This window comes from Sminthopsis crassicaudata, chromosome 1, assembly GCF_048593235.1.
Source record: "Sminthopsis crassicaudata isolate SCR6 chromosome 1, ASM4859323v1, whole genome shotgun sequence".
Lineage (NCBI taxonomy): Eukaryota > Metazoa > Chordata > Mammalia > Dasyuromorphia > Dasyuridae > Sminthopsis > Sminthopsis crassicaudata.
This window is the reverse complement of record NC_133617.1, coordinates 688,826,339-688,898,427: the sequence shown is the minus strand read 5'-3', so window position 1 is coordinate 688,898,427 and position 72,089 is coordinate 688,826,339.

Sequence of the window (72,089 nt, the reverse complement as noted above, 5' to 3'; positions counted from 1 at the left end):
ACATCCATTCATCTTCCAGTTTCTAGCTACAACAAAAAGAGCTGCCACAAACATTTTGGCACATATATGTCTCTTTCCGCTCTTTAGTATTTCTTTGGGATATAATCCCAGTAGTAGCGCTGCTGGGTCAAAGGGTATGCACAGTTTGATAACTTTTTGGGCATAATTCCAGATTGCTCTCCAGAATGGCTGGATTCTTTCACAACTCCACCAGCAATGTATTAGTGTCCCAATTTCCCCACATCCCCTCCAACATTTGTCATTATTTGTTCCTGTCATCTTAGCCAATCTGACAGGTGTGTAGTGGTATCTCAGAGTGGTCTTAATTTGCATTTCTCTGATCAGTAGTGATTTGGAACACTCTTTCATGTGAGTGGATATAGTTTCAATTTCTTCCTCTGAGAATTGTCTGTTCATATCCTTTGACCATTTATCAATTGGAGAATGGTTTGGTTTCTTATAAATTATGGTCAGTTCTCTATATATTTTGGAAATGAGACCTTTGTCAGAACCTTTGTTTTTAAAAATATTTTCCCAATTTGTTACTTCCCTTCTAATCTTGTTTGCATTAGTATTATTTGTACAGAAACTTTTTAGTTTGATGTAATCAAAATCTTCTATTTTGTGATCAATAATGATCTCTAGTTCTCCTCTGGTCATAAATTCCTTCCTCCTCCACAAGTCTGAGAGGTAGATTATCCTCTGTTCCTCTAATCTATTTATTATCTCCCTCTTTATGCCTAAATCATGGACCCATTTTGATCTTATCTTGGTATATGGTGTTAAGTGTGGATCCATATCTAATTTCTGCCATACTAATTTCCAGTTTTCCCAACAGTTTTTTCCGAATAATGAATTTTTATCCCTAATGTTGGAATCTTTGGGTTTGTCAAAGATTAGATTGCTATAGATGTACCCTTTTTTGTCCTTTGTATCTAATCTGTTCCACTGATCTACCGGTCTATTTCTTAGCCAATACCAAATGGTTTTGGTGACTGCTGCTATATAATATAGCTTTAGATCAGGTACACTTAGACCACCTTCCTCTGAGTTTTTTTTCATTAGTTCCCTTGCAATTCTTGACCTTTTATTCTTCCATATGAATTTTGTTGTTATTTTTTCTAGGTCATTAAAATAGTTTCTTGGGAGTCTGATTGGTATAGCACTAAATAAATAGATTAGTTTGGGGAGTATTGTCATCTTTATTATATTCGCTCGGCCTATCCAAGAGCACTGAATGTCTTTCCAATTATTTAAATCTGATTTTATTTTTGTGGCAAGTGTTTTGTAATTTTTCTCATATAATTCCTGACTTTTCTTTGGTAGATGGATTCCCAAATATTTTATACTATCAACATTTGTTTGGAATGGAATTTCTCTTTGTATCTCTTGCTGTTGCATTTTGTTAGTGATATATAAAAATGCCGAGGATTTATGTGGATTTATTTTGTATCCTGCCACTTTGCTGAAATTTTGAATTATTTCTAGTAGCTTTTTAGCAGAGTCTTTGGGGTTCTCTAAGTATACCATCATGTCATCTGCAAAAAGTGATAGTTTAATTTCCTCATTTCCTACTCTAATTCCTTGAATCTCTTTCTCGGCTCTTATTGCCGAGGCTAGCGTTTCTAGTACTATATTGAATAGTAATGGTGATAGTGGGCAACCTTGTTTCACTCCTGATCTTACTGGGAAAGGTTGCAGTTTATTTCTATTGCATATTATGCTTACTGACGGTCTTAAATATATACTCCTGATTATTCTAAGGAATAATCCATTTATTCCTATACTCTCAAGAGTTTTTAGTAGGAATGGATGTTGGATTTTGTCAAATGCTTTTTCTGCATCTATTGAGATGATCATATGGTTCTTATTAATTTGATTATTAATATGGTCAATTATATTAATAGTTTTCCTAATATTAAACCAGCCCTGCATTCCTGGAATAAATCCTACTTGATCATAGTGTATTATCTTGGAGATGATTTTCTGAAGTCTTTTTGCTAATATCTTATTTAAGATTTTAGCATCAATATTCATTAAGGAGATTGGTCTATAATTTTCTTTCTCAGTTTTCGATCTACCAGGTTTAGGTATCAGTACCATGTCTGTGTCATAAAAGGAATTTGGTAGGACTCCTTCATCCCCTATTTTTTCAAATAATTTATATAACATTGGGGCTAATTGTTCTTTAAATGTTTGGTAGAATTCACATGTGAATCCATCTGGCCCTGGGGATTTTTTCCTGGGGAGTTGATTAATAGCTTGTTCTATTTCTTTTTCTGAAATGGGACTATTTAAGCAATTTATCTCCTCCTCTGTTAATCTAGGGAGCCTATATTTTTGGAGGAAGTCATCCATTTCACTTAAGTTATCAAATTTATTGGCATAAAGTTGGGCAAAGTAACTCCTTATTATTTCTCTAATTTCCTCTTCATTGGTGGAAAGATCCCCCTTTTCATTTGTAAGACTATCAATTTGATTTTCCTCTTTCTTTTTTTTGATCAAATTTACCAAAGGTTTATCTATTTTATTGGCTTTTTCATAAAACCAACTCTTGGTTTTATTTATTAATTCAATAGTTTTTTTACTTTCAATTTTATTGATTTCTCCTTTTAATTTTTGTATTTCGAGTTTAATTTTTGGTTGGGGGTTTATAATTTGGTCTTTTTCTAGCCTTTTAAGTTGTAAGCCCAATTCGTTAATCTTCTCTTTCTCAATTTTCTTCAAATAAGCCTCTAAAGATATAAAATTTCCCCTTATTACCGCTTTAGCTGCATCCCAAAGATTTTGATATGATGTCTCATCATTATCATTATCTTGGGTGAAATTGTTAATTGTTTCTATAATTTGCTCTTTCACCCAGTCATTCTTTAAGATGAGATTATTCAGTTTCCAATTACTTTTTGGTCTATTTACCCCTAACTTTTTACTGAATGTAGCTTTTATTGCATTGTGATCTGAGAAGAAGGCATTTATTATTTCTGCCTTCCTACATTTAATTTTGAGATCTTTATGTCCTAGTATATGGTCAATTTTTGTATAGGATCCATGAACTGCTGAGAAGAAAGTATATTCCTTCCTATTGCCATTCAGTTTTCTCCAAAGGTCTATCATACCTAGTTTTTCTAATGTTCTATTTACTTTTTTAATTTCTTTCTTGTTTGTTTTGTGGTTTGATTTGTCTAAATCTGAGAGTGCAAGGTTGAGATCTCCCACTATTATAGTTTTACTGTCTATTTCTTCTTGCAGTTCTCTTAACTTTTCCTTTAGAAAGTTAGATGCTATACCACTTGGTGCATATATGTTTAGTATTGATATGGCTTCATTATTTATGCTACCTTTCAGCAGGATATAGTTTCCTTCCTTATCTTTTTTAACGAGATCTACTTCTGCTTTTGCTTGATCTGAGATAAGGATAGCTACCCCTGCTTTTTTGGCTTTACCTGAAGCATAATAGGCTCTGTTCCAACCTTTTACCTTTACTCTGTATGTATCTCCCTGCTTTAAGTGTGTTTCCTGTAGACAACATATTGTAGGGTTCTGCTTTTTGATCCAATCTGCTATCCGTCTCCGTTTGATGGGATCGTTCATCCCATTTACATTTACAGTTAAAATTACTAATTCTGTATTTCCTGCCATCGTATTATCCCCAGATTATGCTTTTTTCCCTTGACCCCCCTGATCCCCCTCCCCGATATTTAATTTACAGACCCCCCTTGTGACGTGCAACCCTCCCTCTTTTTTTTTTTTTTTTTATTAGGATCCCTCCCCCCTCCCTCCAAGTCCCTTCACTTATTCCCCTTTTCCTTTTCCCTTTTCCTCTCCCCCCTTTTAATGAGGTGAGAGAAAATTCTCTGAAAAACAAATATGTTAATTATTTACTCTTTGAGCCTCTTCTGATGAGAGTAAGATTCACACAATGATTCTCCCCCTCACTAAGTTCCCTCAGATATGGTGTATTTTCTATGTCTCTTCCTGGGATGTAGTTTCCCTCTTTTTATCACTCCTTCCCCTTTTTCTGAACCGACCTCCTTCCCTTTACTACACCCCCCTTTTTTTCTTTTATATCAGTAAAATCAAATTATCCTTGAGTATTTTTTATATACCCACAACAGAGTTACAGTTCTCAAGGGTTCTGTGTACCTTTTTCTGTTTCTCTTCAGTCTTGTGGATGTAGATCAAATTTTTTGTTTAAGTCTGGTTTTTTTCTTAGAAACATATAGAATTCCTCTGTTTCATTGAATGACCATCTTCTTCCGTGGAAAAAGATGCTAAACTTAGCTGGGTAGTTCATTCTTGGTTGCAGTCCTTGATCTTTTGCCTTACGGAATATCAGGTTCCAGGCCCTTCTATCTTTTAATGTGGAGGCAGCCAGATCTTGGGTGACCCTTATTGTGGCACCTTGGTATTTAAATTGTTTTTTTCTAGCTGCTTGCAGGATTTTCTCCTTTGTGTGGTAATTCTGCAGCTTAGCCACAATATTCCGTGGTGTTCTTTTTTTAGGGTCTATTTCAGAAGGAGTTCGATGAATTCTTTCCACATCTACTTTCCCTTCTGTTTCTATTATCTCTGGACAGTTCTCTTTGATAATTTCCTGTAAAATAGAATCTAGGCTCTTTTTTTGGTCATAGTTTTCTGGAAGTCCAATAATCCGCAGATTATCTCTCCCAGATCTATTTTCCAGGTCTATAGATTTTCCCAGTAAGTATTTGACGTTGTTCTCCAGCTTCTCATTTTTTTTGTTTTGTTTGACTGATTCTTGGGTTCTCTGTGAATCATTCATTTCTATTTGTTCCATCCTGACTTTTAAGGAGTTATTTTCTTCTTTCACAGTTTTTAGTTCTTTTTGTAAATGCCCAATTTCGTTTTTAAATGAATTATTTTGCTCTATTGAATTTTTTTCCATTTCCCTAATTTTTTTTTTTTTGAGAATTATTTTCTTTTTCCAATTCAGAAATTCTATTTTCTTGAGACTTTTTTTATCTTTTCCAATTCAGAAATCCTACTTTCCTGTGTTTTTTTAACCTTTTCTAATTCACTAATTTTGTTTCCCTGCATCTCCTGTGAATTCTTTATTTTTTCCAACTCCAATTTCAGGACGTTGTTATTCTCTATCATAACTTCCCTTTCCTTGCCCCATTTTTCTTCGATCTCCCTCAATTTCTTAAGAGCTTCTTCTAGGAGAGAGTTATGTGATGGGGGGCAGGAATCGTTCCCCTTTAGGTTGTTATCTTCTGAATCTTTGCTGTTAACTTCCTCGGGGTTGGATACCCGCTCTTTCTCTGTATAGAAGGAATCTATAGTTTTTCTAGCTTTTTTGCTCATACTTAAAAAATGTTTTGGGGTCTGTCCCTGGGGTAGGAAATTATTTACTTCTTTACCAGCTTCCTCCCAGACCGGATGGATGCAGCAGCTCCTGAGCCTGAGCTAAGAGAGAGCTCTGGGAGAGAGTTCCCCACCCCCTCCCTGGAAGTGCCTCAGAGGTGATTAGCACTGCTGTGCTTTGAGGGCGTAGAATAGTGAAGACAGCAGGAAGCCCAGCCTATGTGTCCGGGTGGGGAGTGGATGTCTGCAGCAGGTGACGTGAGAAGCCCCTGCGCTCAAACTGGAAGTGTCTGCCAGAAACTGTGGTCCCTAGTTCAAAGGTTCCGCTTCTCTGGGACTTCCTGGAGCTGAGTTCCACTCCCTCCAGCTAAGCTAGGCAGTGTGTGTTGCCTTGGGCCGTATCCACCCACTTGTCAGTCTCTTAACTATTCTCAGGAGGTAGCTGAGGCCACACCCCCTGGTGCCGAGTCTGCCGAGTCACCCCCAGGGTGGAGGGGGGGGGGAAATCTAATCTGAGTTTTAAAATATTTTGGCTTTCTCTTCTGAACTGCTAAATAATTAGCAGAGAAGAGCTAACAGCCTGTGCCAGATTCCTTTACCTCAGTGGCTTCTCTGATCCCAGAGCCCCTCCCAGCGCAATGGGTGCAGCGTGCCCCTACCCCACCGTCTGTGCTGGTCTTTCTTATTCCTCCCCTGAGAACTGACCTTTCCTGTTGAAACTCCAGATTCTCTTCAGCTGGTAAGTCGTGCTTCCAGTCCTTGTGGTATCTATCAGTCCTGAGCTAATTTTGAGACTTAATTTATCTAATTGGTTGTGAGGGAGTGAGGACGTTCACTGAGTAGTGTGTTTCTTCTCCGCCATCTTGGCTCTGCCCCCCTATATGATTGTCTTTTAGCAACCAATTTTCTCACCAGCTCTTACTGACACAGTTCATGGTATGTCATGATGTAATTTATACAATCTGAGAGGGCCCAAAATGGTTCATAAACATGTTTCCCTTAAATTCATGTACCACAACAAGGCTTAGAAAATAGAATAAATTTTTGATAAATATAAAGATATTTTCTATTACATAACCTCATAGTTGGATTCAAAATAGAAATTCAAATTAGCCTACTTGAAATGTGAATATAATGGTGGATTGATGAAGATGAAACATTGCATTGGCTAATATTTTTCTTCTTCCTCAAAGAAATAAATTTAATAAGGTGCACTGTTTTGATATTCAACTATACTAGTGTCTATGGATACTGTGGCATTGTGACATAAATGGAACTGGCTTCAATGTAAGGAAAATCTATATATAAGTATTGATCATAACTAATACAACTTGTACGACAATAGGACCAAAACATTCATGTGCCAACAATAGATCATCCATTCTACAACTGGCAATGGTACATGGTTTAGACAAATCCAGTAATTTTTGCAGATACAAGAAACAACTATAATAATTTGTTACCTTGGTAGTGGTTCTTGTTTTTTGCTCTTATAATTTTGTGCCTAAATGTAAAATATTGCTTTTCAACCTCTATACAGAGTATAGCTGGGTTTAGATCTAAATCTTATATTTCTAACTACCTTCCTTCCTGAGGTACAAACTGTTAACAACATGATTCTTTTCAGTTAAGTACCAAGATATGATGTTAGACCATGAATAACGGGAAGCTTACTTCACTGTATGAATTGAAACTCGATAGATGTACTATAAATGCAGCAAACCTGTTATAGTAGTCAAAGAGAAAGATGGTATAGAATGCTTGAAGCCTCTTTCAAGATTGTGATTTCCACAGAGGGATCCAATATCAATGAAATAACATACTTGAAAAAAAGTGAAAAACATGATAAGCAACCACAGGAGATAACTTACTATTTGCTTGGGGCAAAGCTGTATTCATATTTTATCTAAATAGCCTACAATTTTAAAATTCTAAGTCCATCCTTCAGAAATATCAAGGATTGTGGTTTAGATAAAATAATGCTAAATGAAAGAAAGAACTTGTCATCTTCTTCATATAAACTAAAATTAGCCTTATCATATTTAAGATAGTATATAGCTTACTATATAGTTTTATTTTTAATAAAAGAAACTTGTCTTGAATATAGTTCATAAAGTCTCATAATCTTCCTTGATGAATTATCCAGAAACAGTAACCTACAGATACCCATAGGAAGAAAGGCCATAATTGTTTTAGTAATTAATCAAAAATCAATTGCTAATTACTAAAGATTACATTATCATACACCTTAATTGTCACATTGATTTTTTGAAAGATACTTATTAAGGAATATAAATTGACACATTTACATAGTGTTCACATTGCCACAAATGCCAAATTCCCCAATATATGAATTTTATAAACCACATGCATTCATCTAATATGCTGAAGAAATAATTATTAGAAAAAGAATAGGTTGGCTATTTGAGAGAAGATGGAAGCAATAAGAACGCATATTTATGAATCATTAGAATTTTAGTTTCAATTTCAAAGAATTCATTGATCTTTTATGTTCATTTCAGAGATAACTGGATAGCCTTAAAATAACTAATCTTAAGAAAAATAGAAAAAAAGTTTTCTTTCTCATAATTTAGAAAGATAGGTAGATTAGATCATGATATATTGAAAGCTAGTTCAGTAACTGGTACTGTTTTAGCCTCTCCTGTGAATCACCATGAGTTTTTGGTGCTGATCAGATTCAACTACAACTCTTGGAATTTTGCCATTGTTTTTTTCTGAATTTGTATTTGAGACTGAAGCACAAGTGAGCACATCATTATTCCTTCTTTGTGACAACCTGCCTTCTCAAATATCTATATCTGTATCTATATCTATCAATATATCTATATGTCTCCTTAGTTATATTACATAATCTCCCTGAGAATCTGCTCTCTCATTTGTATGAGAGAGTGGGGCTAAATGAGGTTCCTGTTAGAATTTTATTTTTATATAAAGTCTCCTGTGTGGATTGCCATTGAGATAAAACATTCTCTACTCAGAAATTAGTATGGGAAATGATTATTAAAGTCACATAGTTCCTATTCTTTCCCCACTATTTCACTCTAAAATAATAAAAATAGTCCAATATCCCATAACCATGTATTAAGTGTCTAGTATTTGCCAGACACTGTGCTGAGCAGTGAGGATACAATTTTTAAAAAGACAAATATATATATATATATACACATATATGTAATTGCTATCTCTAGAGTGGTACAGAAGAAAGAAAGTTGCAAAATAACTTTATTATATATGTAAAAGGAATAGCAAGTTATACATAAAAGATTTGCAGTTTTATGTACAACCATCTTTTTTTTCCCCCCTATCCTTATATGCTATAGTTATGCTTGTTTTATTTCTTATATTCAGAATAAAATAAATACATTTTTTTTCTTTTTCTGAGGCTGGAGTTAAGTGACTTGCCCAGGGTCACACATCTAAGTGTCTGAGACTAGATTTGAACTTGGGTCCTCCTGAATTCAGGGCTGGTACTCTATCCACTGTGTCACCTAGCTGCCCCAATAAATACAATTTCAAAGAGACAACCCTCACTCTCAACATGCTTACAGTCTAGTGGACTGAAATAACATGCACAAGGTGTCAGAAAATGTGGGGGACACCAGGAAACACCTGGTATGAGTACATTTGTTGTATGGATTTGAGAAAAAAAAAAAAAAAACGGAAGGACAACAGATGCAGAAACAGAGTGAGCCCAAAAGTCTAATTTCTTCCTTATATAAAGGAAGGTATTAACAGAAGTTTGATATTCCACCATCTCTCCTCCTCTCTCATAAGGAAAAGTAGGCTGAGAAAGTATGTCATGGCTTGATTTAGAAGAATGCTAATGAGATGAGAAGTCTTAAGTTTAAACTAGAAGAGACATCTTGTTCTGTGAAATTGAAAATCACAGAGGGCATCCTATGCAAAGTGGAATATAAAGAAAGATAAGAATAGAATTATATATTAGTTTAGGGGAAATAGATTTCCATATGTCTAACACAAGCATGTATTTCTACACATTCATATGTTCTAATATGAAAACAAATATAAATGGTCATTCTCACACGAATAAGGTATATATTTATCTACAGAGTTATTAATATGAACACAGTCAAATGCACACATTATATATATATATATATATATATATATATATATATATATATATATATATATATATATATATATCCTAATTTAAAACCCACCTTCTATCAGAAGCTATTCCCAATGTCTCTTAATTCTAATAGTTTTTTTTTGTTGAGTATTTATCATTTGTATTTTATATATATATATATCTTATTTGTACAAATTTTTTTGCATAATATTGCTATTGGTAGACTGAATTCTTTGAGTACAAAATATTTTGTTTTATTTTGTTTTGTTTTCTTTTTTTCCCTTTGTATCTTCACAGCTTAGCACAATACCTGTCTCTAAAAGAAGTTTAATAAATGATCATTGACTTACTTAGTAATTCTAAGGTAGAAGTATTTACTTTCTCAATTCTCCAGAAAACTTTCTAACAGCTGAGTTTTCAGGGATGATAATCTACATTAATAGAGTTTTCTTAAAGGGAATTTCTATACTAATTTAAATGTAGATTTTTTAACAAATCAAAAGCATGATATGGCATCTTTTTTTTTCTCTTCAGAACAAAATGTGGTCTAACGTACTTATGTTTATTGTTGTTTTGCCACAATACAACAGAAACCTGCTTTTGTGAGATTGATTTCCCTCCAAAATGATATTGTAGGCATGTAAATAGTCTTTATCTCTTATTTAATGTCTTCATAAGAAATTATCTTATAAATTGTACTATCTTTATCCAGATATTACTTTTTCTCTGAAAAATATCTGAGGAAGAAGTAATTTCAGTCAGAGCTTTCCACTTTCTTTTATTTTATAGAAAACATAAACCTGAACTTTATTTCTACACCTTGGTGAGGAGGAGAAATGGAGAGGACATTTCTATAGTTTTATAACCACCATTAAATTTGAAAATAATCTTGAAAAGTTATATGTTTTATATTCTATTGGGGCAGCACTCTTATGAATCAATCAAATGGGCAAGTTTAGGAAGTAATATTATGATAGGTAATCACAACCAGAAAAAAAGAACTTCTGTTTGATTGTTTCAAAGTGATTTTCCTGTCAACATGTTTTAGGTAAACCTGGTTTGCTGTTAGAGTTATGGCACAGATAAAGATAGAGCTTTCAGCCTGTATCCTAGAGATAACATAAAAGAGAGAGAGATATTCCATTACCTGAACAAATCTTCATAGAGGCCCCTAATGTTCTGGGGTGAAGATGGAAAAGACCAGTTTCTTTGTGATAATATTTTTCCCTTGGATGACATTCTTTGGATGAAACAAGAGTTTTAAATAAAATGGCTATTTAGACACAATAATCTGCCTTGCATTTTGGGGTGCCTGTTTTCAAACATGTTGAAATCTTAATTTTTCTTCATCTAAATCTTTGTTCTTTATTTCTTATCATATGGATAGGAAAGGTCATATTTATGATTTAATTACAATGAGTAATTTATAGTGTCCATATTCCCTTCACTGAAGCAAATAAGCTGGGCCTAGAATCATCCTTGGGAAACACTGATAGGAAATTTGGTTAGTCCATGATTGAAGACCTATTTACATGTCAGCAGCAGGATCTGAATGTAGATCTTGGTAAAAAGCACCTACCCATTGTGCGGTTTCCTTATTTGTATATTATATCTAACAATCATTTTGCAATGATATAGAAAAAATATTTAAACACTATACTTTTATTCAGGTATTAAGTTTATATGCTGGGAGAGCTAAGCAGAGAATATTGTTCTTATTTTTGTTGAATTGATTATTTTTTTTTTTTTTTTTTTTTAATTTTTAACAGTGGGATACTTTCAGTAAAATATTGATGTCCTCTTCCTGTATTATCATTACTGGCATCAAAAGATCAAAATTATTTGGTCCTGATAGCTGTATCTTATTTATATTACTTAATTCTATAAATCAAATTAGATCCTCATTAGATACATTTTTTTTTTTTTGGAATTCCTGTTTTGTAATGATTTTCAGAACAATATCACAAGATTTTTATTAATTTTTTTGTTGGTGTCCATGATTCTTTTTGTGACAGCAGAAAGTAATTTAGGAGATAAGCTTTGTTCTTTGAGAATTCTTGCGACCTAAAAGTCATGCATAAACTTCTCTATTTTTTATGGGATGCTTCTCTATAAATTGATTACAGAAATTATTAATTGTATTTGAAATAATTAATTGTGGAATGTTATGTAACAGTTTTCACTCTTCTAATATAAATTTTTAGAACCCAGGTTGAAGTTACATCTTAATGTGATATCTGTAGAGAAATTTCACCAAAGATGAAATTCAAAATAATAAAATGAATATTTCCTGTGCAAAATTTGGGTATTTTAGAATATATAATCAATGCCTAGATATAGGGGTTATGCATATTATCAAAAGTAATAATGTTTTTTGTTTGTTTGTTTGTTTTTGCTGAGGCAATTGGGGTTAAGTGACTTGCTCAGGGTCATACAGCCTGGAAATGTTAATTGACTCAGACCAGATAAGAATTAAAGTCCTCCTGACTTCAGGGCTGGTGCTCTATCCACTGCATCAAATAGTTGTCCTCATAATGTATGTTTAAAGTCATATTAACATGGATTATTTCACTCCAAATAAATTTTGATATTGATATTTTGTTGTTTCAATGCATCTCTAAACTATTTAATCTGGGTACTGCCTCCAACAATGCAGTTAAGACTTAAAAAAAAAAAAAACATTATGTATTAGAAAGAACTCCGTACATGTGTCAAATCCTACACATGGTGTTCACCCCGCATTCTAAATTTATAATTTAGTATCATTCAAATCTATAGGTATAATTATGCTATGTTCAAAAGAAGTTAAATTACCTTGAGAACAAAGACTTTTTTGTCTGGTTGTTGTTGTTGTTGTTGTCCTTTCTATCTTGGAGCTTATCACAATGTCTGCCTGCAGTAAGTATTAATGTTTCTCAGTGTTGAAAATGCATAAAATAATATGCTATGGACTCTGGAGGAATTTCCAAAACTGAATTTACAAAAAAAAAATTTAAGCAAAACAAACATTATTGGATTAAATTTAAATTCATAGAAAAAAAGATTTAAATGGGGGCTGCATCTATATGTGTGTATTATATACTTTTTTTAAAGAACAACTTTCTTCCCTGTATTATCCCATTTTACCCCCCTCAATTTAAAAAAAATATTATCTAAGTACAAATTACTTTCTGAGTCATTCAATGAGCTCTACTTATAGTTTCAAGGACCTCATATAAAGAGCACTTATTTATCACTTATGTTTAGTTTTGTTTTCTCTAAAGAATATAGTTTCCTCAATTTAAGTAGAACTCATGAAATCATACTGATATATATATATATATTTTTTAATTGATTGGCATTTGCATAAGGTATTTTTGGCTTCAATTTTTTCCAGTATATTCTACATTTTCTAATCATCCTCCATGTATAGATAGAAAAATGAATATATATATATTATACATATATATGTATGTTTATGTACATGTGTGTATTTGTGAAACTTTATCATTAATATCTATATATCTATTTATGTAAGCTTATTTCTAATATATCCTTGTTTGAAACAAGTGACATAATAGCAAGAAAAAAGACAAAAGTAATAATAAAAGAGTTTATCTGTACTTACAACTTTTGTTGAAAAGTAAAATTGAATGTCTTAAATATAAGGTTTATTTGTTGTCTAGGGGAGGAAGTGCCATAAGAGAGGGAGAAAAATTTGCACCACAAGGTATTGAAAGGGAAAATTGTTAAAGCTTTCTTTGCATGTATTTTGAAAATAAAAAAAAGTTATTATCTAAAAAAAACAGAATAAAGTAACTAGAAAATATAAAATCAAGGCTCATAAATGGTAATCATGGGATAGGTAGAATTTCATATACTCTGAAGGATCTGGGGGATAACAAAGTTCAAATAAATGCTAGTGTGAAGTGCAAGGGACTCTAATGATGTCTAATCTCTAATGATGTCAGCTGGTTGCAAAAATACATAGGTTAAAATAACCATTTGGTTAGCCAAACCTTTCATTGAAGTATTATCAGCACAAATATGATGAGAAGGAGGGAGACATTTAAATTGTTCTTGCAGTCAAACTATTTTTAAGATAGTATGAGACCAGGAGAAGAAGGAGAAAGAGGAATCCTGTTGGTGGTGATGGCAGCAGCAAAAGAGGTATAACAGAATTTTATTCTCTGTTCCAAATCTGGAAGATTACATGTTGGATAAGTTGAACAGAGGATTCTTTTTCATGGTCAAGTTTAGCTAGACTTCTAACTCTGAAATCATATGATTTTATGATCTCTATTTCTATACTTGAAATATCATCATATTGAAAGGGAAGTTAGTTCATCTTGCCTGACCAAAAAAATTTATTTTGCTTTGTTTAGTTTAGTTTTCTAGCTTTCTTTTTTTAGTGTCCTCTCTTACTCCTAAATGCAAAATACTAACTCACACTCTTTATAAGAGGGTTACTAAAGCTATTATTTCATTGTGTGGGTAGTTTTAAGATTTGACATCTAAATTACATTCCAATTTAATGATCTATAATTATACTTATTATGTCATATTAGATATGATCCTACCTCCTTAATATTACCTCAATGTTATCATGAGATAACAGACATGAATTGTCTCTGGTTAGTTTTTGTTGTTCATTTTTTTTTCTATGAGATGTCTCCTGAAGGCATTCAGTATAAAATTTTGAAAACCAAATAGATAATGGATTGATTTTTCCCAATTCCTCATTTCATTTTCACTTTTAGTCCTCATATTTGTGTTTCTCCATGTATTTTGAAGTAATGAAATACAATTAACTGTGATATAGGGGTTATATTTAATCCCCAATTACTCCTATGGAAAATTAATTGCATTTGATTCGTTGATATTATTATAGTCTCAAATCTTTCTCCATTCTAAAATGAAATACTATGAAATTCTAAAATAGACAAATATGTATTCTGAAACATCACAAGATACCAAGCTATAGTAAATTTCAGTAATTAATTCTCTGAAACTATTTTTAATCTGATTTCATCAATGTAAATACACTTTACACCAATAGAGTTTCTCTATCCATCTCTTTTTCTGTAATTTTTGTTGTCCTTCCCCAAATATGGCACATTCATTCTATACTATGATTTTGAGTTAGTTCTCTGGAAGCAATATGCAGACTTCACATCTCTTATAATCCTTGCTTTCCCAAAAACACAGAGTTGTCTATTTTGTCAGTCTCATCACTTAGATGATATCTTTTATACAAGTTCTTGGTTGCAACTAACCTTTGGTAATATGTAGCAACCTGCTTATATCCATCATACATTTTTCCATTGCCTTTTGGGTCATCTGGAATTTTGATTTTTTCTGAAATCATGCTGCCCCATCACTCTCTGCTATGATGAACTTCCCCTCTCTACACTCTTGCCCTGTGATAGAATGCATTACTTCAGAGCCCAAATCCCCAACTCACAGCCAGATTAGTAGAACATACCTGGGGGTCACAGGTAGAAAAAAATATATATTCATGTCATCCTCTACTAAGAAGCAGCTTTCAAAGCAGCTCAGGAAAAGCAGTTAACTGATACATATGAGGCCAGAACTAAGGCCACTAGATAATAGATAACTGATGGTAATTTATACCCTGTTCAAAGTAAGAATTTGGAGTAGTGTAGTGTATTTTGAGGAAGTGATAAGGGGGTGAAGGAATTTAGATTGAGAAGCACTTTTTTCTGGTTCTTAGGTCAGCTATATATATATATATATATATATATATATATATATATATATATATTGTTTTTCCTTTTTGTGCTGAAAGAAAAAGAGGAAATTTTTTTTATTGTTAACAAATCATCCAGTATTTTTCTGATATATAATTTCTGATAATGTATGAGACTTCTAAATTTTTATTTAAAGTTATTGTACATGAGTTAATCACCTTGATGTCCATAAATTAATTTAAACACCCATTAAAATCCAGATCCTTTGAAATTTTCTTAAATGTTTTCAATATAATTCATTCATTTATTTATTAAATGACCCTTAACTTTTTGCCAATACTTATATACCATCTGTAGGAAATTTTCTGTGGTATATATTAAAAATAATATAAAGATAAATTGCCAGAAGTACAAAGTGCTAAAATGTAAACAATTAAGATCATTGAATCATGGATTTAGAACTGGAAAATACCTCACAGATCTTCTAGTCAAATTCTAATTAGAAGTTAAAGCTAGAGTAAGTGTGCCTATCTTATATATTTACAGGTCTTTGAATATATTGGAGACATGACAAATGTGAAAGCTAAAAAGTAGATCTGGCCTGGATTAGAGATTATCTTCCAATTAGCAAAGGATAGGACTCTGAAGCTCAATTGCATACACAAGTGAAGTGACCCAGTATTAAGACACAAGAAAAAGTTTGAAGTACCTTGAAAAACTTTTTTTAAAGGAAGAAACATCTTTCTGCCAAAATCCAAGGGGGATCTCTTACACCTTGGAGAATTATTTAGATGGTAATGTTTTCTACTAAGAAATAAAGCTATATAAGTATTTACCCTGGGAGCAGAAGTATCCTCTCTGATTTTTATCTATCAAAAAAAAAAAAAAAAAGCTACTATATTTTTTCTTAAACTCAAACTTGAAGCAGTTGTGGTCTGTATATCTGACCTTCTGTCATCCAAATAGTAAACAACAGAGTTGGATGAGATGATATCTAGGTTTCATTTCAGTTCTAAATTTTTCTGATTAAACAATATAAGCTGGTTCAATTATTTTGGAAGATAATAACATATTTTATGAAAGAATTAAAATATTACATATTTTAAGAGCATTATTTATTCCATTAATTTAAGCATTGACCAAGTCTACATCATAAGAACAATATTATCGTACAATAGCCAATCCAATTATTTTCTATTTAATTCAACAATATTTTCTTGGGTGGCTATTGATTTAAGCACTAAGAGAACACAGTTTACATAAGTTCTTTTCCTCTCAGCTTATATTTTATCTAGATTATAGGGATATAAATACACTAGAGGTCTGAGGAGAAAGATGATTTTGGATGGGACATGAGTATTAAAGAAACTTAAATTAATTCATTTCATCAAATGAGAGAGAGGGTAGATTTTCTGGTTATAGGGATAGCATGAGAAAACTAGAAACTCTATTATATGCTATACACTATGCCAAATGCATTTATATAAAAATTATCTCATTTGATTCTCCAAAATAATTATATAAAGTAGATGCTATCATCCCCTTTTTTATAGATGAGGAAACAAAGGATAAATGACCTTCTTAGTATCGCTGAATTTGAAGATTGTTTTGAATTTGAATTCAGTTCTTTCTGACTCCAAGACCAGAATTCCAACCACTGTGCCATGAGCTATCTCTCACATCCTGACACTTGTATTGTAAAATAATTATTTTAATGATGGATAGTTCTTAGGAAATATAACCTTATTCTTTCTGACCCAGAGTCAGAACTGAAAAGTAATGACTAGAGTTTTGCCCCCAACAAGACTAAGAACATTCATTATATAATATAATATGTTTAACATGATTATACATATATAACCTAAAAAAGAAAAGCATTCTATGAAAATGAAACTGATAAAAAGCTATTTATAAGAACTATGACTCAAAGAGATATTATATTTGTTCTTTTTTGAGACATAATTATCTTCAATTATCTTCATAGCTGGAGTAAGAAAAGAGGTGAATATTTTTTTCATGGTTATGATAAGAGCATAGAAACTTCAAATTACCACAGATCAGAATATATTGGTCAGTTATAATGTGATAATTCTAATTATAACTATCATTACTAACTCACTTTCATGTTAATCTTTAGAAAGCATTTTGCTTGGATTACAACATTTCAACCTTACCAAAAATGTGAAGAAATGAAAATATCTTCTCTATTTTAAATGAGGTTGGTTAAGTAACTTTCCAGTCATTGACATAGCCAGTTAAGTGGCCAAGGAAAGATTTCATCTGAAATATTTTACCCCAAGTCTAATGGTTAAAATATATTTATTGAATTAAATGTTTGTGGGTTCTGTGCTACATGATTTACACTGTATAATGTTGCTTGATATTCTTTCATTAGTCAATGAACAAACAACTAAGAGTCTACTACGGGACAGACACCATATACAACTTTATAGAAGTTTGAGCATGGTTTCAAATTCTTCTTCAAAAATTGGACCAGTTTACACCTCCACCAAAAAGTCTACCCATTTTCCAACATACCAACCTTCATTTGTCAGTGTCCTTTTCTAAAATATCAGTCAACCTGCTCAGTTGTTTTAATTTGTGTTTTTTTAAATTATTATTTAATTGAAGCATATTATATGACTTTATAGGTTTGATTTTTTTTGCCTCTGAAAAATGCCTGTTCATAACATTTGAGCATTTATCAAATGAGGAATGTCTCCTAGAATCTCTGTTTTAAAGTGAATTCTCTTAAACAGACAACTTAGGAATCTTGATTGTTTGAGGGATCATAAAAGAGAGCTAATTAATAGTATCTTAACCTTTCTCAGATACTTTATATTCATCATCTCACGTGTACCATCCTTTTAATTTACATAGATTGTGAAAGCAAAGCTAACTGATTCCAACAAAATCTGTTCTTTACATTAAACAACTTTCTAAGAAATTATAACTTAGAAATATAATAATTATCTAGTGTTTCCTCTAAAATAAACATAATCAGCCCAAGACTATGAAACTTTAAAACTTAAGCAAAGTTGGTTTTAGGATTGGAGATTTGGATTGTCTGGATCATTGTGTTTTAAATTTGGTGCTAGAAAAGAACATAAGGTAAAGTCGCATAATCTTGTCATTTTACAAAAGAGGCCACACAGTGGATAGAATGTTGACCTTCAAGTCATGGGAGTTTATGTTCAAATACTGCTGCAGGTATTTATTAGATTGGGATTCTAGACAATTTACTGAATTTTTCCAAGTCTGTTTCATTATTTTTAAGATGAGAGGAATTGGACTTCATGATATCTAATATCCCTCCGAGTTCTAAACCTTTGAACTTATGGTATGGCATTAAAATTTGAAGTGATTTTCTCCAGATTACACATATAATAAAAAATTGGTAGAATTAAAAGTTAAAACCAGATCCTGTATCTCCAAATCCAATGTTCTTTTCATTGTATCACCATCATCTATTCATCAGCACATATTTCCCTTCTTTCTTTCTTAGAGGAACACAGATGCATCCATGAAGCCTTATCTACTCTAGCCTCAATGCAGTCTTTCTCTGTAAGTGGTAATTTTTAGGAATGGGAGGCATTATCAAAGGAAGGGAATAATTTTGTGAGCTCTAAATTCTGATTCACTTCATTTTTTCACAGTTAGTAAATGGAAGTGAGCTTGTCACAGATGGATTTTGATTGCCAAGGATGGTAGCGGAGCTGACCCAGATGTTGATGTAATTTCCCTGTGCTATTCTAGAGCAAATGTATTAGGGGAAGATGAGTAAATTATGGGGAATAAATATAGTATTCCTACTATGTCAAATATCCAATTACACATCTTTCTACCATACAGAACTTAATCTAGGTCTAACTTTATGCCAAAAAAAAAAAAAAAAAAAAAAAAAAAAAAAACCACAAAAATAAATTCCTAGTCATAGTGGGAACCAAGGATTTTAGAGCAGTGAGGGACCTTTGGGGGAAAAAAATCAATCCAACTCTTTTATTTTGTGAATTGAATTCTGAAGCCTAGAAACAGTAAGTGATTTTCTAAAGATCATAACAGAAGTTTGTGTCAAGGACTAGTATCAAGGTGTCCTGGTTCCTACTCCAGTATGGTTTCTATTTAACTTGGTCTGCTGACCAGAAAATGATTCCCTGGCATAAAAGTGAAATCTGTCACTTTTAGTAGCAATAACATAAACTAAAACAGCTCTTTGTGGAGAAATAATGATATATTAAGTGAAACGTGAACCTTTTTTTTCCTTTTCAATTCTTTTCTAATTCTACTTTCATAATTTTAGAGTAAGCAAGATATTTAAGATCTCTGAACTCAAAAATATAATCTATAAATAATACTTCTTATAAATGATGGTTAAGCAGTGTAGTTAATATTTTGAATTCCAACTCCATTCTAAGATTTGTGAATTAGCTTATTTCAGGCAAAAAAAAAATCACTGGATTAATATTGTATGAAGAATTTATATTTGAAGCAGATTCTCTTCCAATTCCATTTGTTAAAGTCTCTTTATTTAAGTCTCAATTCAGTATTTACCTCTTTCAAGACACCTCTGACATTATTTTCTTTTGCTCTATTGCTCCTATTCTGATCTAACTTTTCTATTCACCTTATTCTCCTTTATTTCATCTGATTCTAGTTTTGTATTATTTACTTTTGTTTCTTCACTACATACACATATTCCCCCATTAAGTCTACTTTAGAGCAGGACCTATGTATATATTTGTTAATTTAACTTAATAGAGTAAGAAGTTAAACATTTTAGATGAAATATTAAAAGTTACAAAGTATTTTATTTGAATTTACATTTATTTTATACTGATATGGCTTTTAAGATATTGTTTCTTTATTCACCAATAGATAAAGAAAAATCTTAATTGCAAATGGCTGGTCTTTACTATGTATTAGTTTAGGGCTCATACTACAACTATAACTGAGAAGGTCATAGATAAATGTACATCAGAATGAAATGATAACCCATTTAAGCTATTTTATCTTAATAAAAGAGTCAAAATCACCACTATGAAATAATATATCTCAATGCCTTATAAGAGGCACCAGTCATTTTCAAAACATGACTAGTTATTCATTCTCAGGTTGGTGTTTGATCTGAATTGATTAGTGAGTAGTTATAATAAAAGATACAAAACTTTCAAAAGGAATCACAGAAAGAAGTTGTAGGTAGCTCCAGAATTTATTTCCACATAGTTCAATGAATGTTTAATTAGGAAGAATAAAAAGGAAACAACATGAAGTAGCCATCCAAGGGAGATGATAATCTAATGGGGTGAATCCATCAAAGATATAATGAGCCAATATCTTTCAGCTGAAGTTTAGTTTTAATGAATATATAAAATTCTTACTTGTGAAATTTTAAGGATATTAGAAACTTAAATGATAAAGATAGAAACCAGAATACCAAATTTAGATTTAATGATTTTTAAAAATATATAAATAATGTAAATTATTTTGGTCTTTTCCATTTTCAACTAGTGATACCATCAATCTACTAAATTTAGGGAAATTAGGTTATAATGAAAACATTAAATGGCACAAATTTTTTTCTTAATCCTTCATTTTGTCAATCCTTATGCATTTCTCTTATATATTAGCATAATTCTTGATCATTTGTAAGATACTATCACAGCTATAATCTCATTTGATTCAATTAAGAATCCTGTGTGATAGACACGGCTAAGATAAGATATTAGTTATTCATTTTGTGGCTTTTATAATTATTTTATTTTTAGGTGTAAACAAAACTTGGCTTTCTTTATACCCCAATTCCTTATACTTCCATAACATCTGATGAGAAAGCAAGAATGATAAAACCCCTCATATGTCAGGCAAAACAAAATTACTGATTTGCCATATTGTTCTGTCTCTTGCTATTTGTATGTGTTTCACTCTGTAATCTAAATTTATCAATTAATAGATCTATCAATATATTAAGAAGTGGACAGTATATTTCATACATCCTTAGGAATTTTGGTTGACCAAATGTATTAATGCGAATTCCTAAGATTATGATATTACGTTATGTCACTGTGTATCACATCCCCGACCCATGAAATAACAAGAAAAAAAAACAGTATAAATATGCATTATTTACAATAGACATTACAAACATGTTACAATAACAAATTTATAATTGAACACATTCTAAGACACAGACACACACACAGAAATACACACATTTATATATATATATATGTATATATATATATATATATATATATATATATATATATATATATATATATATATATATATATATATATATACATATATATATATATAACTTCATTCTGACCATCCCCATCTATTAAAAGGTGGGTATCATCATCATTAGACTTCTAAAATCCTAGTAGATCATTGTTCTGATTATAAACAGCACAATAATCTTTCATCACATTTATATACTGTAACTTGTTCAACCAACCTGTTTATGGATAATCCTTGTGATTTCAATTCTTTGTTGCCTTAAAGTTATAAACAGTTTTTTTTTTTTTTTTTTCTACAACCCTGGAATTTGTTTTGTTTAAATTAACATTTCCCTTAAGTCTCTTTCATCACTTCAATCCTCCCACCTCCTTTCTTCCCTGTCCCTCCTATTTCCCCTTTAAATAAAATGCATTTTGTTGCTCAGATGTGTAAGTATATGTTTGGAAAATTCTTCCTTCTTTTGCCCAATGTATTTGACAGACAATCACGTCTCAACTTCCCTCATAACATCTCCTCCTTGATTGTATAAATGTTTAATTTTATACACTGATTATATGAGATAATTTATCTTAAGCTTCATTTTTGTCCTCTATTTTATTTCTCTTCTCCTCACTTCATTTTTTCTTAAAATAATAAAGATGTATGTCCCTTCTGATGTCTGGCATCACCAGAGTTTTTAGGAGTTCAATTAGACAAGGGCTGGGAGTAATTCTGTTATGTTTTGATATGATTAGAAGTCATCTATTTCATTAAAGATCCATTTCTTCACCTGTAAGTTTATTTGCAGTTTTTTTTCTAAGTAAATATTTATCTTATATTTTGCTATATAATTTGCTTTCATGAATGTAATATTACAAATTCAAGAGTCCTGTATACATATACATGATTAATAACACATTTTTCAGTGACTCCATTTTTTGTTTTGTTTGTTTTCTTTTTTCAATGATGAGTAGATTATTTCTATTTCTACTTTGCCCCATACTTCTAAGAGATCGGAGCAGTTGTCTTTTTAGATTTGAAATATGATATTTTAGCTATTTTTTAGTCATGGCATTTGTTAGTCTAATAATTCTTAATTTTTTCCTCTTTGTTTTGTTTTCTAGGCAAGCTTCTTTTGTTATGAGGTATGTTACATTTTTTTGTTTTTTTTTCAATTTTTGAATCAATTTCAATGTATTTTGTCCCCTCATGAAGTTATTAGCTTCTTTTTGATCTATTCAAATTTTTAGAGAGTTTTTCATGTGATTTTAAAAAAAGTTCTTCTGTAAGGATGATAATTCCCTTTATGATTCTTTTATAACTGTTTTTTTTCTTCTACATTTTACCATGAAATGCTTTTATTCCATTTATTGAAAAAAACAGACAAAATTAAAACTTGTTGGTCAGTAATTTTCAGGTGTGTCCAACTTTTTGTGGCACCATTTAAGAAATTCTTTCCAAGGATATTAAAGTGATTTGTCATTTTCTTCTCCACCTCATTTTATGAAAGGAAACTAAGATAAATAGGGTTAAGTGCCTCACCTAGGGTCATGTAGCTAGTCTGTGTCTGAGGCCAGATTTAAATTCAGACAGATAAGTCTTCCTGACTCTGGGCCTGACACTATACACTCTGCTAGCTGACTGTCTCAAAGACTAAAAAAAAATATCCTTCCTTTTTAAACAATAGCTTATCTCTTTCATGAATACTAGTTGAGTTTGTGCTAAAGCTTTTTCTCTGAGACATTGTAGATACTTTGCAGTTATTCTCTTCGCATTCATTTCTGTTTACTCATGTAATAGTGTTTTAATCCCTTTGTTTTGTTATTGTTTCAATTAATTTCCTGACTTTAATATTTATGTTAAGGCTAGATTCTGTGGAAATTCTGTTAAAAAAAATCTGACCTAGTCCTATTGCTTCTTTCTTAAGGTATTGAATATTGTATTTTTGGGCATATAAAGGGATCTAATGCAGGACAAAATTTGATTCCTATTCCTTTGTCTGAGCTCTTTAAATAATTGATTTAAGTTGGAAAAAAAAATACATTGCTGATGGACTCTACTCTCATTAACTAAAAATTCTTTGAACCTGAGTGCAAGAAATTTAGACTCCTCTTTGATAAAGGATTTCCACCCTAGTTAAGTTTTTGCAAACTTGGCTAAACACCAATATTGAAACTATAATGTCTAAAGCATACTGGTGCTTTTTCTGGTTTCTGAATTTCCTCCTTTTTTATTCATAGATGAGAGCTTCCCTGCCAGGGAATGCCACTCTCCTGCACAGGCCTGCAATAGGTCCCATTTAAATTTTATGCTGCAGTTTTGTCCTGGAACTGAGGAATGAGCAACAAAGGCAACATTTCATATCTGTTTCTATTGAAGTAGTTTAATATACTCCCTGTCTTTCTCCCCCTGCCCAGCCTCTATCTGTCTATCTCTCATGCTAAATGTAAGGCTTTACAAATATTTCTATTAAATTTCACATAAATGGATTCACCACAATGTTCTAGAATAGAATGATCTTTTTATGCCCTACTCTGTCATTATTATTTTCTCCCTGAAGAATATGTGTCATTTAAAATTTGATTAGAATGTTATTTATTGCTTCATTCAAGTCACTGATAAAAGTGACAAACAACACAAACCCAAACATAGATTTTTAAGTTACACTACTAATGACTTCCTTCCATGGAAACATTTACAAGTACTCTATAATTCCAGTTATCAAAGTACACGTAAATGTATCTTATCATTTGTACCACATATTTGCATCTTTCCCATATAAATAATAAATATTTAATGAAAAATTTCCTTAAATTTATATAAATCATATGCATAATGTTATCTTCACTTATTTGGTTAATTGTCCAGTAAAAAAAAATCAAAACAAGAAAAGAAGAAACAAGAAATGAGCCCAGTTACATCAATTCTTAATGAAGAAAAAATGCCGATTCTGTGTAATCACTGGTTTTCTTTTTAATATGTTTTATGACTATTTACTACTATTTTCCTAAGATTAAAACTCTGACCTAAATATTTTTTTCATTTTAAATTTCATGTTTTAATTTTGAAATATTTTCCTACTTCACTCTTTTGAAGAAAAACATAGCTCTTATAATAAATATATAGCTAAATCACACAAATTATTTTATTAGTCAGATTCAAGAAACATGTCTTATTCAGCACCCTGATTCTATCAACTATATATCAACAAGTAGTTACATTCTTTATTATCAGGTTTTTTTTTTGTTTTGTTTTGTTTTGTTTTGTTTTGTTTGTTTGTTTGTTTGTTTTTTTGAATCATACTTGAACTGAGACAGCTTTTAAATTCTATTTTCTTCTCTCTCCTTTTTTGAATGTCAATCTGACATTTGTCCTTATCTAAGTCTGTATTACTCTTGTGATTTTATGGTGTTTACAAAAGAATTTTAGCAATCACATCTGTGTAAGATTACATAATGTATCATTTTGTAAGGACATTTGGGACTTGCCATCTGCCTCCCTTTCTACATTATGAAGTTTTGAGTCCTTTGCATCTTTCCTGCAGTTGAATTTTACTTTCTATATCATCTCCTTCAATTGCAGCATAAAATAACAGCAGGGATTATATACTTTGTCTTCTGTACCCTTAGTTTAACATCATATTTGGCACTTAGTAATCACTTTATAATTGTTTTTTCATTAATCAACTAATTAATCTATTCATTCATTTATTCATTCATTCATTTCCAGTTTTTCTATATCCCAGAATATGGTTAATTTAGACCTGGTAAATTAAATTTATACAGGTCAAATTGATAATCTTAATTTATTTAAGTATAAACTTCTTATTAAGCATTTTTCTTCTGTCCTTTTCACAGCAAAATTTATTCTCTTTAATACAGAAAGAAAAGACAAAATAAGAATTGAGTAGATCTTGACTCTGCTTTCTATTTTCATGATCCCATCTATCCTGAGCAAATGGTCTATCTTTTTTATTCAAATATTTTTATCTTTTAATGAAACAAAAATTATTTTTGTAATTCTTAGCTTCATTTTGAGGTTTAGTAATCCTGATCTATTATTCAAAATATTTTCCTTGTTTCTATCTTCTGTACATTTCTTTTCATTTTTAAATCTAAATTAAATATTGACTTTGACATTGATCTCTTCAGACAAATTGCATTTTTTTTGCCCTTCCCTAGAATTGTTTCCTTTCATGTTTGTTTGTTTTGTTTTGTTTTTTAAGACTTCTGTTTTTTAAGCATCTTCTATCACCCTTGGGCTCACCTTTCCATTGTAATTTTTACAAATGGCATATTCCTGTTTTTCATATAAACTTTTAGAATTTGTTTTGCCCAAATCTATAATGCTTGCCAAAATATTTCCAGATTTATTTTCTAACACTATAAAAAAAAATTGCTCCATTCTAGGATTCTCTTATTTTTCTGCCTCAATAACTACTTTCTAGATTTAATGAAAATTAGATCCAGAATAGATTTTCCCTTTGTTAATTCCTTTATTTTTTGAGGTATGAAATTATGAAAAAAGAAAGTGAGGAAACTATTAGCTATTTCAACATATACTTACATATTTGCAAAATCCCATTACTATTATATCATCTCTCTATTATGTTTGTAAAATGCTTTCTAATATCCAAATCTATTTTCACTTTCCATTCAGTTTATTCACAGTATATTTTAAAAACAAAACTATGTTTGTTTCATAATACTTCGATATTCACACAAATATCCTTCATCTCTTTCAGGAATTCTTGATATGAATATATTTTCTAAAGATTTAATATTATATAATCCTCTCTATCCCTCTCTTTTCCTTATACCTATTATGGCTGCTTGGGATAATATATCAAATTCTAAGGTATATTCCAATCATGGAGTTCATTCTACTTTACCACAATATGATGAAATTAAAAAAAAAATAAGAATTATTTAGTGTTGCCAGCTTTCTTGGCCAAAAGTTTGATTTGTGATATTCTTCAGAATCTTCATTATCCAATCATTCATTTGTGATGGTCCAGTTCTAGCTCCTCTGAAGGGCTCAGAATAAGTCCTTAAATGCTAAGGTCTGGGCTAGCTCCTCTGAAGGGCTCAGAATAAGTCCTTGTCAGGATAAGCAAAAGTCCTTGCCCCACATTGTGGACGCCAAACAAGAGAAAGGGAATTGTAAGGGCCCTTTAAATGGGCTGCACCACAGCGCATCATTGAGGCCCGGAAGTAATTTCTGTGGACTGCCTTGTAGGTGGTATCCTGTCCATTTTGAGATAGCTTTGTAATGGGTGACTCTCTCGCTGATTGGCTGTGTGTGTGACTTCACAGGCCCTATGTAAGCCCACTGCAGGCAGCAGTAGCTCTCTTTAACCTGGTGCTCTTCACCCTGGCTCCCTAGCCTGGGTGGCCAAGCCAAGATGGATAGCCAAAAGAGGTAAGGAGTTTGGTAGTGAACACGTGGGTCTTCTGACTAGGTGTTCACTCGGGAACCAACAAGTCAGGGCATCAGTCAGGACATTATGTGAGTAGGTATAATAAAGGCTTTTAAGATTACATGTGGCTATTCTTGAGTCCACCACTGGTTATTAAACTATAGATTCAAGAGATTGTGGCCAGAGACCTTTGAAGGCCTCAGAGGAGGCGAGCCGGGTAGAGTTCACACTGCTAAGCACAGTGGTCAAAGGTACTCTGGTGGGTCTAGGACAGACTAGTAATTGTAACTGCCAGGAGAGCACGTTACACCTTTTGGCATTAAATCTTTCACCATCTGCTTCCAATCTATCCTCTTGGATATGATTACATTTTATTCTCTCATTTATTTTGTGCTCTATCCAAATGGACTACTTGATATACCCTGTATTTTTTTTTCATTTTGTGCACTTTTTCTTTTCTATTTGTAGAGTATACTTTTAATCTATATCTTTTCTTTCCAGTTACACATAGTTTTAGATGGCCTTTAGGGATTTATTTCAATTGATAATGTTTACTATTTCAACCAATCCCTCAGCCTACTTAAATTTACTTAGTTTTAGTTTGGTAATTTTTTTTTTAGTGCTATGCCAATCAAACTCTCAAGAAGCTATTTTACTGACCTAGAAAAAACAAAAACAAAATTAATCTTGAGGAACAAAAGGTAAAGAATTGTCTGCTTGCATTCTTGTTTTCCTTCTCAGATTATTTTTACCTTCTTTCTAAATCAAATTTGTCTTGTGCTTCAAGATAACTTTATAACTATGTATACATATATCATAGTTAACATATACTTTAACAGATTTAACATGTATGGCACTACCTGCCATCTAGGGGAGGGGGTGGGGGAAAGAGGAGAAAATTTGAAATAGAAGGTTTTTCAAGAGTCAGTGTTGAAAAACTACCAATGCATATTCTTTGTAAATAAAAAAGCTATGGTAATAATAATTATACTAATACTTTAGCCACTTGATCCCACATATCTTGACTTTTATCTTTTATAATAACCTGAAAGATAGTTCCATTTTTTTTTAAACAATTATAGCTTTCAGGTAGTCTGATTATTGTAAAAGTATCTATCCTCAATTTATTTTCTTAATAGATTGTCTTTCCAATGTGTTATTTCACTTTTTCTTGTATTTTTTTTCCTTTTATGTATTTATTTCATTGCTTTTATGTCTCATGGAGTCATGACTTCCAGTAGCCCAACTCTACTTTTTAAAGAAGTATTTTTGTTATATTTTTATTCTTTTGTTAAATATTTTCCAATTACACTTTTATTTTTAACAACAGTTTTAATTTTCAAAATGCATGCAAAGATATTTTTTATATTCATCCTAATAAAACCTTGTTTCCCATTCCACCCCCCCTCCCTTCTGCTACTCCCCTCCCTTAGACAGCAAGTAATCAATAGAGGTTAAACATATCCAATTCTTTTAAAATTATTTCTACTTTTATCACGCTGCATGAGAAAAATCAAAGAAAAGGGGGGTAATGAAGAGAAATAAGTAAGCAAATAACAACAAAAAAGTAAAAATACTGTGTTGTGATCCCCATTCAGTTTTTATTGTCCTCTTTCTGGATCCAGATGGGTTTTTCCATTACAAGTCTATTGGAAATGGCCTGAATAACCTCACTGTTGAGAAGAACCAATTCCATCACAGTTAATCATCATATAATCTTGTTATTTTGCACAATGTTTTCTTGGTTCTATACACTTCACTTAGCATCAGTTCATGCAAGTCCTTCTAGCTCTTTCTGAAATCATCCTGCTGATTGTTTCATATAGAACAATAACATTCCATTATATTCATATACAATAATTTATTTTGCTTTTCCCCAAGTGATGGACATTTACTCTGTTTAAGGAATTATTTTCATGAAGTATTTTTTTACCTAACAAATAATTTCTATAAACATTTTTGTGCATGTCAATCCCTTTCCCTCTTTCGTGATTTTTTGGGATTCAGACCCAACAGTGACAACTACTATATAAAATGGATATACAGTTTTATACACTTTGAATGTAGTTCCAAATTGTTCTTCTGAATGGTTGGATCATATAATAACTCTACCAACAAATGCATTAGGGCCCCAGTTTTTCCAACTCTTCGCTTTCTTTTCTTAAAATCTTAGCCATTCTGATAAGTATGTCGTAGTATTTCAGAATCATTTAAATTTACATTTCTCTAATCAAAAGTGTCTTAGAATATTTTTCATATGATTATAGATGGATTTAATTTTTATGTAAAAATTGTTCATATCATTTGACCATTTATTGATTGGGGAATTACATGTATTCTTATACATTTGACTTAGTTCTCTATGTATTTTAGAAATGAGACCTTTATCAGAAATACTAGCTGTCAAATTTGTTTCACAGTTTTCTACATCCCTTCTAATCTTCATTTTAATATAATAAAAATTATTAATTTTATATTTCATAGTGTTTATTAATTCTTTTGCCATAAATTCCTCACTTCTGCAAAAATCTGACAGGTAAACTATTCCTTGCCCTCCTAAATTTCTTATATTATCATCCTTAATGGCTATAGTATGTACCCATTTTGATTGCATCTGGGCATAGAAGTGCTGGTCTATGATTATTTTCTACCACACTGTGCTACAGTATTCACTGCAATTTTTGTCATATAGTGATTTCTTATCTCAGAAGCTGGAGTCTTTCAGTTTATCAAAAATAGATACTACAATAATTGACTATTATATCTATTCTATGGATTCATCATTCTATTTTTTTAGCTAGTATGAAATGGTTTTGATGACTGCGGCTCTATAATATAATTTTAGGTCTAGTACACTATGCTTTGCATTTTTCCATTAATTTTCCATTAATTCCCTTTGTTGTCAATTATTTCAATAGTTTTCTGGATATTTAACCAGCCTTGAAATTCTGGTATAAATCCTACTTGGTCATAATTAATTATCCTGGTGATAAATTGCTGCAATATCTGCTAATACTTTATTGAAAATTTTGCGTTAATATCCCTAATGAAGACTGATCTATAATTGTCTTTCCTTGTTTTTGCTTTCCCTGGTTTAGATATCAGTAACATACTTATGTCATGAAAAGAATTTGACAAGACTCCTTTTCGATTTTTCCAAATAGTTTATGTAGTATTGTTCTTTAAATGTTTAGTATATATACTTCTTTTTAGCTTCCTTGAATTCTTCTTGGGCTTAGATTCAGTTAGCATTTTTCTTTGGCAGAGACTTTGCTTATAATAATTTTCATAGTGGTGACTTCTGATGAGTTTATGGCTTGGCCTTCCCTGCCATCTTAATATCTTAATAGCGTTTTATAGTCAATTTTCTTTTGTTGTTGGTTGTTTGTTCATTTTTCCAGCCTATTTGTTGACTTTGCACTTTATGTAAAATTTGGTTTTTTGCTCACTTTTGTTTGTGGAGGCACTGTTGCAAGCTTCAGGATTTTTTTTTTTTTTTTTGTGCAACTATTTTCAGAGAAATATCTGTAGATCTGCAAGTTTTCACTTATTTTAAGGTGGTATGAACTGGAAAAATGTGTTTTCATGGTATTCTTGGTCTGAACTACACTTCTTCATCAGGAAAGGGTGCTGCTCAACAATGATCACAAGAACTATCACCCTTCAAGGCCTGGAAATGTGAGCCAAGCCCCTGCTCTCTTGAGCCACAAACAATACCACTCCTGAAACAAAAGCACTGTTCTCTGCTGTGTGACACAGAATTGTTTTCAATACCATATCCAGTGACAGCGTCTTGTCATCTCTTTCTAACTATTTATCTGCTCCTTTTACTGTCTCTGGGATGAAAGTTTCCACAATTGCCATGGCCACCTCAAAACCCACTAATTTTAATGTCTCCATGACATGTTCAAGCTTATGCCATACTCCAGAATCATAGAGTTTTGTTGCTGAACTCATAACTTGCTTGGCTTTGCTCCTCCAAGATTTTTTTGAAGAACTTATTCTAAAGTTGTTCAGGGAGGAATTTTGGGACAATTAAGCAGAGTTGATCTTTGTGCTACGTCATCTTGGTTGTGTTCACCAACTCATTGATTCTATCTATTCAATAGTTTTCACATCCATACATTTTTTTTTTCCTACATGCTACAAACACACTACTTTAGACCATTCTCTTGCCTAGATTATGGCAATCATGCCTGACAGATTCCTCCAAATTCAGATTCTCTTAAATTTATCCCAATTCCATCCAGCTGCCAGATTGACATCCCCAAGACACAGATGTGATAATGTCATCTTATTCATGGAGTTTAGTGGTTACTTTTGCCTGTTACATGAAATATAAAATTTCCCTTTTGGCATTAAATCTTTCACCATCTGCTTCCAATCTATCCTCTTGGATATGATTACATTTTATTCTCTCATTTATTTTGTGCTCTATCCAAATGGACTCTTGATATACCCTGTATTTTTTTTCATTTTGTGCACTTTTTCTTTTCTATTTGTAGAGTATACTTTTAATCTATATCTTTTCTTTCCAGTTACACATAGTTTTAGATGGCCTTTAGGGATTTATTTCAATTGATAATGTTTACTATTTCAACCAATCCCTCAGCCTACTTAAATTTACTTAGTTTTAGTTTGGTAATTTTTTTTTTTTCATTTATTTGCCGTATAGAAATATAAATACAGACCTTTAAGGAACATCAGATGATATCTAGTCTAGCATTTTAATATAGCTTCTGATATCATTCTCTTCATCCTCCTTCACCAGGAAAATATGAATTCCTTGAATATAGGGACTTTTTGATAATATACATTTTATTCTAAGTATCATTCATGATATCTGACACACAGAAAATTACATAATTTTGTTGAATTAATTCAATAAGTTAGAAAATTATGCCTTTTCCTAAATGAGAATGTCAGTTGGAATTATGTCCTATTCTTCTGTTTTTATTGCTTCAGAATTCTCACAGCTGTATACACAAATTATTTCCAGGATTATTTTATTCAAATAATTTTTCCAGGAATAAATAAATTCATTAAATAGTTTTATTCTCTCTTATCTTATACTGATAATCTCTATCATAATATGAACACACCTTTTGCACAAGCTACTTTATTACTATATGAAAAATACGCCCTGTCATACTTCAGCTCACTCTTTTGCCACATTTGTAATTGTGAATTACTTCCATGTTTCATTCATATGTGACTTTGGTTTGCCTCTATATGCTAAGCCTCCATTACAAATGCATGCTAATAAAACTGAATGTCAAACATTCACAAAATTTACCCAATGCAATTAGGAATCATAATGTTTAGTATAATGAATTCTTAAAGGCATTTTAAAGTTTTGGCAGTGTTAGAAACTAAGTATATTTTAAATTGCAACAGGAAATATAAATATTTACCAGATACTTAAACATTAAAATACACAAAAGGTTTTTTATTTAATTTTTAAATACGGCTTTTATCACTTAAAGGGATAGAGGTTACATTTTCTAAGTTTGGGGTAAAAATCATCTCTGTAGAATATTATCAATCTTTCAGTTTTGTCATTTATGGATGACAATTCTCCTAGGAATTTACAATTTCTTTTTCTGGGAAAGTCACCAAAACTTCATTTTCAACAAACCATTTAAAGAATTGGCCAACTAGGGGATTTATTTCTGTACACAAATACTTTGTACCTCCATTCCCTGGAACCAAGTGAGATGGAGATTTTACATCCATTTTGATGGCATCATTAAAACATGCTTAGTAAATTTATGCATTTATTGCTTGTGAGAGAAAATCCTCATCTTTAGTGTTGTCAGACATTATAAAATGCTATCATCTCTTTGATTTATCTGACTTTTCTTTCTGTTGCTTAACTTTTTATTCCTTAGATGGTTACCTTTCTCCATCTTTTCTTCTTTTCTCTTTTTTTCCAGAAAAGTCCAGTCACAAAAATAATTAATCTTGAATAAAGTGCACATACAGTGATTTCTGATCCAATGTTGTTGTTTATTCTCCCAAACAACACTTCTTCTGACTATTTTTTTTTTAATTTCTATTTTCTCCTTCATTGTCACATTGAGAGTTGTCAGATTTTGCTGTTGTCATGTTGCCATACTGTACAAGCCCTACTAAAGTCTGGTCTCATGATTTATTGCTCTAACGTAACCTAGAAAATATTGGGATTCTGAGACAAGAGAGGACTGAGATTGAATACTTTCTCCAAATTTTTAGTTATGTGAACAATGATGTTGCTAAGCCTCTAAGAGAATCAATTTCTCTATCTACAATAAAGAGATCTGCATATATATATGTATATATATATATATACATACATATATATATATACACATATCAATGAATTTCTATGATTAAATACCTTTGAAACCTTAAAATATTATACAAATGCATGTTATCATTATGATCAAGTTCATGAAACTATCAAAAGTAAACAATATTTTAATCTGTATGTGAAAGATTTTCTTATGAGTAGGGAACATCAATTTTAGTACATTAATTTGTAACATCAATACAGATCTATATTTAATTTCATCATAATGACCCAATTTTGCATTTTAATTTTTGTTCAGTTTTGTTTCAGTTTGTAGCTGAAATTTTTCATTTTTACATAAATGTGCTTCAAATATATTAAATCCAATGTTTGTTCTCTTGGTAGTTTTATGTGTATATTCATGTCCAGTTATATTCAAGAGCATAAATATCCAAAAGAGAAGTCTATTTTGCTAATTACTGTTTCTATATCATCTAATATGTGTGTGTTGTGTATGTATTGTTAAAGGAAGACTAGTAATTCTGGTATGAAAGCTTGCAAAGCCCATTTATAGGTTTATTATCCACCTTTGGTGTCTTTTGAGCACTCAACTCCTACTTGCCACTTTTAGAAGGTGTAGCATGTTCAGCAGCCATATCTTGGTGTAGCATCTTGATAAACAGTGTAAACAGGTTGAGGGTAACCTACAAGTAATCCATTGGCATAGGAAGGTGTCTATCTAAATATAGGAAGACTTTCTCTGGTGAAATTGACACATGAGATAAATTGGTTCAAATGGTCATAACGATGAATGAAACAGATATTATGGAACACTTAGACCTTGGTCAGATATTGAAGATGCATCCCATTCCTTAGTCAGTCATCTTGATTTTTGTTTAGCCATTGGAATTCAATGAAAGAGTCAGTGAGGCTGATGACTTTGTACAAATGCTTCATTTGAATCCAATTCTTGCATGAGTTAAGATACCACCCCATAAGGTCATTGGTCCTCTTTGAAAATTAAGTATCATCATTAAGGAGGGAGTTCAGGCATTTGCCATTGATTAAGATAAATCAGTCAATCAGCATGTATTTATTACATATTTAATAAATGCCATCTACTGGGTTATATACTTGATATGCAAGTAAAAAGAATGCAATATACTTTGAGATCTTGATCTATAATTGGGAATAAAAGTACTTTATATATATATATATATATATATATATATATATATAGTATATTCATAAATTAATATATAAAAATAAAAATGAAGCTAAATGCAACATAGTATAAAAAATAACAATACATGGACGAATTAGAAACCCTTGTGCAGAAGATGGTGCTGTATCTATGTTTTAAAGAAACAAAGGTACTATGTGGAGCCTATATAAGGAGGGAGTATAATCCAAGAACTTTTAATAGTGTAATGGCGTCAAAGAGAGACAGTGTGCAGGGAGAGGGCTTCGAGCAGAATCTTGGGGAGCATCCACAGACCAGGATGTGATATTGGATGATGAGCCAATAAAGGAACTGAAAAAGTGGTCAGACACATAGAAGATAAAACAGAAGAGATTAAAATCACACACACACACACACACACACACACACACACACACACACACACACACACCCCATTATAGAGATTAGCAGAGAGGAGAGGATGATAGTGTCAAATTAAATCCAAGAAACACCTTCAAAATTTGCCAATTAAGAGATCATTGGCACCTTTGGAGAAAACACTTTTAGTTGAATTAAGAAGTTAGGAGCCAGAAATTAGACATGTTGAGGAAAAGGGGAAGTGAAAGTAGCAAGCAGAGAGATCTTTTTTTTGTGGATTTTGAGAAAAGAATTAAATATATAGATACATTAAAATAATTTGATGGAATAGTAAGGACTAGTGAGAGGTTTGGGCATGACTGAAGTCAGGGAGAAAGATATGAATTGTAGGGAGATTTTGATAATTCCAGAAAGAAAGGAAAGTGATTGTAAAATCAAATCTTCACTTAATCTCTAAAGTATAGATGATTTCACTTGTTGTTCCCTATGACTGGAACTTTTTCTTTCTCCATCTTCACCTCTTATCTTCCTTCAAGCCTCACCTAAAAATCTCATTGTTTTCACAAAGCCTTTCCAGGATCCCTTTTCTGCTAGTACCTTCCCTACCTTTATTATCTAAAATTGTATAATAGTTTGTATGTTGTTTTCTGTATTACTCTATAAATATCTTTAAAGCAGAAGTTGACTTTTATCTTTCTTTGTATTCCTAAAACTGTGTTTAGCATAGTACTTGGCACATGGTAACTGAAATTGATTGACCTGTCACAGGTCAAGGACATCATCAAGAATGAATTTGAATGGGTTAGCATTATGGGTTATAAAGGAGAAGGGCAATCTATATAGTAGAGACAAAGTGAAAGGAGAAATTATGTCTAAGGGCTTCAGATTATTTATGACCAAAGAAGAACTAGCGAACATTATGAAGGCAAAATGGACAACTTTGATTACATTAAATTAACAAGGTATTTTTTTTGTTGTTGTTTTGTTTTGTTTTGTTTTGTTTTTTTGTTTTGTTTTTTGTTTGTTTGTTTGTTTGTTTTTCACAAAGAAAACCAACAGAAACAATATTTAAAGAGAAGTACAAAGTTGGGAGGGAAATCGTTACAACCAGTATTTCCAATAAAGGTCTAATTTCCAAAATAGATAAAGAATTGCATCAAATTTATATGAATATAAGTCATTTCCCATTTGATAAATGGTCAAAGGATATGAATAGACACTTTTCAGATGACAAAATTAAAATCACCTATAGTTATATGAAAAATGCTCTGATTCACTATTGTTTAAAGAAAGGTAAATTAAAACAACTCTGAGGTACCACCACATATCCCTCAGATTGGCTAAAATGACAAGAAAACATAATGATAAATGTTGGACGGGATGTGGGAAAACTGGGACACTAATGCATTGTTAGTGAAGTTGTGAAATGATCCAACCATTCTGAAGAATAATTTGGAACTATACCCAAAAGGCTATTAAATGTTCTATATCCTTTGACCCAGCAGTGCTGCTAATGGGCGTGTATCCTAAGGAAATCATAAAGGAAGAAGAATCATAACTTTGGGCAAAAGTCTTAATTTGTTTTCCTATCTATAAAATGAAAAAGTTGAATTAGATGACCTCCAAAGTACTTTGCATCTCCAATGTATCCCATTGGGCTAAAATTAATATGAAGTACGCTGGTCATGAAATGATATGGAGTTTGAAGGAGAGAAGAAGGAATCTACCTGCTTCTATTGTTGGCCCTGTATGTTATAATGAAGAAAAAGAAAAAAAAATCTGTTGAAAAGTATCAGGAGCAATGTGCTATCCATGGAGAAAAAGTTAAAGTGTTTAAAATGGAAAAAAATGGGAATTATGGAAGAAACATTCATTTGAAGGAGGTAAGTCTTTTATAGAAAAAAAAAAAAAAAGGTCCATAATGCAATATTGACTGTACTGGAAGGCATATGAACATAATGGGGTATACTTTTGTTTTGAGGAAGACATATCAGAATAGATATGAAGACTCAGGAAGGTAGTAGAGAAATAGTTTGGTTGTAAGGAAGTAGGACAGCATTTATATCTGTTCAAATAAAAGGACCCAAGAATCTCAATCACATAAGTTTACAACTTAATGTGTTTGTTGTTGCTGTTGTTGTAGTCCTAATTTGTCCTACATTCTCCATGACATGGGGGAGATAATGCCAATAAATGCAAGTGAATTGGATTTGAGTGAAGAAGAGCTGTGTGGAGTGAGGAAGGTATCTTATTTTCTCTTCCAGAATGATCTGAATCCAATTGCCAAATATAGATCAAAAGAACTGGAGATGACTCTGGATAAATCTAGGAGACCTTGGCCTTTTTAAGCTAAGGTCTTTAACACATCTTAGTTGTACTGAGGCAACCATATATTTAGTGATTAAAACTAAGAGAGAAAGAAAGGAAGCAAAGAATGCTTTTTTTTTTTAAACTTAGTTTAAAAAATGCAATCAATCTGTAAGGGGAAGATTCTTAGGGTTTCTGATTAAAAGAGGAAGAATTGCTATTTACAGTCACTCTGAGGAACCCAGTGCCAAAACAAAGAACAAGTGAGCTTTGACTGGGACATTTTGTTAGCCCAACAATGAAAGCCACAATGATTTCGTTTTAAAACATGATCCTTAAGAAAGAAATCTAGCTAATGAACCCCAAGACAGGAAGGAAGGAAGGAAGGAAGGAAGGAAGGATAGAAGGAAGGAAGGAAGGAAGGAAGGAAGGAAGGAAGGAAGGAAGGAAGGAAGGAAGGAAGGAAGGAAGGAAGGAATGTGATGAGGTCTAGATTTGGGGTACCTAAATGAAATTAGGGTTTAATTGAGGTCTAGTGGCAGATTTGGGGTACAGGGAGTCAAATAGAGATCCAATGCAACCCCTTTGGATTTGGTGCAAGGATATGGACTTAAATGAGGCCTAGTAGCAGCATAAGAGTCCCCTATAAAGAAACTTACAGACCCGAAAATCTAGATTGATAAAAGAGGTTTATTATGGGGTTTGGACGTAAGGTTAAAGTCTAATTAGTAAAAGGTGAAGGTAGAGATAAGAGGGCACCAGAAACAGTGTTCCAATGGGCAGAGAGTCCTTGGTGCCAGGCAGGGTGCTGTCATGTTTCGACCCTCTTCAAAGAGAGGACTCCAGCTTGTCTCTTTTATAATGAGAGATTTAGCAAAAGGGGCCTGTGGGTGGAGTCCCAAGATGGCTCCTCTCTGAGTTTCAGGGAGGGCTAGAATTTGCTTGGTGGAGGTTGGGAAACCTGAGCAGATCATTAGAATGGGGACTAGGACAGTCCAAGTTGGATCAGATCTGATGGGGGCTGGGAGAGCCACAATCTCCTATTGGAATTCAAAAGGATGCTTTTGACCAGGATTTGTGAGCCAAAGGTCCTAGCTTTTTGAATTGATAATGTATCATCTAGGAGGGGCTGGGAATCAGAAAGGAATAAATCAATCTGAAAGGACTAGTTTCTTAAAAGCACCATAACCCACATCAGAAGGAAGGAAAGAAGGAAGGAAGGAAGGAAGGAAGGAAGGAAGGAAGGAAGGAAGGAAGGAAGGAAGGAAGGAAGGAAGGAAGGAAGGAAGGAAGGAAGGGAGGAAGGAAGGAAACAAGGTAGATTGTATTGTGTAGTGTTCATTGGGGGTAGCTCCAAATAAGTTTTTTTCTTTGTTTTTAATTTAAAGGGAAAAAAAATCATATAACATGGAGAAAAAATATCCCAAAAGTTTTATATAAATATTTGGGGAATTTTGCTGAACTTGGAGAATTAAACTATTTCTTGTGCCTATTATTTGTTGAAGTGTTATCTACATACCACAACATATGTACTGTTTTTAGTCCAAAATAATTAAACTTAATTATCAGATAATGTTCTCTGATGATAAATGGATTATTATATTTTATGTACAGATCATGCATACAAGAATGCCATTGTGCTATAATTTCAAATATTATTAAATCTTTAACATTTAGATGAGTTAAACAAGTTTTTCAGGATAGAAAATTCCTATATGATGGCACCACAGATTTTGGACTCCAAGTATGTTCAGTTTCAAATTCACATTTATTCTGAAAGGGGTTGCTACTGCTGACCATTCACATCTGTTTCTATCTCCTGAAGGGCATTTATGGATTGATTAACCATCTGTTGGTTCTAAGTCTCAGAGCCTAGTGACAACAACAGGAGAGAATTTGCTTTAAATAATCAGCAAAAATTGTAAGGAATGCAAATATTTCTTAGCAGCTGCTATGTCATGGCCTACATTATTGTAAAATGCTAAGAACCTAGTTCAGTGTCTTTCACATAGTAGACATTTCAATATTTAATTGAACTGAATATGATCTAATTGTTGTTTTGTGCATGGAATGGGACTCATAGTGATGGAAACACCCTCCACTCATTAGAATGTTATACCATTATGACATCCCCCTCCCAAGGCTATATTAAAATAATGCAAAAGAATGGCATATCCAAACTGACCCAATTGAATTTGATATTTTAATTTATCTAGAGAAACAAAAGTATTAAATACCTTTACATTCATAATTGTGTATGTTTATATGTGTTATACATGTAGGTAATGTTTATGTCCATGCTAGATTTATATAAATGTAACTAAGTAGCACAGTGGATAGAATGCCAATTTTGGAATCAGGAAGACCTGAATTCATATCCAGTCTCCCTGGATACTCCCTGTGAAAATCATATAACTTAAATGTAAAATGAAGATAATAATAGCACCCACTTCCCAGGGATTCTGTGAGGAATAAATGAGATGATTTATGTAAAGACTATAGCTCAGTATCTGTCATATATTATTCAGTGTCTAAAAATCAGTTGTTATTTTTATTAATAGTGGTGGTGGTCATGGGTCATAAGGAGCTGCCTTGACGCATAACTTTTCTCCCAACAAGAAAATGCCAGAAATAGCTGTTATCCCCTCCACTTTTTTTCACCTTCATGATGTATTTACCATATGTTCAAGAGTAATCACATGGGAATTTACTTTAGAATTTCAATTAAGACTATACTTAAGGCACAGATTCTGAAGGGATTATACTCATTTTCCCTTCAAAATTTATATTTTACATTAATAGACCTTTATTTAATGGTACAGTTATATAGTGTTGTACTTGCAACCAAGCAAAATGTAATCAGTATCCTTACTTATTATACTTATCAGCTGTATGACCATGAGAAAGTCAATTCAAATTGATAGTGAACCTCATTTTGCTCCTCTATAAAATTAGATTATCAACCACAAGTTCCTACTAAATGAAAAGTACTGCACTGAGAAATGAGATACAAATACAAGAGTGAAGGAGTCATTAAACTTAAGGAATTGATATTCTATTAAGAAATGCTGCATATTCACAGATAAGCAAAACAACACACACACACACACACACACACACACACACACACACACACATTCTACCTGAATAAAAGTGTTACTAGTGAAATGTGGAGAAATAAGGAAAAATTGATAAAGGAAGTGACACTTGATTTGACCATGGAAGAGAGGACAATATTTTGAAAATGAGGAGGGATCTATTGTTTTACAGAGAATATCAGATGTTAATACACAAAGAGAGGTATATAATTTCAGATGTCAAGTTTTATTCCTAACTTCACTATATCTTTCCTATGGTCCTCTTCTCCACAATCACATGAACTTCTACAAAATTCCAGGCTGTCATCAATCCTTACTTGGATTATTGCAGATTTCCAATTTTAAAAATCTGAATTTAATATCTACAAAAGAAAAATATGGATAAATAGTAAATAGGTGACAGGTATTTTGATGACAGAAATAGAGAGAAAGATATGGATAGATAGAAAAATGAAAAATGATAACTTATACTGGATAGATAAAATGAAAATATTTACATATGCATAGTGAACCAAAAGAGGATTATATGTGTTAACAAAAAATTATACTAGATATATTTTATTGGAATAATTTATTTATTGGTCATCCTTTCTCAAGTCCCTCTCCTCTATAACCCATTCTCCAAATAGCTCACAAATTAATATTTCTAAAGGATGAGTTTTACACACCTATGTGTATCTATCTATTTTTCTATCTATATATCACATCTATTTTCAATAAACATCAAAAATGTTTGTTTCCTTTATAATAACCTATAAAATTCTTAGTCTGGAATGTAAAACTCTTTATAATCTAACTCCATCCATACTCACTAGCTTTCTATGTTTTTTATGATTATTTTTTACTTCAATGGTCTAGCAAAATTGAACATGTTGCTCTTCTTCTCATGTATTGATAAAAATTTATATTCTTATAATTTAATTTTTATTAATTAATTAATTGATTTTAACACATATTGTCTTGTGAATCATGTTAGGAGAGAAAAATAAGAACAAAGGAAAAAAGATGGGAGAGAGAAAAAAAAAACAGAAAAAAATAAATTAATATAGTATGAGTTAATTTACATTCAATCTCCATATTTATTTTTCTGGATACAGATGGCATTTTCCTTTGAAAGTTCATTGGAATTGTCTTGGATCACTGACCCACTGAGAACCAACTCTTTCATAGTTGAGTATCACACATTCTTCCTGTTATTGTGTATAATATATTCCTGGTTCTCCTAGTTTTAATCTTCATCAATTCCTGTCAGTCTTTTCAGGCCTTTCTAAAATCAGCTTGCTTATCATTTTTAATAGAACAATGGTATTCCATTACCTACATATTCCACAATTTGTTTAGCCATTCCCCAAGTTATGGGCATCTACTCATTTTCCAATTCTTTGCTACCACAAAAAAGGCTACAGACATTTTGCCCAAGTAGATCCTTTTTCCTTCTTGGTATTCCCTTGGATACAGATGCAGTACTGTGACTACTGAGTCAAAGTATATACACAGTCTTATAAGCTCTTTGGGCATAATTCCAAATTGCTTTCTAGAATGGTTGGATCATTTCACAATCAACCAATAATAAATTAGTGTTTTAGTTTTTTTTTTTTTTCTTTCCCCCAGCTTTGTATTTCCCTTTTAATTTTGTGTCTATTATTTTTGTGTATGCAAAACATTTTTAATTTAATGTAATCAAAATTGTCCATTTTGCCTTTTATAATCTTTTGTAGTTCTTCTTTGGTCATAAATTCCTCACTTCCCCTAAGATATGATGATAGGTAAATTATTCATTGCTCTCTTAATTTATTTATGGTATCACCATTTATGGCCAAATCATGTATTGATTTTTACCTATTTGGTATGGACCTATGAGATCTAGGTCTATGCCAAGTTTCTGACATATTATTTTCCAGTTTTCCCTGGAAATTTTGGTCAAATAGCAAATTCTTATCCCCAAAGCTGAAGTTTGGAAGTTTATCAAATACTAGATTACTATAGGTCTTGATTATTGTGTCATGTGTATATTCTAGTCTACTAATCTTCCACTGTATTTCTTAGGCAATACCAAATGGTTTTGATGACTGCTTCCTTAATGTGTAGTTGTAGATATAATATTGCTAAGCCAACATCCTTTATATTTTTTTTCCATTATTTCCCTTGATATTCTTGACCTTTTGTTCTTCCAGACAATTTTTGCTATTATTTTTTCTAGTTTTTTAATATTGGCAGTTTGATTGGTATGGCACTGAACTAGTAGAATAATGTAGGCAGAATTGTCATTTTTATCATATTAGCTCAGCCTACCCATAAGCAATTGATATTTCCCAATTGTTTACATCTAATTTTATTTCTGTGAAAGTGTTTTATAATTATGTTCACATAGTTTCTAGATTTTTCTTGGCAAGTAGACACACAAATATTTTATTTTTATTTTGTCTGTAGTTATTTTAAATGGAATTTCTCTTTCCATCTCTTCTTCTTGAGCTTTGTCAATAATATATTAAAATGTTGATATTTTACATTTTATATTCTGCCATTTTACTAAAGCTGTTAATTGTTTTCAGTAAGTTTTCGGATAATTTTCTAGGATATTTTAAGTAAATATTCATACCATCTGTAAAGAGTGATACTTTTATTTCTTCATTGCCTATTCTAATTCTTTTATATTTCTTTTTTCTTTTCTTATTGCTAAAGCCAACATTTCTAGTCCTATCTTGAATAATAGTAGTGATAATGGATATCTCTGTTTCACCCCAATCTTACTGGGACAGCATACAGCTCCTTTCCTTTAGAAATAAGTCATACTGTTGGTTTTAGATAGATACTGCTTATTATTTTAAGGAATATTCAGTTTATCTCTGCTCTCTAATGTTCTTAATAGGGATGGGTACAGTATTTTGCCAAAAGCTTTTTCTGAATCTATTGAGATTATGCTGACTTCTGTTGATTTTGTTATTAATATAGTAAATTTATGGCTTTTCTGATATTGAGCCAGCCCTGCATTTCTGACATAAATTCTATTTGATCATAGAATATTATCCTGCTGATGAGTTGCTGTAATTTCTTGCTAATAATATACTAAATTTTTTTGTATCAATATTCATTAGGTCTGTATTTTTTTTTTCTGTTTTGGGTCTTCCTGGTTTAGGTATCAGTATCATATTTGTGTCTTAGAAAGAATTTGGTAGGACTTCTTTATCTATTACTCCAAAAAGTTTACATAGTATTGAAATTAATTGTTCTTTAAATGTTTGTTAGAATTCACTTATAAATTCATCTAAGCAGTGGAGATTTATTTTTCTTAGGAAGTTCAATAATGGCTCTTTCTTTCTTTCTTTCTTTCTTTCTTTCTTTCTTTCTTTTTTTTTTGCTAAAATGGAACTATTTCAGTAATTTGTTTCCTCTTCTGTTAATATTGAACAATTTATATTTTTTGTAAATATTGAATCATTTGGTTACATTATCAGATTTGCTGGCTTACTGTTGAGCAAAATAGTTCCTAATCATTATTTAATGTCTTTTTCAAATTGGTAACAAATTCACCCTTTTCATTTTTGATGCTGGTGATTTGTTTGTTTGTTTTCTTCCCTTTTTAAAAACAAATTAACCAAAGGTTAATCTATTTTTTTTTGCTGTTTTTTTTTTCCACAAAAGCAACTCTTAATTTTCTTAAGTAGTTCAAGAGTTTTCTTTGTTTCAATTTTATTAATCTCCCCTTTGAGTTTCAGAATTTATAATGTGATATTTAATTGGGCTTTTTAAATTTGTTCTTTTTCTAGCTTTTAGTTTCATGTCCAATTCATTGACACATTTTTTTCTCTATTTTATGAATATAGCTATTTAGGGATATAATTTTATGTCTCCTCTATGTATGTATATTTTATAGAAGTTGTCTAAGAACTTCTTTCACTTCATTCCATACATTTTTGTATGTTGTATCATGATTGTCATTTTCTTGGATGAAATTGTGGCTTGTTTCTGTTATTTGTTGTTTGACTCAATCATTTGTTAGAATCAGATTATTTAATTTCCCATTGGTTTTTAGTCTACTTCATTGAATTTAACCCTTATTGCATCATGATCTAAAAAGGAATAATTTACTATTTCTTCTCTGTATTTGATTGTGAGGGTTTCATGTTTTTGTGTAGGTGCCATGTTTTGTCAAGAAAGAAGTATATTACTTTCTGTCAATTTTTGTGTAGGTGCCATGTACTGTCAAGTAAAAGCTATATTCCTTTCTGTTCTTATTCAATTTTATTTAGAAATTTAGCATCTCGCAAATTAAGACAACTCTGAGATACCACTACACACCTGTCAGATTAGCTAAGATGACAGGAACAAATAATGATGAATGTTGGAGGGGATGTGGGAAAACTGGGACACTAATACATTGTTGGTGGAGTTGTGAAAGAATCCAACCATTCTGGAGAGCAATTTGGAACTATGCCCAAAAAGTTATTAAACTGTGCATATCCTTTGATCCAGCATTGCTGCTATTGGGCTTATATCCCAAAGAAATACTGAGGAGGAGAAAGGGATCTGTATGTGCCAAAATGTTTGTGGCAGCTCTTTTTGTAGTGGCTAGAAATTGGAAGATGAATGGATGCCCATCAACTGGAGAATGGTTGGGTAAATTATGGTATATAAATGTTATGGAATATTATGGTTCTGTAAGAAATGACCAGCAGGACGAATACAGAGAGGCTTGGAGAGACTTACATCAACTGATGATGAGTGAAATGAATAGAACCAGAAGATCGCTGTACACTTCAATGTTGTATGAAGATATATTAGGATGGAAGTGTATATCTTCAACACAAAGAAGATCCAACTCACTTCCAGTTGATCAATGATGGACAGAAATAACTATACCCAGAGAAGGAACACTGGGAAGTGAATGTAAATTGTTAGCACTATTGTCTATCTACCCAAGTTACTTACACTTTCAGAATCTAATAATTAATGTGCAACAAGAAAATGGGATTTACACACATATATTGTATCTAGGTTATATTGTAACACATGTAAAATGTATGGGATTGCCTGTCATCTAGGGGAGGGAGTAGAGGGAGGGAGAGGATAATTTGGAAAAAAGGATACAAGGGATAATGTTATAAAAAATTACTCATGCATATATATTGTCAAAAATTTTTAAAAATAATAAAAAAAAGAAATTTAGCATCTCTAACTTTTCTAGAATATTATTAACCACCCTAATTTCTTTCTTCTTTATTTGATGATTAGATATGTCTGATTTTTTGAGAGGGGAAGTTTGAGGTCCCTCACTGTCTAATTCTTCCTATTACTGGCTTAATATTTTCTATGGGAATTTATATGCTCTACCACTTCATGTATACATAGATAGATAGATAGATAGATAGATAGATAGATAGATAGATAGATAGATAGATATACATATATAGATAGATATACATATATAATGTATATGTATATATCTATAGAAATATAGATATATACATATAAATTTAGTATGATTACTATCTCAATGCTTATGCTGCCTTTTATCAAGATGTACTTTTGTTCCTTATCTATTTTAATTAGATCTATTTTTACTTTTGCTTTATTGAGATCAGAATTGCTATCTCTGCTTTTTTTTACTTTAGCTGAAGCATAATAAATTCTGTTCCAGCCTTTTAAGTTTACTCTGTACATGTCTCTCTGCATCAAATGTGTTTTTTGTAAATAACATATTTTAGGATTCTATTTTTTAATGCCCTCTGTTATTCATTTCTGTTTTTGGGAGAATTCTTCCCATTCATATTCAGTTATGATTACCAGTTTGATATTTCCCTCAATCCTATTTTCTTCCCTATATATACTTTTGTTCTGTCTTTCCACCCTGTCCTTAGTAGTGTTTTGTTTTGTTTTTGATTCATCACAGCCAGTATCTTATCTTCTATCACCCCTCCCCATCTCTTACCTTTTTTCCTAGTATTTATGCCTTCTCTTCTATCCAGCTCTTCCTTTTCTTTTCTCTTTTTAGTCCTTCTTCTTTATAATGCTAGATAAATTTCTATACCCAACAGAATGATCAAGTTATTCCCTCTTTGAGCCAGAACTATGAGATCAAGCTTCAAGTAATGCTCATCCTCTTCCTCTTTCCCTCTATTATAATAGGTGTTTTGTGTCTCTTCATGTGATCTAATTTGTCCCATTATGCCACACCTTTCCTCTTTTCCCAGTACAATCCTTTTCCACCTCTTATTGCTTTTTAATTTGATATCATCACATAAGAGTCCATTCACAGCCATACCCTCCATTCATTTTATGCCCTTACTATATGTACTGGTAACTGATACAGTTCTAAAGAGTTGAAGATACTGGATCTATTTTCCAGGTTGCCTGTTTGTCCAATGAGTTATTTTACATATTATTTCTTTTTTTTTTTTCACTCTTTTTACTTTGTTTGATTAGTTCTTGATGTCTCATGGAGTCATTAGCTTCCATTTGCCCTCTTCTACTTTTCAATGTGTGATTTTCTTTAGTTAGTTTTTGTATCTCTTTTTCCATAAGGTTAATTTTACTTTTGAAATTGTTTTCATTGTTTTTGTTTTTTGTTTTGCATTTGGTCAACTATGTTTTTTAAGGAATTGTCTTTCTTTTCAAGCTGTTGTCTCTTTCTTTTATACCTCTGCGATTTCTCATGTGCTTTCTCAATTTTCTATCTGTCTTATTTGCTTTTTAAAATCTTTTATGACCATCTCTAAGAGACCTCTTTAGGATTGAGACAAATTATATTACTTTTTGAGATGTTCTCTGTGAACATTTTTGTGTCACAATAAAAGATATCTATGATCTATGTCCAATGTTCTTCTCTGGTTTTTGCTCATTTTCTTTCCTTTTTTTTTTTTTTTTTTTTTTTTTTCCTTTCTTGGTTGAGCTCTTCTCCTGGAGTAAAAGGGTCACTGTCCCAATCTTCCTGTGCAGCACTGAGCCTTGATTTTGAGCACAGGGGTTCCTGTGTTGTGTTTGCAGTGGGTAGCTTTCTCTGCCCTTTCCAGGAAATAGTCTGTTTTTCCAGAATCTGCTTAATGAGCTGGGGGCTGTCCCTGCAGTATGCTCTGCTAAAGAACCAGGACTGAAGGTCTCAGTTGCTGATCTACTATGATTACAACCCTCTCACCATCTTTCCCACACTATGTCTAACCTGGGCTGAACACACCTTTCACCCCAGTGAGAATGACGTTCTTTGAAGTTTTTCCAATCTAACTTGAGCTGGACAATGTTTTAATTCCATCAGATTCTGTTCAGAGGCTTTGTTCATGTGGTTTTTGAGGGAAACTGGGAGAGCTAAAATAGTTTCCTGCCTTCACTCATCCATCTTGGCTCTACTCCTTGATGTTTCATTGGCTCCACCTGTTCTCAAGATTTTTTACAAGGCCTTTTCTGAAATGCAGTTCTTCCTTACCTCTGCCTCTTACAATCCATGATTTTCTTCAAATCTCAATTCAAACATAAGGAATTTTATGATAATCCAAGTTATTAGTGTCTGTCAATTTATTTAACATATATTTTATATTTTGTCATTTTTATCCATGTTTTCTTACTTAGTATAATATAATCTTAATGCAGAGATTGTTAAGATTTTGCTATTAAATTTTCTTAATTGGAGGAAAGGTTCCTAGTAGATGATGGAATAGGTTGGTAAATTTCAAAATTTCCAGATTTATACCACAAACTCAACAAATTTGAGCCTCAGAGATAAAGTAGACTGGTGACATATCATGTTCAATGTTCTTTTCTGATTTTTGCTTATTTTCTTTCTTTTTCTTTTTGTATTTTTTTTTTTTGTTTTGGTTTGTTTTGGTTTGTTTTCTTGGTTGAGCACTTCTGAGGTAAAGTGGGCACTGTCCCAATATTCCTGTACAGCCCTGAGCTTTTGATTTGAGCACAGGCATTTCTTGCTTGGGACAAAACAGGGTCTCTTCTGGTACAAGATTGGAGGAAACCCTGCAGGCCTTATATTAGCCTGCGTGAATTACAAACACCTCTGCTACCTCTGAACAAATAAAAAGTAGGTAGCCCTGGGACAAGCTGTGTGTGACTAGCATTTCAGCAGGAACTACAGAGATCTCTGCATGCAGATTTGGGGGTTTATGCCATGAAGACTGAGAAATCATTGGGTGAGCTGTGTGCAGAGACAGGCTCCTAGATGGAAAGTAACCACTACACCCTGTGAGTACAGAATCAGTAAAGCAGTGATATTGCTAACTGCTGAGATGTGCAGGAGGGTGGAGGTCTTGATTGTGGTTCCAGGTCCAAGGGCAGAGCTGCACTAAAGCTAGAGGTACTATCCTGCACTTCATGATTAGATTGCATACCCTAATATTTCTTATAAAGATGCACCAGCAAAGAAAATCCTTACCAATAGAAATTTACTTTGGGAATATGGAAGATTGGAGTTCATCTTCAGAGAAGGACACTGAAGTAAAAACAAACAAACAAACAAACAAATAAATAAATAAATAAATAACTAGATAAACAAATAAATAAATAAATAAATAAAACTTCTGCTCTAAAGAGTAATGTTAAATGACTCTCTGCCCAGAGAGAATTTATAGAAAAACTCAAAAGAATTTGAAAATCAAATGAGAGATATTAAGGAAAAACTAATAATAATAATGATGATGATAATTGAAATCATCCAATAAAAAGATTTGTGTAAAAGAAGATAACTAACTAGAAAAAGATACAGAGTGTTAAAGGTCAAATAATTCATTGAAAATTAGAATTCTTCAAGAGGAAGCCTGTGAAGCTATGAGACCAAGAAACAATAAAACAGAACATATAGAATTAAAAAATAGAGCAGAATATGAAACAAATGATAAAAACAAACAATAATCTGAAGAATAGATCAAGAAGAGAAAATATAAGAATAATTGAACTATCTGAAAACTGTGACCAAATATGAACCTTCTTCGAGAAAGTAGAGATGAAAGGGGAAGAAAGGAATAAAGTTAATAAATGTGTGCATCAGAGAAAAAAAAAATGTAGAATGAAACAAAGAAAAGATGGACACTAATAAATAGAATGTCTTCTAATATTATATATCTTTTCTTGAAATGGAAACAGTATATATTTTGAATCTTCCCTGATGTTCTGTGTACATGACTATCTTTTGTTCATTTTTTTCTCTTTTATGTCTTTCCTTTTTTATATTCACTTTTCTTATTTAACTTAATTTACAAAAATAAATATTGTTTCTTTATACTTTCTCACACAAAGTCAGTGTTTAAACCATTCTGCTTGATTGATTAATTACATTTAGTTTACATGAAGGAGGATAATGTAGCTTGGGACCACAAAGATGGGTAAGAAACAAAGAAGGAAGGTCTTACTTCTTTTTTTTTTTTTTCTTTAATATGGAATTTTATGCAATGAGCAGTAGGTTGAAGCACTACTCTGTGTATTAAATCATTCCGATATTAACGTTCTCACTAGAAGTATAGGAAATTAGGAGACAGAAAGAAGTTAAAACCAAATTAAAGATCAACTTATATATTCTCATGGAGAACTGTTTATAAGGAATTTCAAAGTTCATTTAATCATATGCCTGACAAAAACTAGACATTGACCCACATACACCAAGGTCAGGTCAAAATGGATTCATGACCTACGAATAAAGAATGAGATTATAAATAAATTAGAGGAACATAGGATAGTTTACTTCTCAGACCTGTGGAAGAGGAATGAATTTATGACCAAAGGAGAACTAGAGATCATTATTAATCACAAAGTAGAAAATTTTGATTATATCAAATTGAAAAGTTTTTGTACAAACAAAACCAATGCAGATAAGATTAGAAGGGAAACAATAAAGTGGGAAAACATTTTTATACTCAAAGGTTTCCGATAAAGGCCTCATTTCCAAAATATATAGAGAATTGACTCTAATATATAAGAAATCAAGCCAATCTCCAATCGATAAATGGTAAAAGGATATGAACAGACAATTCTCAGATAAAGAAATTGAAACTATTTCTAGTCATATGAAAAGATGCTCCAAATCATTATTAATCAGAGAAATGCAAATTAAGACAACTCTGAGATACTACTACACACCTGTCAGATTGGCTGGAATGACAGGGAAAGATGATGCAGAATGTTGGAGGGGATGTGAGAAAACAGGGACTGATACATTGTTGGTGGAACTGTGAATACATCCAGCCATTCTGGAGAGCAATTTGGAACTATGCTCAAAAAGTTATCACACTGTGCATACCCTTTGATCTGGGTTTATATCCCAAAGAGATCTTAAAGAAGGGAAAGGGACCTGGATGTGCAAGAATGTTTGTGGCAGCCCTCTTTGTGGTAGCCAGCAACTAGAAACTATGATACCCATCAATTGGAGATTGGCTGAATAAATTGCGTATATGAATATTATGGAATATTATTGTTCTTTAAAAAATGACAAACAGGATGATTTCAAAAAGCCCTGGAGAGACTTACATGAACTGATGCTGAGTGAAATGAGTAGGACCAGGAGATCATTATATACTTAAACAACAATTCTAGATGATGATCAATTCTGATGGATGTGGCCATTTTCAACAATGAGATGAGCCAAATCAGTTCCAACAGAGCAATAATGAACTGAACCAGCTACACCCAGCAAAAGAACTCTAGGAGATGATTATGAACCACTACATAGAATTTCCAATCCCTCTAATTTTGTCTGCCTGCATTTTGGATTTCCTTCACAAGCTAAATGTACACTATTTCAAAGTCCGATTCTTTTTGTACAGCAAAACAACTGTTTGGTCATGTATACATATATTGTATTTAATTTATACTCTAATATATTTAACATGTATTGGTCGACCTGCCATCTGGGAGGGGGGGAAGGAGGAGAAAAATTGGAACAAAGGGTTTGGCAATTGTCAATGTTGTAAAATTACCCGTGCATATATCTGGTCAACAAAAACTATTAAAAAAAAATCATAGGCCTGAAAGCAACTGGTGGAAGTTCATTTTTTAGAATGTTTGGTTAGGTCATAATGTAATGTTCATGATGCCTGTAATTAAAGAAATCTCCATGAAGACAATTTCAATATTTATGTTAATATTTCAGAAGAAAAATTGAGTAGTTCAAGTCAACACACAATTTCAAATGTAATATCCTCTAAATGAAAATAGGAATAAGAAAAATTAATGAAAACTATTTTGGAAAATAGAGTTCTGGATATTGAAAAAATAATGAGATAAAAATTTTATGAGTTTCTTACAACTTGAAAGCCTCCCTGAAAAATATTTCCTTACATAGTATTTTGAAGGAGCATGTTTGTATGCCCTGGCCTTGGTGTCTTTCTACCTTTCAACCTTACTTCCAAACCCCGCAATAAACCTCTTTTATCAATCTGGGTTTTTGGGTCTGTAAATTTCTTTACAGAATACTCTTGTGCTACTACTAGACCTCATTTAACTTTGTATCCTTGTGCCGAATCCAAAGGGGTTGCAGGGGAGCTCTATTTGATTCCCTGTACCCCAAACCTACCACTAGACCTCAATTAAACCTAATTTCATTTAGATACTCCTTATCTAATTCTCATCAAGTAGAACTAAGAGAATATTGTACATAGTGGCAACAAGATTATGTCATGATCAATTATGATTGACTTCTGTTTTCAACAATGACATGATTCAGGTCAAACACAATAGACTTGTGTAGAAAAATGGAATCGGCATATATAAATGTGTGTATACAACATGAATATATACACATATATAGTATGTGTGTGTGTATATGCATGTTTGTATACACACACACTTATTTTCTTTTCCTATTCACTCTTCTCTCTGTCTTCTCTCCTTACAGCAGCACTGGAATAAAACAGTACCTTTAAATCAATGAAATGTTTGTATGGAACAAGAGCATACCAATAATAACAACACTTCGCTGACATTGTTATAATCAGCACCCATAATTTAAACTCAAAACTTTGATCTCTGACTCTCCAGTGAATTCTGGCCTTCCTCTACAGCAAAGCTGTCTATATCAATAATAAAAACACCAACCACAGATCAGTAAATAAAGAGAATCCATGAAATAACATTGACTGTATCTACTTAGCACTTCAATACTTCGAAATAATCTTGATTTTACTTGTTTGGTATTTCACTGCATCAAAACAAATTACAATTTTTCTTTGTTTCATCAGATAGCCTTGATGAATTACCATGGACAAACCCAATAAATGAAGAAGTACACTGATTAAAGGAAAATCACTTAATAACCAGGATTCTGTTAATGGACATCTTGAGCTTTAACTGTTTTGGTATTTGGATAACATACATGATTTGTGCCAGACAAGATGCCATTATTAAATGCAGTAGTTCTAAATGGGTGAATATTTATGTTGCATATTTAAATACTTACTTGACATAAAACATAGACTTTGATATTCTGCATCAGGAATACTTGAGTACCAATTAAACTAAATGATTAACTAGCTATTTGACTCAGACCATATACACATTTTATGGTGCTGGTGGTAACCAAGAAAAAGCAAATACTACATTTCTTGTATGCTTCCCTGGGGGTGTTTAGATTCATAAGAATCAAGTAGTTTTTGGAAAGTTAACATGATTTTCAATTAGTATGAAATTTGGGGGACAGTTTTGAATGGAATACATTTAAAGAAAGTTATAAAGCATATAACAAGATAATCCAGCACATGCTTCACTTGGGTGTTGGGAATCAAATTGTAAATTACAACATATTTCAAAATCAAGTCTTTATTAAGTATTTACAATATACAAGACAATGACACATACATTATTCACTGCTGATGATACAGGGCATAGGACATTCACTGATGTGGTGATATAGCATGAGACAATATAATGAAATCATGGGAAAAAGCACATTGCCCCCAATGTTGTACAGAAAAGATTCCTATACATTTACCGGAAAATACACACACACACACACACACACACACACACACACACACACATGCATACATGTATATACATATGGTAACCTTGACCAGGATTTTCCAAAGTACTAGGATTTTGGGATATATGTGACAAATACAATTAATTTGGCACTGAAATATTTCTCCTATTCTAGTCATTCAAGTGCTTTAAATGACTGACTTCTGGCACTTATGATCTTACCTTGTTGAATCTACTCATGAATTAGAATAACATTGATAGCTTTGGAAGAGACTGAAACTTCAAGAAAAAGAACTAAAGTAAGATTTTGCTTGTGTTCTATTATTTGTTAAGATAAAAATGTCATATCATTGCTCACAATACAATGGTATCAGAACTTACTTATCTCCTACTGTTAAAAGATATTCTAATGTAATTGTTGGTAGGTATATGACTGTATTGTATCTCTATAGATCATATCTTCTAATTCAGAAAAAAGATGCATCAAATATAATTATATAAATATATAACAGATAGATAATGAAATGCAATGATAAATCAAATAACCTAGTATTTCTTTAATAGATGAATGCTGATGATATTTAATTTATGTCACTTCCACTTTTCCCACCGTTCCAACTTTTGTGAATTTCATTTTCCAAGATGTTCTGGACTATAGCATAACAATTTATTTTGAAGATCATTTTATCTCCTCAAGGAACTCTTCTACAAAAACAAATTAGCTTAAATCAGTCTCTAAAACTTTGGCCACTACTAGGTATTGGCCAAATTGGATAAAACATAATTTTTAGGAAAAGATATAATTATCTCAATTCCTAGAAAACACAATGGAATGATAATGAATATTTATACATCCATTAAAGTAGAAAACATATTTCATGGAAGCTATCCTTTGACAAAATATTCATACTTCCTCATGTTTTTAGAGTACAAGAGATGTGCCATGTGCACTCCTTTTGTGACAATGCTTTTTGACAATCTTTTGAGAATCATAATACACATTTACTATTCAGAAGTACTGTTAACCTCGATCTTTATAATGACAATTTCAGAGGAATTGTTGTCATGACAACCATACCATCATCTTCCTCACTTTAATACCATATGCACTTTTCAATCAAGGTCATCAATGTAGTCAGAGAAAGGTATTACTCTCAATTAAAGCGGAAATTGAAACCTGAAGGTGCTGCCTCTGTTGAGTACTGTGGTCTATTATTGTCAACTCTAGTGTACTTTTAGACCACCTGATGCTTCTCAATGATAAATCACCCAAATTCCAACTTGACAGACAGCTATTCTTTTACTAAACTCAACTTTGTACACAAAATAAAAGAATCAACTTATGTTCTCTTAAAGACTACAAGCTATGTATCTAATAAATCTCAAATAATTTCTGGGTTTTTTTTGGACTTGCAGAAAAATTAATTTCATCCACTCTATGAGTCAATAAGTATCAATTATATTCCTCACACAATGTTATGTGTTATGTATGCAGGAAAAAAAATTAAAAAGCAGTTTTTGCTCTTAGGTGAGCACAGTCTAGTTTTGAGTGATGACCTGCAAACATCTATGCACAGAAAATAAATATAAAAATAAATCTAATACACTGAATAGAAGGAAGATCCTGGCATTAAGGGGGATCAGGAAGGTCTTATTATAGAAAGCAGGATATTAGCTAAGACTTGCAGAAATTCAGGGAATCCAGAAAGTGGAGATAAGAAAGAAGAGAATCTTGGGCATAAATAATCATTGAAATTTTCCAGAATTAAAGGACATAGTATCTTGTGTTGAGAACAGAAAGGAAAAAGCTTTCCTCACAGTCACAGTAAATGTTTGCAAAGAGAATTAATTTGGTATTGACTTTTATATCTCTTTCTTAATCTGTTTCCTTTGGAAAGAATCAGCTGATAGTGTCAATTGACTTTGGCTATAAATGTCTCTGATCAAATGGTATTATTTTTATTAGCATTCATGTGATATACTTTTAATTTTCCTATTCCATTCTAGTGAGAAATCAATTATTTGTTATTTTTTCTTCTTCATTAAAGTCACACACGTATTAAAACTTCTCTAAAGCTAATTCTCATTTGCCCACTGGAATTTTAAACATAAAATGATTTACCTATTGCTTCTTATTAAACAACTTCTACAAAACTTAATAACTTGGGGAGTCATGTGAAATTTGCCATGCATATTGAATTCAAATTGAAATTTGATCAAAACTTAATAAGTAGTTAATATTTAGTAAGAAGCATGAAGGAAAGCAGGCTGGTAAAGGGACTTAACCATATTACATAAGGAGATGTATACAAAGAGAAGAACAGATTCAGAAAAAGAAATAATGAAAACAATATTTTGGGTAATAGCAAAATGCTTCACACATGTTAATCTGATTTTCAAAACAACATTGTAAAGCAGGTGCTATTATTATTCAAAATTTAAAGATGAGGAAACTGGAAAATAGAGGCTAAGTGACTTGACCAGGTTACCTACCTAGTGCTAGAATCTTTCTTAAGAAAAAAAATTAATAGTATTTTAATTACCCTGGCTACATAATTAAAGCATTTTTTGAGAATTCATTTTAACAAAGATTTTAGTTCCAAATTTTAGTATTTTTCTTTCACCCTCCTTTTGCCTTTCCCAAAGATACTGGGCAGTTTGAAACAATCTATGCATGTGTTGTCTGCAAAACATTTCCATACCAATCATAATTATTAAAGAATAAATACCTCAAAAAGAACAAAACAGTGATAAATAATAATATAAATTAAAAATACATTTATCTGCATTCAGAGACCATAAGTTCTTTTTCTAGATATGGATAGCATTTTTCTTCAAGAGTTCTTCGTACTTGTGTTAGATCATTTTGCTAAGAAGAGCAGAGTCATTCATCTACAATGTTGTTGATGCATATTGATTTATACAATTCTTTTGAGGTGTTTCTGAAATCAGTGTGTTAATAAAAAGTTCTTATTGTGGAATAGTCTTGCATTAGATTCATGTTCCATAGCATGTTCAATCATTCCCCAATTGATGGGCATCTCTCACATTTTTTTCCTAAGGCAATTGGGGTTAAGTGACTTGCCCAAGATCAAACAGTTAGTAAGTGTCACGGGTATGAGGTCATATTTGAACTTAGGTCCTCTTGACTTCAGGGCTGGTGCTCTATTCACTGCACTACCTGGCTGCCCCCATCCCTTCAATTTTCAATTCTTTACCACCATGAAAAGGATTGATCTGATTATGTTTGTATATATAGATCCTTTGTCTTTTCTTCTGTTTTCTGTGGGATACAGCTTAGGAGTGATATTGCTGGATCAAAGTGTGTGTACAGTTTGATTGCTTTTGGGGGCACAATGTCATGTGGTCTATATATAATCTGTGTGCTATTATTTCCCAGTTTCCTCAGAAGGTTTTGTCAAAGATTGACTCCCAATCCCAGAAACTAAAGTTCTGAGGTTGTCAAACACTAGCTAACTATAGTCATTAATACTGTGTCTTGAATACCCAAACTCTTCTAATAATCCACCAATCTGTTTCTTATCCAGTAGCAGGCAGTTTTGAAGAATGCTGCTTTATAATATAGAGTCTGGTACCACTAAGCTAAATTCATTTTTTATTATTTTTTTTTTCCTTTAATACCCTTGATATTCTTGATCTTTTGTTCTTCCAGATTTATTTTTAATTTTTTTTCTGTCTCTGTCATATATTTTTGGTTGTTTGACTGGCATGAAACTGAATAAGTATATTAGTTTAGGCAGGAGAGTCATGTTTAATTTCCCATGATTAATGGTTATTTTTCTAATTGTTTAAATTTGTTTTTATTTGTGCAAAAAGTCTTTTGCAATTGTGTTTATATAGTTCCTGGGTTTGTTTTGAAAGGTACATTTTTAAAGTATTTTATATTGTTTGCAAATTACTTTTCTATCTCTTACTATTGGTCTTTTTTGCTCATATAAAGATATGCTAATAATTTATTTAGATCCATTTTATGTCCCTCAATTTTGCTAAAGTTCTTAATTATTTCAAGCATTTTTTTATTTGATTCTTCAGGGTTCCCTAAGTATACCATCTTCTCATATGGAAAGAGTGCTGGTTTTGTTTCCTTGTGTATTCTAATTCTTTTGATAATTTTTTTTCTTATTTCTATAGCTAACATTTCCAGTAATACATTTATTAATAATAGTAATAATGGGCATCCTATCTTCATTCCTGTTCTTGATAAATAGCTAAATATCATTATACTTGATGCTGCCTCATGGTATACATATATATATATATATATATATATATGTACATATAATTTGTGATTATAAGGAAAGCTTTCTTTATTCCCATGTTTTTAGTGTTTTTAATAGGAATGAATACTGTATTTTGTCTAAAGCTTTTTCAGCATCAATTGAGTTAATCAGATGATTTAGGCTGGTTCTGTTATTGATTTGGCCAATTGTATTGATAATTCCTCATATAAGTCCCATCCTAGCGTAGAATATGATCATTGTGATATATTGTTGTAAGTGCTTTAAGATTTTGTATCAATATTCATTAGGGCAATTTTTTGTATCATAAAAGGAGTTTGTTGCTTCTTGGTTCCTTTTCTAAATAGTTTATATATTGAAATTACTTCTCCTTTAAATGTTTACAAAACATCTACAAGATTTCTCTCATGAAACCAACTGGCCTGGGACTTTTTTTCTTTTTTTCATATGAAATTCACTAATGTCTTGTTTAATTTATTTTTCTTAGATGGGATAATTTAAGCATTCTTTTTCTTGATATATATATATATATATATATATATATATATATATTTTTTTTTTTTTTTTTTTTTTTTTTTTTTTTGCTGAGGCAATTGGAGCTAAGTAACTTTTCTAGGGTCACACAGCTAGGAAGTATTAAGAGCCTGAGGCCAGATTTTAACTACTTGTGACTTCAGGGTTGATGCTCTATATCCACCACCTAGATGTCCCAATAATTTATATTTTCATAAATATTTATTAATTTTTTTCAAGTTGTCAGATTTGCTGGCATATAATTGGGCTAAATATTTCCTAATGGTTGTTTTAATTTCTTCTTCTTCTTTGGTTTTGATTTCATTCTTTTCATTTTTGTTACTGAATAACTGGTTTTCTTCATTCTTTCATTTTTTTAATCAAATTAATCAAAGTAACATATCTATCATATTGTGCTTTTATCTTCGTAAAACCAGTTACTAATTCATTAGCTCAATATGTTTTGCTTTTGGCTTTGATTTTTCTCAATTTCCAATTTTGTATCCAATAGGTGATTTTTAATTTGTTCTTTTTCTTTCTTTTTTTTTTTTAAATTTTTTTTTTATTTTATTTTATAATTATAACATTTTTTGACAGTATATATGCATGGGTAATTTTTTACAACATTATCCCTTGCACTTACTTCTATTCAGATTTTTTTCCTTCCTCCCCCAACCCCCTCCCCCAGATGGCAAGCAGTCTTATATATGTTAAATATATTACAGTATAATTTAGATACAATATATGTGTGTAGAACTGAATTTTTTGTTGCACAGGAAGAATTGGATTCAGAAGGTAAAAATAACAGTTTACATTCATTTCCCAGTGTTCCTTTTCTGGATGTAGCTGGTTCTGTCCATCATTAATCAATTGGAATTGGATTAGTTCTTCTCTATGTTGAAGAAATCCACTTCCATCAGCATACATCCTCGTACAATATCATTGTTGAAGTGTATAATGATCTTCTGATTCTGCTCGTTTCACTCAGAATCAGTTGATGTAAGTCTCTCCAAGCCTCTCTGTATTTCTCCTGTTGGTCATTTCTTATAGAACAATAATATTCCATAACATTCATATACCATAGTTTACCCAACCATTCTCCAATTGATGGACATCCATTCATCTTCCAGCTTCTAGCCACTATGAAAAGGGCTGCCACAAACATTTTGGCACATACAGGACCCTTTCCCTTCTCTAGTAGTTCCTTGGGGTATAAGCCCAGTAGTAGTATGGCTGGGTCAAAGGGTATGCACAGTTTGATAACTTTTTGGGCATAATTCCAGATTGCTCTCCAGAATGGTTGGATTCTTTCACAACTCCACCAACAATGCATCAGTGTCCCAGTTTTCCCACAGCCCCTCCAACATTCATCGTTATTTGTTCCTGTCATCTTAGCCCATCTGACAGGTGTGTAATGATACCTCAGAGTTGTCTTAATTTGCATTTCTCTGATCAATAGTGATTTGGAACACTCTTTCATATGAGTGGAAATAGTTTTAATTTCATCATCTGAAAATTGTCTGTTCATATCCTTTGACCATTTATCAATTGGAGAATGGCTTGATTTCTTATAAATTAAAGTCAATTCTCTGTATATTTTGGAGATGAGGCCTTTATCAGAACCTTTAACTGTAAAAATTTTTTCCCAATTTGTTACTTCCCTTCTAATCTTGTTTGCATTAGTTTTGTTTGTGCAGAAACTTTTTAATTTGGTGTAATCAAAATCTTCTATTTTGTGATCAATAATGGTCTCTAGTTCTCCCTTGGACACAAACTCCTTCCTCCTCCACAAGTCTGAGAGGTAAACCATCCCATGTTCCTCCAATTTATTTATGATTTCGTTCTTTATGCCTAAATCTTGGACCCATTTTGATCTAATCTTAGTATGTGGTGTTAAATGTGGGTCCATGCCTAGTTTCTGCCATACTAATTTCCAGTTTTCCCAGCAGTTTTTGTCAAATAATGAATTCTTATCCCAAAATTTGGGATCTTTGGGTTTGTCAAAGATTAGATTGCTATTTTTATTCACTATCTTGTCCTGTGAACCTAACCTATGCCACTGATCAACTAGTCTATTTCTTAGCCAATACCAAATGGTTTTGGTGACTGTTGCTTTATAATATAGCTTTAAATCAGGTACACTTAGACCACCTTCCTCTGACTTTTTTTTCATTAGTTCCCTTGCAATTCTCGACCTTTTATTCTTCCATATGAATTTTGTTGTTATTTTTTCTAGGTCATTAAAATAGTTTCTTGGGAGTCTGATTGGTATAGCACTAAATAAATAGATTAGTTTGGGGAGTATTGTCATCTTTATTATATTCGCTCGGCCTATCCAAGAACATTGAATGTCTTTCCAATTATTTAAATCTGACTTTATTTTTGTGCCAAGTGTTTTGTAATTTTGCTCATATAATTCCTGACTCTCCTTTGGTAGATATATTCCCAAATATTTGATACTATCGACTGTTATTTTGAATGGAATTTCTCTTTGTATCTCTTGCTGTTGGATTGTGTTGGTAATGTATAAAAATCCTGAGGATTTATGTTGATTTATTTTGTATCCTGCGACTTTGCTAAAATTCTGAATTATTTCTAATAGCTTTTTAGCAGAGTCTTTGGGGTTCTCTAAGTATACCATCATGTCATCTGCGAAAAGTGACAATTTGATTTCTTCATTTCCTACTCTAATTCCTTGGATCTCTTTCTCGGCTCTTATTGCCAAGGCTAGAGTTTCTAGTACTATATTGAATAGTAATGGTTATAGTGGGCAACCTTGTTTCACTCCTGATCTTACAGGGAAAGGTTCTAGTTTATCACCATTACATATGATGTTTACTGAAGGTTTTAAATATATGCTCCTTATTATTTTAAGGAATAGTCCATTTATTCCTATACTCTCAAGCGTTTTTAGTAGGAATGGATGTTGGATTTTATCAAATGCCTTTTCTGCATCTATTGAGATGATCATATGGTTTTTATTAATTTGATTATTAATATGGTCAATTATACTAATAGTTTTCCTAATATTAAACCAGCCCTGCATTCCTGGTATAAATCCCACTTGGTCATAGTGTATTATCCTGGGGATGATTTTCTGAAGTCTATTTGCTAATATCTTATTTAAGACTTTAGCATCAATATTCATTAAGGAAATTGGTCTATAGTTTTCTTTCTCAGTTTTCGATCTACCTGGTTTAGGTATCAGTACCATGTCTGTGTCATAGAAGGAATTTGGTAGGACTCCTTCAATCCCTATTTTTTCAAACAGTTTACATAGCATTGGAGTTAGTTGGTCTTTAAATGTTTGGTAGAATTCACATATAAATCCATCTGGTCCTGGGGACTTTTTCTTAGGAAGTTGGTTAATAGCTTGGTCTATTTCTTTTTCTGAGATGGGACTATTTAGACTACTTACTTCTTCCTCTGTTAATCTGGGCAAGCTATATTTTTGAAGGTATTCTTCCATTTCATTTAAGTTATCGAATTTATCGGCATAAAGTTGAGCAAAGTAGCTCCTAACTATTGTTCTAATTTCCTCTTCATTAGTGGTGAGTTCACCCTTTTCATTTTCAAGACTATCAATTCTCTTTCCTTTTTTTAATCAAGTTTACTAAGGGTTTGTCTATTTTGTTGGTTTTTTCATAAAACCAACTCTTAGTTTTATTAATTAATTCAATAGTTTTTTTACTTTCAATTTTATTAATCTCCCCTTTTATTTTTTGAATTTCAAGTTTTGTGTTTGTCTGGGGGTTTTTAATTTGTTCCTTTTATAGCAATTTTAGTTGTAAACCCAATTCGTTGGCCCTCTCTTTCTCTATTTTATGCAGGTAGGCCTGTAGAGATATAAAACTTCCCCTAATTACTGCTTTGGCTGTATCCCACACATTTTGGTATGATGTCTCATTATTGTCATTTTCTTGGGTGAAGTTATTAATTATGTCTATGATTTGCTGTTTTACCCAATCATTCTTTAGTATAAGATTATTTAGTTTCCAATTATTTTTTGGTCTATTTTCCCCTGGCTTTTTATTAAATGTTATTTTGATTGCATTATGGTCTGAAAAGGATGCATTTACTATTTCTGCCTTACTGCATTTGATTTTGAGGTTTTTATGCCCTAGTATATGATCAATTTTTGTATAGGTTCCATGAACTGCTGAGAAGAAAGTATATTCCTTTCTGTCTCCATTTAGCTTTCGCCAAAGATCTATCATATCAAACTTTTCTAGTATTCTATTTACCTCTTTGACTTCTTTCTTATTTATTTTGTGGTTTGATTTATCTAATTCTGATAGTGCAAGGTTGAGATCTCCCGCTATTATAGTTTTGCTATCTATTTCCTCTTGCAGCTCTCTTAATTTGTCTTTTAAGAATTTAGATGCTGCACCACTTGGTGCATACATGTTTAATATTGATACTGCTTCACTATTGATGCTTCCCTTTAGCAGGATATAATGCCCTTCCTTATCTCTTTTAATTAGGTCAATTTTTGTTTTTGCTTGATCTGAGATGAGGATGGCTACTCCTGCTTTTTTGGTTTTGCCTGAAGCAGAATAGATTCTGCTACACCCTTTTACTTTTAGTTTGAATGTCTCATCCTGTTTCAGGTGTGTTTCCTGTAAACAACATATAGTGGGATTCTGACTTTTAATCCAGTCTGCTAACTGCTTCCTCTTTATGAGGCAGTTTGCCCTATTCACATTTATTGTTAGAAGGACTAATTCTATATTGCTTGCCATCCTATTAACCCCTGCTTATGCTTTTCCCCTTTCCTTCCCTTTTACCCTCCTATCCAGTATTAAACTGGTAAACACCACTTGCTTTTCACAGCCCTCCCTTTTTAGCATCCCTCCCCCACCTTAAAGATCCTCCCCTTATTTTACCCCTTTTCCTCGAAATTACTGTATTCCCTTCCCCTTAGCTTACTCCTTCCCTTTCACTTTTCAATGAAGTGGAAGAAGTTTCACCATAAATCGAATATGTCTATTGATACACGCTATGTTCATCTCCCTCCTTTCTTTCTCTCAGATATAATAGGTTACCTTTGCCTCTTCATGAGATGTAGTACCACCACTTTATACTTTTTTATGATATAATCTCTTTTCCACCTCTAGTTTCTAAGACAAATTGTACATATGTTCTTTACATATTTTTTTGACAGAAGTATAGTTCTCAAGATTTCTTTTTACCTTTTTTAGAAGTCTCTTGAGTTCTGTATTTGAAGATCAAACCTCTTATGTAGGTCTGGTTTTTTCATCAAAAATAGATGGAATTCATTTATTTCGTTAAATGTCCATCTTCTTCCCTGGAAAACGATGCTCATTCTTGCTGGGTAAGTTATTCTTGGCTGCATACCAAGTTCCTTAGCCTTTCAGAATATCATGTTCTAGGCCCTGCGTTCTTTTAATGTGGATGCTGCTAGATCCTGTGTTATCCTTATTGTGGATCCTCCATATCTGAATTGTTTTTTTCTAGCAGCTTCCAATATCTTTTCCTTTGTCTGATGGTTCTTGAACTTGGCCACTATATTTCTTGGCGTTTTGATTTTAGGGTCCCTTTCAGTAGGTGATCGATGAATTTTCTCAATGTCTATTTTACCCTCTGTTTCCAAAAAGTCTGGGCAGTTCTCTTTGATAATTTCCTCGAAAATGGTGTCCAACCTCTTTTTTTCCTCCCATTTTTCAGGGAGTCCGATTATTCTCAAATTGTCTCTCCTGGATCTGTTTTCCAGGTCTGTTGTCTTTCTGGTAAGGTACTTGACAGTCTTTTCAATTGTTTCATTTCTCTGGTTTTGCTTGACTCCCTCTTGGTTTCTCCTTGAGTCATTCATTTCTACTTGTTCCAGTCTAATTTTCAATGATGTATTTTCTTCACTCACTTTTTTTATATCTCTTTGTAATTGTCCAATTGAGTTTTTATCTTCTATGGAATTTTTTTCCATTGTATCCATTTTATTTTTTAGAGAGCTGATTTCTTTTTCCAGCTCTCTAATCCTGTTTTCCTTGGAGTTGTTTACCTTTTCCAGCTCACTAATCCTGTTTTCCTTGGAGTTGTTTACCTTTTCCAGCTCACTAATCTTGTTTCTCAATGATTTGATTTCTTTATCCATTCTGTCTTTGAATGCATGGGATGACTTCTCCAGGCTCTCTTGCCAAGCTTCCCTTTCCTTTTCCCATTTCTCTTCCAGCTCTCTTGTGAGAGCCTTTTTGATTTCCTCTATGAGGTTCTTTTGTATTGAGGAGCAGCTTATATCCCTCCCAGGGGATACATCTGGGGACATTCTGTTCTTAGTCTCCTCAGCATTTGAAGTCTGCTCCCTCTCCACACAGAAGCTGCCAATGGTTAGAGCCCTTTTGAATTTTTTGTTCATTTTGTCAGAGTAGGAATCAAAGAAAACAAACTGACAAGAGAGACAATTGGTCTGTTTTGCTGGGGATAGGGCTGGATGTTATTAATGGGCTTCCTCTACAGACTGGGGGTAGGGCAGCAGAGAGCCACTAACAGAACAGCAATGACTGTACTGAGTCTGTGCTCTGAGGCTCTGAGAACGCACAGAGTCAGTCCAGGTGGGGGTTGGGGGGTGGCTGGGCTCTGAGAGACTACGCTGGCTTTCTGGGGTTTTAATCTTCACCTCCGTTGTTTACACCCTCTCTTCTGCTCCTGGCTTGCTGCCAAGACGAAGCATCCACACTGGGGCAAAAGCCCTTTCGCAGAAACGGCAGAGATCACACCCCTCCCCCTCAGGTCTGAGCTGTGTGAGCTGCCTGTCTTGCTCTGGCTGTCTGCCCTCAGTCTGCGCCCAGTCTGATTGACCCTCCCCCGAACAAACACAGACCTTTTCTGGCGACTTTCAAGGATGTCTTCTCTTGGTGATAATTTGTGGATTTCTTTCTGGGTCAAGCATTAAGTCAGAGGCTTGTCATGAAGTAAGTTCTGAGAGAAAACGAGGAGCTCAAGCAGCTGTCTGCCTCCACGCCCCCATCTTGGCCGGAAGTCCTATCCCTAATTTGTTCTTTTTCAAATTATTTTTAAAAATTCTGCTTAATTTGTTAAACTATTTCCCTCATTTTCTTGATATAAGAATTAGGAAAAATAAAATTTCCCTTAATTACTGCTTTGGCTACATCCCATAATTTTTATGTTGTCTCATTGTTGTAATTCTCCTTAAGGGATTTTTAAAATTTTCTTTTATAATATGTCCATTTATCTGTTTATTCTTTAACATTAAATTATTTGATTTCCAAATTAATTTTTAATCTCTATTTCTATTGAACTTTGTTAAATGCATTTTTATAGCAATGGCCTGACTCGAATACATTTAATATTTCTGTCTTTTTATATTTTATTTTGAGGTTTTTCTGTCCTATTGTAAAGTTTATTTTTATGTAGGGGCCATATCCTGCTTAGAAAAAAGACAAACAGGGGCAGCTAGGTGGCACAGTGGATAGAGCACCAGCCTTGAATTCAGGAGGACCAGAGTTCAAATCCAGTCTCAGACACTTAAAACTTCCTAGCTGTGTGACCCTGGGCAAGTCACTGAACTTCAGCCTCAGAGAACAAAAAAAAAAACAAAAACAAAAACAAAAACAAAAACAAAACAAAACAAAAAAGTCAAACTTCAAGTGTCTGCAATATCTAACTCTTCTAATATTCTATTTATGTCCTTAGTTTCAGGGCAGCTAAGAGGTGCAGTGGATAGACCACCAGCCCTGAAGTCAGAAGGGCCTCAGTTCAAATCTGTTCTCAGACTCTTAACACTTCCTAGCTATATGGCCCTGGATAAGTCACAACTCCAATTGCTTTAGGAAAAAAAAAAAAAAATAAATAAATAAATAAATAAAATAATAAATAAAATATATCCTTAGTTTATTGTTTATTTTTTGGTTGGATTTATCAAATGCTGAGACAGGATGATTTAGATTCTCTACTAGTATAATTTTAATATCTATTACTTCCTATATTTACTTAACTTCACCTTTAAGAATTTTGGATGCTATAATAATTGATACATATATGTTTAATATATGATAATATATATGATGTGATAATGTATCATTTCATTATCTATGGTATCTTTTAACAAGATAAAATTTCCCTTATCTCTTTTAAATGTTTGTTTTTTTACTTTTTTTTTTTTCCTTTTGGGAACAGATTCTTTGAGATACTTATTGCTTATTATTTGTTTTATTTTTTTATTTCAGCTGAAGCATAGTAGGTTCTACTCTATTTCCTTACCTTTAACTAGGTGTGTCTTTCTCTGAATCAAATGCCTATCTTTTAAGAAATATATTGGAGTATTCTATTTTTGATTTACTCTGCTATCTGCTTATTCATGTTCACATTTGTAATTGCTACCTGCATATTTCTCTCCTTTCTATTTTTTCTCCTGTTTGGGACTCAGATTTTTTTTTTTTTATTCTAAGTTCTATGACCTATATTCTCTTTCACCTTTATGTCTTGAAATGTTGGAATGGATCTAATATTGAATAGGGTTAAGAATTATTATAAGGATTTATTTAGTTTTAGGTTGACATTTAAATAATATTTTAAAATTCCCTGTTTTACAATCTTAATGACATATACAATAGAATCACCAAATTTCCTCTCATATTGTGGGGAAAAAAAATTCTTTTATCTCCTCCAAACTTCTGTTTTGATATTACTTTGGGTATGTAGAATTGCCTCATTTTGGCCCCATTATGTCTTCAACTCTTGGCATTGTATGACAAAACTGAAGAGACCTCAAACTACATTTTCATGTTATTATTGTTTGTTTTCAGTCCTGGTGTAAAAACATGAGGACATTTCTTATGAAATGGTTAAACAATATTTTCTCATTATCTCCGTGATTTTTTGAAAACCTAATTTCATTTCCATTCTCTCTTTGCCTTTCCCTATCCCTTGCTCTTTCTCCCTCTCCTTCCCCCTTTTATTTTCTTTCTTTCCATGTCCCTCCCTCCTTCCTTCTCTCTGTATACATATATATAATATTCATATTATATATGCATATACATATATATTTCTGTCACTATATACATGTTACTTTTTTTGACTTTGGAAATTTTCTCATTTTCTGGAAATCCTTTATGCACTCCAGGTATAAATTATATAACCTTGATTCTAGCATAATTTTTCAATGTTATGATCTTTTCAAGAAAAAAAAAGTTATGATAAAGATACTCCAGCTTTTAAATAATATTTCTATCTGCCTTTAAAGCAAGAATCTATGATTTTTCTGTAATAACTATCAAGCTATTTTATGACATGTTACATTACCTTTTTATAAATGGGGATACAATGATTCGGTTTTCTGATCCAAAAGTTGTTCATTAATACACTGATATCTGTCTGAACCAATCAGTTCATTGATTGAAGGATCAGCCCTTCCCCTTGTTTATTTGGTATTTTTATTATTACTTATATGAAGACTTTGATTGATTTGCTGTTAAGTTTTGAAATTAAAAGAATGTGAGAAGTATAACAGATCCCTTTGATGGCTGGCTTAGAATCCAAAAAGATATTTAAAGGCAGGAATAAGGAGTTAAATATCATAAACTGACACAAAAAAAGGAATAAAGGTCATATCTTGCGCTTAGGTTCAAAAGATCAGTTCAAAGAAAACATTAGGGAGAGATGACCAATAAGGATGAAAAAGAAAGACAGAGAGAGAGAGAGAGAGAGAGAGAGAGAGAGAGAGAGAGAGAGAGAGAGAGAGAGAGAGAGAGAGAGAGAGAGAAAGAGAGAGAGAGAGAGAGAGAGAGAGAGAGAGAGAGAGAGAGAGAGAGAGAGAGAGAGAGAAAGAGACTCTTGTTGTTTTAATATGCTTAACTTCTTGGTTGCACTGCAAGTTCTATAATAGGCATGAGAGTTGTCTAATTCAGCCTTATTTTATATATAATAGAATTAATATCAATGATTTAGTTAAAGAATTAATGTTGTTCATATCAGAACAAAGTTTGGTATGTAAGTTTTTGATTCCAAATCTAGAATATCTTCAACTGTACATTGATTAGACATGATGAACACTGAAGTCCTGCAAAGTTCTTAGATTCTAAAGTTTCCTAAAGTCTTCACATTGGTGTGTGACAATATCTAATTCAGCATTAATGCCAATACTTCAGATTTTTATATGTATAATTTTCACTTGTCTAGAGCAATAAAATTATCTTCTATCCCTATTTTAAAAATTATAACATGGTAATAATTATTTCATGTAATATTATTTTAAAATGATGACACCTGGGGGGAAAGGCCAAGATGGAAGAGAGTAGACATATCTTTAGCTGAGTTTATCTTAGTGCCCCTCAGGCCAGCATCAGATCAAGCCTCTGAACTGGTTTTGGAGTGATAGAACATGCAAACATTTGGAGAGTAACAAATTTCCTGAAGAAAATACTGTGGATGTACTTCAGAAAAGATCTGTTTCAATTGAGTAGGAGTGGAGTGAGGGAGGTGTCTGAGCCCATATGCAGTGCAGAAAGCTAGGGCAGGGAGCCAAGTTGTTATGGAATACTGCACTGGCAATCTACTGGGAGGCTCTTAGGCTATTCTGTCCTGGTTACATGAGAGTAGATCAGCAAATTAGCTGTGAGACTTTTGAAGCAAATACAAAAAGTAAATAGTGAGCATCTGAAGCCAGAAAAATGTGGGACCTTGCCATGCCTAAAAATTACCAGCAAAAGCAGCCCCAGGGCAATCTAAAACAGCTGTAAGCTCTTTGACTTAAAAGCAGATCTCAACCTTTAAAAAAATAAGCAAAAAGAAGTCTAATTATAGAAAACAAACCATGAGGATCTTAAAAGCAAATAATCTCCAGATTAAGTCCCAGAGAAGGATATGAGCTGGTCCCATTTTAAAAGACACACTTAGAAGAATTCAAAAAGAATAATAAAAGAGTTAGAAGAAAAAAGGGGAAATGAAATGAGAACTTTGAAAGAGTATTTGGAAATAGAAAAACAGAAGTTATCTGAAGAAAATTCACTAAAAAACTAAATTTGATGAAATGGGAAAAAGATATAACTACTTACAAAATATATATGGAAAAGAAACCAAATTGTTGAAAACCATAATTTGTGAAATGGAAAAAATGTAGTGAATGAAACATCTCACTTAAAAGTTCAATTGGACAAATGAAAAAGATTAAAAAAAAAAAAAAAGAAAGAAAATAATTCATTAAAAACTAGAATTGAACAAATGTAAGTAAAAGGCAAAATTAAACCAAAAAAATAGACAAAACTGTAAAATACTTCATTAGAAAAACAACTGATCTGGAAAAGAGATCTAGGACAGAAAATCTAAAGATCATTGGACTTCCTGAAAATGATAATGAAACAAAGAGCCTAGACATCATCTTTATGGGAATCATCAAAGAAAATTGTCCTGATGTCCTAGAACCAGAGGGTAAAATGGCCATTGAAAGAATTCAACCAATCATTTGGAAAAAAAACAAAACAAAAAAAAAAACAAAACAAAACAAAAAAAAAAAAAAACTCCAAGGAATATCATGGCTAAATTTCAGAATTATCAAATCAAGGAGAAAATATTGCAAGAAGCCAGGAAACAATAAAAATATCAAGAAGTTATAATCAGAATTACCCAGGACCTAGCAGCTTCCATTTTAAAAGATCAAAGGTATGGAATCCAATATTCCAAAAAACAAAGGACCTTAGATTGCAACCAAGAATCAATTATCCAGGAAAATCAAGCATTATATTTCAGAGGAAAAAATGGACATTCAATGAAATGGGCGAATTTCATCCATTTCTGATAAGAAGACCATAATTGAATAGAAAATATAATCTCCAAATAAAGAACTCAAGAGAACCATGAAAAGGTAAAAATTAATGAAAAAATAACTTTCTTCTAAAAGGTAAAAAGCTTATGTCCCTATATGGGAAGGTGATATGTTTAATTCTGTATCTTTGTTATGGGAATAGTTAAAGGGTACAGGTATACTTTGATTTTATTGTGATGATACAAAAAAGAAAGAAAAGCTTTCTAAAGAAAGAGGAAAATAGAGATAAAATGGGGTAAATGACATCTCATGATGAGCCAAAAAACAAACAAAAAAAGACTTATTATAATTGAAAAGAAGGGAGTGGAATGAGCATCATCAATTTGGCTCGAAGAGAGAATATCAAACACATTTAGATTCAGAGAGTAGTTTGTCTCACCCTCTAGGGAAGTAGGAGGGGAACAGTGAAAGGAAAAGGGAAGACTAATAGAAGGGATTACAGAAGCAGAAGGGTAATATACCTTTTTCCTATTTTATACCTAAAAAAGAGGAGGGTCTATAAAGGAGGATGGCTGTTTGAGGGGTGGGGTGGTCAGAAGCAAAATACTGAGAAGGAGGAAAAGGAGGAAAAGTAAAAGTAAAAGTGGGGGAAAACAAGATGGCAGGGAATACAGAATTGGTAATTTTAACTATTAATGTGAATGGAATTAACTCTCCCATAAAATGGAAGAAGACAGAAGAATGGATTAAAAGTCAGAATCCTAAAATTTGTTATTTACAAGAAATACCTTTAAAGCAGAATGATACATTCAGAGTAAAAGTAAAATACTGGAGCAGAATCTATTATGCTTCACCTGAAGGTAATAATAATAAGAATAAGAATAATAATAAGAAGAAGAGCAATCTTGTCTCAGATCAAGCAAAAGCAAAAATAGATCTAATTAAAAGAGATAAGGAAGAAAACTACATCCTACTAAAAGGTACCATAGATAATCAATTAATATCAATACAAAATATATATGCACTAAGTGGTATAGCATCTGAATTCCTAGAGAGGAAGTTAAGAGAGCTGCAACAAGAATTAGACAGCAAAACTATACTAGTGGGGATCTCAATATTGCTCTTCAAGAAATAGATAAATTAAACCACAAAATAAATAAGAAAGAAGTTAAGGAGATAAATAGAATTTTAGAAAAGCTAAGTCTGATAGACTTTTGGAAAAAATTGAATGGAGACAGAAAGGAATGGATTTTTTTTTTTTTTTTTTTTTTTTTTTTTTTTTTCCCTTGGCAGTATATAGAGCCTCTACAAAAACTGATCTTGTATCAGTATGTATTAAACCTCAAATTCAAATGAAGAAAGGCAGAAATAGTAAATGCATTTTTTTAGATCATATTGCAATAAAAATTACATGCAAGAAAGGCCAGGAGAAAGTAGACCAAAAAGTAATTGGAAATTAAATAATCTAATCCTAAATAATGAGTATGTGAACAAAAAATCATAGACAAAGTCAGTAATTTCATCCAAGAAAATTACAATAAGGAGACATACCAAAATTTGGAGCATCCAGCCAAAGAAATCATTAGACAAAATTTTTATATCTCTAGATATAGTAAAACAGAAAAAGAGAAGAGTGGTGAATTAGACTTGCAATTTTAAAAAGCTAGAAAAAGAACAAATTAACCCCCCCAATTAAATGCCAACTTTGAAATTTTGAAAATAAAAGGGGAGATTAACAAAACTTAAAGTAAGAAAACTATTGAATTAATAAATAAAATTAAAACTTGGCTTTATGACAAAACAAACAAAATAGATAATTTGATTATTTAGTTGATTTCTTTAGAAAATGGAAAAAAAGAAATTTAAATTGTTATATCAAAAAGGAAAAGGAAGAATGTCCCACCAATTAAGAGAAAATTAGTACAATAATTAGGAGTTATTTTAACAAACTATATGTCAAAAAATCTAATAATATAAGTGAAATGTTACAATCTCTTCAAAAATGTAGATTACCCATATTAACAGAAGGTGAAATAAATTACTTAAATAATTCCATCTTACAAAAAGAAATAGAACAAGCTATTAATATACTCCCCCCCAAAAAAAAGCCTCCAGTGCCCCATGGATTTACATGTGAATTCTACCAAATATTTAAAGAACAATTAATTCTAATACTATTCAAACTATTTGAAAAAAATAGGGAAAGAAGGAATCCTACCAAATTCTTTTATGATACCAATATAGTGCTTATACTGAAACCAAGGAGGGTCAAAACAGAGAAAGAAAACTATAAACCAATTTCCCTAATGAATATTGATGCAAAAATCTGAAAACAAAATAATACCAAAGAAATTGCCAAAAGTTATTTCCTGGATAATACATCATGACCAAGTAGGATTTATACTGGTTCAATATTAGGAAAACCATTAGCATAATTGACTATACTAACAAACTAACAAATACCATATTATTATGTCATTAGATGCAGAAAAGGTGTTTGAAAAAATACAACACCTATTCCTATTAAAAATACTAGAGAATGTAGGAAAAAATGGCTTTTTCCTTAAAATGATCAGTAGTATTTATTTAAAATTATCAGCAGACATCATATGTAATGAGGACAAACTAGAACAACTCTCAATAAGATTAGGGCAGGAAACAATGTTGGAC